The following is a 72,089-nucleotide window of genomic DNA, read 5'->3' as shown; positions in this document are numbered from 1 at the left end:
ATAGTGGCAAGGTGGCTCTGTTAATGATGGAACAGACCCAGGACTATGTTGATGAAGCAGTTCAAATCATTAGGGCATGTGGCACTCGGGCGCTAATGGCTAAATATGATATCAAGTCTGCTTTCCGACTATTGCCGGTGCACCCATTGGACTTTGACCTGTTGGGTTTCTGTTCTGAGGGGCAATTTTATTTCAACAAAGCTATTCTCATGGGCTGTTCAGTATCCTGGGCAGCTTTTGAGAAATTCAGTACAATGTTGCACTGGGCAGTGGTGCAGTCAGTGGGACTAAACCGAGTGGTGCATGACTTGGATGATTTTTTGTTTGCAGGGCAAGCTGGGTAAAATGAGTGTGTTCACCTATTTGACATATTTCAGGCCCTGGCTAAAAATTTGGGGGTACCCCTAGTGGAGGAGAAAACAGAAGGCCCTTCCACTACATTGACCTACCTGGGTACTGAGCTGGACACCAGGGAGGGCGTATCTTGCCTTCCTCAGGATAAGCTTCAGGAGCTATCAGGGTTGCTCCAGAGAGCACCGAGGGCTAAAAAACTCCGGTTGCAGGAACTGAAATCTATTGTGCATCAAGTTAAGTGCATCTATGAGCACAATGAACTAAACTCTGGCTGAAAAAGATGAAGAAACCTCTCTGTGCATCGTCTGGCCTCTGTCCAAGAGTTGCCTCTCTGCAGGTAACAGTAATGTCCATGAAACCCATAGCACATACAAGATAGAGTCCTGCGAGAACTCCTCTCAGAATAAGAACAGCATTTAATGCACAGCAGGTGGTAAAAAGAGGGAAATTTGAAAGTGAAAGAAACATTTGATTCAGACAAAATAAGCAGTAGTAGAAATTATCTTTGAGAAGTTGGTTAGAGGAATGGGAAATTGACTGTAAAATTATCCTTTACCACTTTTAAAGGGACAAAGGATAATGATCCAGTTGAGTTCACCAGCAAACGTAATGATTTCTTAAATTTATATCTCCTGAGTGATGGATTCATATTTGCTGTTTTAAATAACATTGTATCTGGAACAGCATGTGATTGGTAAGAAATTGTTTGAAGTTCAACTAATGCTTGGTTAGAGTTGGAGCATAAAACAGAATTATGAATTTTTATCATCATCATCTGTAAGATAGTCTTGTGAGAATTAGGTATGTCAGTGAGTTAATCTGAATACTTACATCACCCAATGTTGGAGCAACATTTCCTCAAAAAGGAGAAATCAAAGTGACATGGGAAAGAGCAGAACCTTACCCAGGGGCAGCTCGGACAGTGAATAAAGCTTCCCAAGGAAACCCAACACATAAGATGCTAAGTGCATCTTGTCCTCTCTACAGTCTGGCACAAAGGCAGGTGGGGCCACGGACCTGAATCCTCACTATCCTGCTTGAGGCAGCAATATGCATCCCCAGAAGCACTAAGGAAGCAACATGGCCAATGTAAGTGAAGTTCTCTTTGTCAATAGCAGCAGCTGAAATGCAGGAAGAGCTATCTATACATCTGTCTCCCAATATGACCTAAGCAGGAGCAGCAGAATAGCTTTATTAGATAGCAGAAAGAGCACCAGACTCTCTGAACGTTCAGTCTGTCTTCTAATTCAAAAAGGATATAATGATAACCAAAGGGAGGTAACATGATGGCAGACACAGCAGTGAGTAGCTCATAGAAACTGATCTCATTTGGGGGTTGGTCTTTTTTTTCTATTTTTATTCCACACTTTTTGCAAGAAGAATTAAAAATGACAAGCATTGAATGACTTAAACTTAAAAAAGGGCAGGTAACTTTACTCAGGTTCAACCATTAACATGGATTTAGGCAACTCATCTATTAAACTCACCACAAACACATCCCCCTTCTAAATATGCAACTACTGGCTCTTAATACATAATGTATGTGGTATACACAAAAAACATGAAAAGTGACAAGAGGTCATGGATGTAAGGCTTTACATTGGGATTAAGTGAGCTCTGAACATAATGGGGTGGCATGCTATGGGCTAGAGTGGCTGATGCTAAGCCAGGCCTGATTACAGGATGAGTCAGACCTGAGAAGGATCAGGTGATTTCCCTATAAAGAGCAGTTGGAAGCTTGGGGCGGAGGAGGGAGGGAGTGTGAAGGGAGAACAGAGAGTGCTAGGAGGGGAAGGTGCTTGCAGGGGCTTGGGACTAAGATTCCACCCAAGAAGAGCTGGGAGTAGCTTGAAAATGGAGGAGAAATCCTGAGCAGACAAGGGGAAAAGTGCAAAAGCTCCTCAAGGAGTGGGGGCTGGGAGTAGGAAAATAAACATTTGTTTTGAGGACTTTAATTTAGGACTTTGAGTTTTATTATGCGTTATTTACTGTGAATAAACTCAGACTTCAAAGAGGGGTATCTTAATGTCAGAAAAAAATAGGGGGTCTGTGTTAGGAGTCCTTTGAAGGAGAAATTATTAGGAGGGCATTGCAGAGGCATCTGTGGCCATGAGTGCCAAATAGGAGGCAGCCAGCCCTGTTACACTGAGCTAGAACATCTTTTCCAAATCTTGTCAGCTGAAGATAGTCATCAGGAACTGGGAATATAGCCTGGTGGGTAATTGCAATTGGGGTATAACCTCTTGGGTATATTCAGACTTGAGGTATATTTGCTGTGATTTTTAACCCCAGGATGCCTATGAAAGGAGATATCTGAAAGTTAAACACCTAAATGCCTCACTGCAGAATCTGAGGTCGGTCTCCCACTGCTGGATCCATGAAATCTGCTGTTTGCTCACAGTTGATATGAAATGTAGTTTAATTTTCATGAGCTCTTTTTAGCTTTCCTAGGTGCTTCAAGAGTCAACCTGACATCCCTTTGAGCTTTTTATATGGGACCAATATTATCTTCCTTTGGATTTTAGCTTCAACATAAGAAAGAATGACTTGCTTTTCATAAGTTTAACTTTGTATTTCTCTTTACCATCTCTGAAAATTATTCCAGGATTAAACCAGTTTGATGGAGTGGAGAATCTGACTCTTAAAATGTTATCTTGAGTTCTATTAAGACTTCCACCTCTTCTCCATTATTTAGTTTAACTTACATGATACTTCCCTGCCTACTTTGTTAGGTTAAAATTAAATTTTAAATTTAATTATTTAATCAATTAAACAGGTAATAGGCACCTGTTTTATATGCTAGATGCGGGATCAGATCAACTTTTGGGAGAAGATGAATTGATACTGAGGGGTTCAGAAGGTGCTTTTGGGCAATAAAGAGAGATGCTGTTAGGCAGTTCCTGGTATTTTCATGAAATAGCAATTATAGGTGGTGATTGTCTCATTGTTCTTGGAGGGAATGGGCTCCTTATTTTCTTAATCTTTGCTGAATTATTTAATTCATTTATTTACTGCAGATTTACTCAAGCTGCAGAATGATAAATAAATCAGCTCTCTGACAATTGGTAAATTTGGGACTTAATTTAGGTGAAATCTGAGCATGTTCCAGTTTCCCAAATTTCTGTAGAGTCCTCTGTACAATTTTAGGCAAGGCTGTTGAGCCACACAATTAAAAGGAGGCGGCAGACAAAAGGAGGAAAAACAGTCTTTGAATTATCTGGTACTGTTACAGGCTGGTGTTAGAGTTGTATTTTTCTAAATAAGAATAACTGAGTCTAGAGAGCAAAGATCAGGCTGTTACCAGCTTCAAGAATTTGCCCCCCCCTCCCCCCGAATTCAGAAGCAACTTGCTTCTGCAGTAAGTGTTGGGCTTCTGTGGCACAATTTTGGCCTTGTCTTCACTAGGGAAACATGGCAACTAACATGTTATGCAATCCCAATGAAGACAAGGCAGTTGTTGTTTTACCGTGTTTGCAGGTCTAGGTAAACCCAAGGCTCCCCCTTCAGATTTACTTTCACATCCTGCTCACAGATGTGGAAATTACAAACTGCCTTTTGTTCAGTATAGCTGACACAAATATGACAATTCCACTTCCTGGAAACTTTCAAGATTTTTAAATTTTTCATTCTGCACTGGAACCTTTCAAATGTTTTCATGCAAAATGGAATGGTGTCTGTTTTCAGATGGAAAACTTAAAAAAAAGTCTGTGTGTGTGTGTGTGTGTGTTGTCTCCTAACCACCAGCCTATAGAGTGAGAAAGTGAGTCCTCTCCCCACCTTCTCAATGAAAAAATCATAAAACAGGTAGTCTCTGCAAGTGGTTTCAGCTTCAGCAAAATTTTATTTTGGTGAATATATTTCAGTCAGCTCTTGTCTTCACTAGGATTTTGCCATTTTTTGTAATATGGATACATCCTTTTTCTCTAAACTAATACATTACAATCAGTCTGACATTTCTGTTCAGACACTTCTAACTAGACCTGAGCAAAATTGAGAGTTTCCATCTCATGAGATGTTGACATTTCAACAGTGTTCTTTTTTGTCCTGAAATAGGACAAAATGTTGAAACTTTCAGTGGAATGGAAATTCTGAACATTTTTTTAATTTGGAAATGTCAAAACATTTCATTTCAACATGTTTGGTCAAAGTGAAACATTTTGATATTCCTGAATTATAAATATTCTTTTCAGTCTGCTGAACTAGTTTTCAACCTCCAACTATATTTCCCAATTGCCTTATGGGAGTTAGTTTCAGACTCCATTCTTTTGTATGGCCCTTGCTTCCTGGCTGGAATGCATCTCCTATAATACACTCATTCCTGTGATTCCCATGATGCACCACACAGAGAAGATAGATTGCATTAAGGCACATGTAGCCCTCCAGGGAACATGGGCCATATGGGAGAACTGGAGCCAGAACTACAACTCCCCTAAGGCAATCAATATGTGCTAGATGTAGTATATTTACTTTTTTAACAGATTCAAACCAAAACATTTTGGTGCAAAAGCCAAAATATTCTGATCAAATTGACCTCAAGTGGAATATTTCACTTTGATGTCCTGATAGAAAAGTTAACATATTTGGCTAAATCAAAATTTATGGAAAATTTTAATCTGGAAACCATTCTGCTGGAAAACTCCAGACCAGCTCTAGTTCTAACTAATAGGCACACAGTGACTTTGACCTGATCATGTGAGAGTTAATTAAGCCTTTAGTCACTGCATTAATTGTTGTTCAAAGCAGTTTATTCTCCTGTTATGCAAAATATTATTTGTAAGTGTAAAAAAAATGTAGATACCAAATTAGACTCTCAGGGTAAATCTACATTGCGATAAAAGACACAGAGCACCCAGGTTCAGAGCCTGGGTTAGTTGGCTCAGGCTGCTGAAGTAAAAACAGCAATGTAGACATTTGGGATTGAGCTGGAGCTCTGGCTGTGAAACCCACTCCTTTGTGGGTTCCCAGAGCCAGGGCTCCAGCCCAAGTCTGAACTTTACACTCCTGTTCTTAAAGCAGCAGCCTCAGCACCATGAGCCCAAGTTAACAGACCTGAGTGAGCTGCAGCCATAGTGAGAGTCCTTTATTGCAGAGTAGAGAGACCCCCAGAATTTTTATGTTCTCTTGTCAAGTCTCAGTTGGGCTGTTTTCCTCTAACAGAATCTGTATTCCATGCATGGGTTGACTGAAACACAATAAACCTTCTGAAGCACTGCATTGTCCTAAAGTGAGGGTAAATAGTCTCAAAATCAACTCCAGCTTCATTTTGAAGGAGTTTCTGAAGTTTCAGTAGGATAAGATTTGATCCTTTACAGACAATAACTGAACTACAGTATGTCTATGTTTCATCGTTTATGATCGCAAGATATGACAGAGGATCAAGATTTTTTTTTTTAAATCTTATCCCACATCCTTTTTCTCTGTAATTTCTGTCTAACACTTGCTGTTTAGGGAAGACTATTCAATCAAATAGATTTTTTTTCTTTCAATTTTTTTTGGGAGGGGTGCTTTTCTGCTTGAGGTCTTAAGACTCAAAAATAGATTATGAAATAGTATTTCAAACAACACTTCAGCTGGGCTTTTCTACAACATATTGCTGTTTTCACAGATTCATAGGCCAGAAGGGAACACTATGATGATCTCTCTCTAGTCTGTCCTCTTGTATAACACAGGCTATAGGACTTCCCTAAATTATTCCCTGTTTGAACTAGAGCAGATCTTTTAGAGAAAAAAAAACAACAAAACACAACACCTAATTGTGGCAAATCCACCACAACCCTTGACAAACTGTTCCAGTGGTTACTTATCCTCACTGTTAGAAATGTCCTCTTTATTTCCAGTCTGAATGAAAGGGCACAGCCCATGACCCTGTTGTGATCTGAACACAAAACCTTCTGATCTGGAGTCAATGCGCTCTTGTGGATTAGTAAATAAGAAAGCAAAACACCAACAACTTAGTTACATATTGCCTCATTGACATACTTGAGTTCTTACAGTTATTTGATGCAAAATAGTGAGCAATTGTTTTAATTAGAAAAGTCTTAAATGCCTCATATGTAAATAGAATACCATCATTAGTTCCAGCCTCTTTTGGAAGTCCATATGCAGTAAACTAACTTCTCAAACTTTGTTTTGCTGGACGTATTACTCATTAAAAATAAAGGAGCATAAGTCAGTGCCAAATCTGGTGCATTACTTCTCATCAGTGTATCTGCTATTCTGAGGAATGTTACTCTTCTTTCATTGTAAAATCAATATTACTTTGCCATGGTTTCTGAACCCATTTTCAAGGATGGGAGGGATGCACCATTGAGTACACTGTGGGTGTACTGGCAAACATCACAGTGTGCACTCATCAGCTATGTTCTGATACCATTTGACCCTCCCCTCTCCAGTGTTTAAAGACAGAGCTCGTTGTACTCAACTGAAGATCCTTGTTTCTGTTGGAGCTGAAGTCACTGAGGAGCAGGTCAAGGGGCTAAGACTTAGACTTGGTATTGCGATGAAAGACAATGAAAAGGTAGCAGCACAGAGGTCCCTTGCTAACCAAGAAAGTCACGAAGAGCTGAAATCGTTAGGAGCTGGGCTAAATGAGGGAACATCAGGATGCAGCATCACAGAGGTGGCAGGGAGCAGCAAGCAGTAGCAGTGAGAACACTGTCAGTCTGTCAGATGACAGCACCAGAGATAAAAGCAGCAGCAGCAGCAGAAATAACATCAGCAAGCAGCAGTGAGCCAGTTGCAGAGGTGGTGGCAGCAGTGGAGGTATTGCTCTACTCCAGGGGTGGACCCATGTGAATGTACTTTTGAACTCTGGGTCTTCATTGACTCAGCACAACCATCAGCAGGGTGCAGTGGAGGAAAAGGGGAATGGTGGGTTAAAGGGACATTTGTTTGGACTTTCACATGGTGAGGTGGGAAACTGAGGCAAAGGACATGGCCCAACATACTGTGGGATGGATGTTTGCTTCTGGTTACATGATTTTGAAAGTGGCTGTGGTGTTTTCCCAAGTTCATGCTGGGTTCCTTTTCCTTTTTAATAAAAGTTGTCTCTTATTTCTACACAGACTCAATGCTTGCAAGAGGAGAAGTATTGCCTCTTAGAGGTGCCCCAGGTTGTTTAATTTCCCCAGATTAGTGGATGGAAACTGGTTCTGGTCTGTATTGTTAAGAGGAAACCCTAGATATTGAATCTAACCCTTCTTGCTGCCACCTCTGTCTGGCAGAAGGGTTACACTTATGCAGTAATTTCTGCAAAAACTAATGGTGATATGCCATTTGCTAAGACACACTTGCTGCGCTCCTGGGCTAACTATTCTGTGAATTGTTTTTCAACACCTTCTTTCATAGCACAAAGCTGGGGTTTGCCTTTCAATATTGTTTGACATGATCTGTGTTACAATGACATCTAGATAACTATTTACCTTGCTATTTTCCAGTTTTTTTCTTCTTTTTTATACAATCTCCAATCTTTCTTTGGTATAGGATTTAACTACACACCTTACTGACACTGTCTATACAGCCTCTCTGAAACCATAAAAATTATAGCCCTGGTATATATTTCCTGTTTAGCTACATAATAACAAATCATTACTGCACAAAATGAGGAGATGAAGCATTTTCTCTAAGTCAAATTATATATAATTTTAAAATGTCTGCAACTCTAGCATTGTCTTTCCAATTTCTTCAGTGATTATACTCTACTCCAGTATATAGTTTTGTTTGTGATTCCTGTGCTGCTGTCTGGTGTCCTTGGCTCCCACCTCTTGCACCACATCCTAGACAATTCTCACAGTTTTGCCTTCTAACAGTGAACAAATTACTCTTGTGGAATCAATGGGGACTGTCCCCAAGACACCTCTGTGGAAAGCAAAACACTGCACTGTTTCTTTACTGATTAGCTGGAAACAGTTTACTTTCAAACTGTCATCTTCTGTTTTGTCATAGCAAAAATCTAACCTGAATCCACAGCCAAGACCAAAATTGCAGACTGCAGCATGTGGTATTTGCCTACCATTAACAAACCTGATTTCCTACTTCTAGAATTCTGTGATCAATTTTGTTATCATAGGCATAAAACTCTCATCTTTGCCATTACAATAAAATTCTTCTGTCACAACACAGGCATTTCAATATATCTTCCTAAGGCACTGAGGTTTCATTTCCTTTTAGATCTGATCCTCTATGATATTAAAAGGAATACTAGGAGTCCATTGACTGTTCCTAACATCCTTATCAACAAAACTTCTCTTCTGCAAAACGTATCATGAACTACCAACTTGGATTTCCTTAACATTGCTTCACTTTTATTACACGCAGACTATTAAGGGATTTAGAAAGCAAAAAAAAAAACATTACCAACTGTTACCAACTCCTATAATGCCTGCCCTTGTGCAGAAACTCTCAAACCGATGTTATGTGCAACAGTCTTCAATCTAAGGACCTGACCATAGAAATCATAGAATCACAGGGTTGGAAGGGACCTCAGGAGGTCATCTAGTCCAACCCCCTGCTCAAAGCAGGGCCAATCCCCAACTAAATCATCCCAGCCAGGGCTTTGTCAAGCCTGACCTTAAAAACCTCTAAGGAAAGAGATTCCATCACCTCCCTAGGTAACCCATTTTAGTGCTTCACCACCCACCTAGTGAAAAAGTTTTTCCTAATATCCAACCTAAACCTCCCCCACTGCAACTTGAGAGCACTACTCCTTGTTCTGTCATCTGGTACCACTGAGAACAGTCTAGATCCATCCTCTTTGGAACCCCCTTTCAGGTAGTTGAATGCAGCTATCAAATCCCCCTTCATTCTTCTCTTCTGCAGACTAAATAATCCTAATTTCCTCAGTCTCTCCTCATAAATCATGTGCTCCAGCCCCCTAATCATTTTTGTTGCCCTCCGCTGGACTCTTTCCAATTTTTCGACATCCTTCTTGTAGTGTGGGGTCCAAAACTGGACATAGTCCTCCAGATGAGGCCTCACCAATGTCAAATAGAGGGCAATGATCATGTCCCTCGATCTGGCTGGCAATACCCCTACTTATACAGCCCAAAATGCAGTTAGCCTTCTTGGCAACAAGGGCAGACTGTTGACTCATATCCAGCTTCTCATCCACTGTAACCCCTAGGTCCTTTTCTGCAGAACTGCTGCCTAGCTATTCGGTCCCTAGTCTGTAACAGTGAATGGGATTCTTCCGTCCTAAGTGCAGGACTTTGCACTTGTCCTTTTTGAACCTCATCATATTTCTTTTGGCCCAATCCTCTAATTTGTGTAGGTCCCTCTGTATCCTATCCCTACTCTCCAGCATATCTACCACTCCTCCCAGTTTAGTGTCATCTGCAAACTTGCTGAGGGTGTAATCCAGACCATTCTCACAATCATTAATGAAGATATTGAACAAAACCGGTCCCAGGACTGACCCTTGGGGCACTGCGCTTGATACCAGCTGCCAACTAGACATGAAGCCATTGATCACTACCAGTTGAGCCCCACAATCTAGCCAGCTTCCTATCCACCTAATAGTCCATTCTTCCAGCCCATACCTCTTTAACTTGCTGGCAAGAATACTGTGGGAGACCGTATCAAACGCTTTGCTAAAGTCAAGGAATAACATGTCCACTGCTTTTCCCTCATCCACAGAATCAGTTACATCATAGAAGGCAATTAGGTTACTTAGGCATGACTTGCCCTTGGTGAATCCATGCTAACTGTTCCGATCACTTTCCTTTCCTTGAAGTGCTTCAGAATTGATTCTTTGAGGACCTGCTCCATGATTTTTCCAGGGACTGAGTTGAGGCTGACTGGCCTGTAGTTTCCCGGATCCTCCTTCTTCCTGATGCTATGAGGCTTAGCCCCTGTGCACAAAAAAAAAGGAAGGGAAAAGGGGGATTGATGGATGAGCTGCAATCCCTTTGCAGTGGCATGCCCCCAGCATAAGAGATGTTCTGCAGAGACCTTAATTCTCATCAGACCTGAGCCATGCCACCCCCTTTTCACTACAAGAGCGGCCTCTATGGGTAGTAGCTCTGTGCCCTCTCTTTGGGCGACCCCCATGCATGTCTTTTAGATCATCTGGAGTTAGATGAAATTATGTCATGATGGAAAGGGGAGGAGCTTGGGATTATTCATGACCTTGTGATTCTGAACTCTTGCAAATGGTCATAGGGGAATCTGAAGCAGGGTGCAATGTAGAGTTGTCTTGAGGGTCGCCCATGTCAGCACTTTGACCCAAACTGGCCCTGAGCAGACCTTTTACACCAGCCATAGTGTGTGCACAGGCATGACTATGGCTTATTGTGAATTAATTCATCCTTTAATTGAACTAACTGAATGCACAAATCACATCTAATTTGTACTTCCCGTTCTAAAGAGATAATCTTGTTTAGTAACTTATCCTACCTGCACATTACTCTGGGAATATTTTTGTAAATTTAAATGCCTCTCTTGCTTCATCATACATACCAATGGTGGGCAACTCTGCAGCCCATGCTGCGTCCCACAGCTCCAATTGGCGGGGAACAGTGAACCGCGGCCACTGGAAGCTGCGGGCGGACAGTCAATGTAAAGAAACTGTCTCCCAGCCCGCCAGCAGATTACCCTGACGGGCCTCGTGCGGGCCGCAGGTTGCCCACCACTGATCTATACTCTGGGGGGTGTAAAATGCAGAACGCATAGGAATGCCAAAGGACCATTTATTATTATAATCATTATTCTGCTTTATTAATGTGATCCGTGATACAAGATCCAAATGATCAGAAATTTCCTATTCTGTAAGAAAACGTTTTTCTTTTGTGTTTTTCATCTTGTAAATGTCAATTGTGATATCAGTAGGAAACACTGCTTGTCAGTAACCAAAAGTGTATCCAGGGGCGGCTCTAGCAATTTCGCCGCCCCAAGCACGGCGGCACGCCGCGGAGGGCGCTCTGCCGGTCGCCGGTCCCGTGGCTCCGCTGGACCTCCCGCAGTCGTGCCTGCGGAGGGTCTGCTGGTCCCGCGGCTCCGGTGGAGCATCCACAGGCATGCCTGCAGGAGGTCCACCGAGCTGCAGGACCAGCAGACCCTCCGCAGGCACGCCTGCGGGACGTCCACTGGAGCTGCCTGCCATCCTCCCGGCGACCGGGAGAGCGCCCCCCGTGGCATGCCGCCCCAAACACGCACTTGGCGTGCTGGGGCCTGGAGCCGACCCTGACTGTATCACGGTCAAAGCTTGCTGTTATGGGTCTTCTCTGAGTCCAAAAGACCTTTATAAATATCATTTCTTTGTAATGAATTCATAATCTGTAATTCTAGCAGAAGAAAAAAGCAAGTGAGGAAAAAAACAAACTAGAAATTAAGGGTACATCTACACTGCACACTCCTTTTGATTGTGTGTAGATTATATAGATGGCCAGGGCCGGTGCAGGGATGTTTCGCGCCCTAGGCGAAACTTCCACCTTGCGCCCTCCCCCCCGTGCCTCCGCCCTGAGGTGCTCCCCCGCGGCAGCTACCCACTCCACCCTGAGGCGCCCCCCTTGCGGCAGCTCCCCACCCCCCTCCGCTCTAAGGCACCCCCCCCGCCCCAGCTCACCCCTGCTCCGTCTCCTCCCCGAGCATGCCATCACTGCTTCACTTCTTCCGCCTCCCAGGCTTGTGGTGCCAATCAGCTTAGGCGCCGCAAGCCTGGGAGGCGGGAGAAGTGAAGCAGCTCACCCCTGCCCCACCTCCTCCCCGAGCACACCATCGCTGATTCACTTCTCCCGCCTCCCAGGCTTGCAGTGCCAATCAGCTTAGATGCCGCATGCCTGGGAGGTGGGAGAAGTGAAGCAGTCACAGCGTGCTCGGGGATGAGGTGGGGCAGGGTTGAGCTGGGGCGCGGAGTTCCCCTGTGTGCCGCCCCCGCTTACTTGCTGCAGGCGGCCCTCCTCGCGCTCCCCTCCCCCAGCTCCCTCCGCCTAACTGCTGGCGGCAACCGGGGTGGCCGAAGATCCAGCCGCCGCGGTCGCTGCTGAAGAAAATGGCGCCCCCCAAATCCTAGCACCCTAGGCAACCACCTAGGTCACCTAAATGGTTGCACCGGCCCTGTAGATGGCACACCTTGCCTAGCAAGTGTAGATGGTTAACCACTGCTTCAGTGAATAGACTAAAGATATGAGTGAACTCTGTGGGCATGTCGAGAAGTATGTGGGATACATACCCACAGTGTTCACTCATATATTTACTGCCCCATCTACACTGCTTTTTTTAGCAGTGTAGTGTCTCACTTCCATGACTCTTTTCCCATCACAGGGAAAGACTCTGGTAGTGAAGAAAGGCTCAGGCAGGGAGGGAGCTGCAGGAGCCTTTCCAAATCGGCTCTCCCAATCCCCAACAGACCTTTTCACTGGCACGTGTAGCTACACACTGCAGCATGGATGGAGCCTGCTTTTCACTGTGGTGTTTAGCTGCATGCACGTACACTACATAAAGCTGCCAATTGTGTGCAGTGTTGCTGTACCTATATTTATCACTAATTGCTTTTCACTAATTTGCAAAGAAAGGGCTAGAGAAAAGTACAGAAAATATTATACTGGTATTTATTTAAAAAAAACAGCGTTTCAGTGTCATACTGACTAATGCATTCAACTTCACTCATATCATCTTAGAAAGGTCACAGAAACAGAGAAGGACAGCTAAAATGATTACATATTAATGGTAGAGAATTCCATATGAGAAAAGAGTGAAAAGACTAACATTGTTTAGCTTGGAGAGGAGTCAGAGCAGTCTGTCAGAGGCATAAAAACTGATATATGGAGAAATACTCTTATATAACCAAACCTATAAAAAAAGAACAAGGGGCTATTTGGTGACTTTTAAGAAAAAATTAAAATAGCAAAATGGAATTGCTCATACAGCAACATATAATTAACCCGTGGAACTCACTTCTACAGTTCATACCTCACTCTTTTGCACTGATGTGCCACATTATGCACATGGCTGGGTCTCTCACATCAGTGGGTTTGCAGTTATTATCAATTATTATTGTAGCATCTAGAAGTCCCAGTCATGGACCAGGACTTCATTGTGCTAGGCACTGTACAAACACAGGACAAAATAACAATTCCTGTCCCAAAGAGCTTACAATCTAAGTTTAAAAGAAGAGACAATAGATGATACAGACAGATGGAAACTATGAGGAAACAGCAAGACAGTATCAATCAGCATGATAGGAAGTAGTCTCTCCATATCAGCAATCTGCTGTCATGTGTTTTGTAGACATCAAAGCAAAGGAAAGTTTTAAAGAAGGTTTTGAAGGAGGATTGTGAATTAGTTTTTGCAGATATTTATGGGGAGCTTCTTCTAGGTGTGTGGGGTAGCATGGGAAAAAGTGCAAAGGTGCTTGTTTGAAAATGTAACAAATAGGCAATAGAGGTAGATATCATGGGCTGAACAGCAGTGGGATTCTACACAACGGGTCTGCAGGACCCATTGCATTATGTTCCAGCTGGTTCTCAGTGAAATCCCACAACTACTCAGATTTCCTGGCCTGCCAAGCTCCACTTCACTTCTTCCCTTCATTCCTCCAAGGAAGGTCATCTATTGCTTTTCCTAGGGTCTCCTCAAGTTCTCACCATCACATCCAGTGCAAGAAATTACTACATGCATGGCTCCCTCCTCAATCTTCAAAGCCCTACAATAACTCCTTCTGCTTTTTCTACTCACAAGGAAGCTGTCTACTCCTCTCCCTTCCTTCCACGGCACTTAAACCTAACCCTATAGCCACTTTCCACATCATGTGCCAGCTGCCACTGATTTCACTATTCCTTCCATTTCTGAATTTAAAAAAAAAAGATTGAATGAGTATAATAAGACTAGCACAGCTGCATAAGAAAAGAAGCCAGATTATTAAAAAATCAGTACTCATGTTTCAGAGAACAAACAGATCGCTAACTAGAGTCATCCAGAATTTCTCTGATGCTATATATTTATGCTTTTTTTAAAAAAAGTGAAAATTCCCTAGCATAGAAAGTGCCAGGAGGCAGGATACCATCATGGACGAATTCTTGGTGTTCTAATTTGTTTTTTTCCAGTGTTGCACTTATTTGCATTCCTAATGTGTATGTACCTAATTATGTTTGGCAGTTTACAGAAAGGGGACTGTACCCATATCTCATGTGCCTGATATATGCAATGAGCTATAATGAGGCTCTTGCACTGCAGGTCTGACCAGAGTCCTCCAGAATCTTGGGCACAGTAAGCAGAGTGGAGATCATGGGAGAGCTTCTACATTGCCTAATACATCTGAGGCAACTTGATTTCTGACATCCAGGAACAGAAAAGCAAAATTCCTTACCTGCCAGGTAGGTGACAAATCATGATGTTAAGTGCTGTCATATTGTGTCGATGAGCCACAATAGGTTGATGGTATCACAATGCAAATATTTCATCTATGTTATGCTATCAGTAGAGGCTCTCCTTCTATTCATTTGAAAACTACCTATACAGGCTCTCCAAACTATTTAAAGTTGAGTACCATTGATTTAAAGTATAGCCCTAATCTTGGTTACTCTTTTCATGACTCTCCAGGTGGTGATCCCTTAATATCTATTAGGAGTATGCCAAAAGTCATTCAAAGCATTTCAATGTCTCTAAATATGAGGTACTGTATTCTACTTGCCAGCTTACAGGTAGTACAAGTTAAATTCTTGGCTTGAGCAAATGAAGTCGTGGCTGTAGGTCAAAATATTAGCGGGGCACTATAGCCTGTCTCCATGTAGCTGCACAAATGGTAATTAATTAAGGGAACTTTTGGAAGTGCTTGTTAGTGCTCCACTGATCATGCCAGACTATTCAGTATAGCTCTGCTTTGCCCCCCTTCCCTCTTCCGCATATGCACACTGGAATATGTACCTTTGAAACACAGCTTGGGGCTCTGTAGCAGGTGCCCTTCATTGAGCCTTTCTCTGGAAGAGCTAATCTCTCACTGACAGCTGTGAATGGCACACATGATCGGTTTGAAAGTATTTTTATTTTACTCCGATTTTATCTTTTTTTTTTCATTGAAAGTGGCAGTGTCCCAATGGCAACAGCATCATTAACTATATCTCCAGTTATTGTCCCTGCCAAAAAAGGTGAAAAATTAATGGAAAAAGCAAATATAAGAGTAATCTATCATTTAAAAAATGGAGCATAATATAACTGACATTGTTGTGCATACAGTAGATGCTTGGAGTCTGATCCTTGTCTCTATAAAAAAGGATATGCAACTGCACCAGTGAGCTGTGACTAAGGATATATGTCATTTGTCTTTTGCCTGGGAGATGGTGGGAAACCATCCAACTTTAGAGTAGTGCACAGTCTGCTTAATCCATGACTGCCTTGTCCCTATTCCTTCAGATGCCCACTAGGACAAGTTTGCTACCTTTTTAGGAGATGAGAATATCTCTGTGTTGGCTCCTTTTATTCTTTGGATTTCAAGAACTTTCAAATGGGTTTTGATTTAGTTTTTGAAAAAATATCTATTGTCTTCCTGGTTTTCTGCAAGACCGCTGAGCCTTATACACCATGGTTGCTTAATTCAAGTGGTATAGTTGGGGTGCTATTACTGACAGATTTTATCAGCTCATTTGCTAAGCAAGGAGAACATGCTGACAATTTGTATATGAGTAGTTAGATATCTGGTTATGAAACCATCTCTCTGTGCTGGTGTTCTCTTAAAATATCATACACTTCCAATCTCTATTTTGAGGATGGTTATAGAAAAGGTAGTGACTAGTGAATTCAAAATGCACTTGAAACCAATAACATACTGAGTAGTCCCCAGTCTGGGTTCGAACCTTCCTTTTGGAATGAAGACTGAATTTATCAGTGTTATTCATGAGCTTAGTATGATACAATATGCTGTAATAGCATCAGGAGTTGAGGAGCAGACTCCAATTGCCAAGAAAGAGGATTCACATCTCCCAAAGCTGGGAGGTTCATGGCCACTGTACCCATGAAGAGGAAACTAGGGTGATGATGGTCGGGGACTCCCTTCAGAGGGGGACAGAAGCCTCCATCTGATAATCTGATATGACATCCTGGGAGATGTATAGCTTGCCAGGATTCTGCATCTAAGACGTTACATAAAGGTTGTTGTGGATCATCCTTTCTTCTGACCCCTATCCCAGGCAGCTCATCCACGTGGGCACTAATTATACTGCCACATATAACCTTGATCAGATCAACAGTGACCACAGGACTCTGGGAATGAGAGTGAAGGAGTTGGGGAACAGGTGGTGGTTTCAATCTTTCTCTCAGGTAAGGATAAGGGCCCAATTATTTAGAAAAAGATGACTTTAACAAACTCAGAGAAATGGTAGGTAAGGTCACATGGGAAAAAGGAAAAAAATAGAATAGCTGGCAGGTTCTTAAGGGGACCATATTAAAAGGCACAACTGCAAACTAGCTCGATGCAAAGGAAAGACAGCATGGATAAGGAGATCCCATTATGGCTCCATCCAGAGCTATTTAGTGACCTGAACATCAAAAAAAGAAATCCTATAAAAAGTGAAAACATGGATAAAAGTATAGCACGAGCAAAGTCAGAAAGGCTAAGGAACAAAATGGGTTACAGCTAGCAAGGGACATAAAAGACAATAACAAGAGATTCTTTAAATACATTAGGAGCAAGAGAAAGATGAAGGAATGTCTAGGCCCTCTACTTAGCAGGGAAGAAGACCTAAAAATTGATAACATCAAGAAAGCTGAGACGTGTAATGTCTTCTCAAAAAAGGTTAATGGTTACCAGAAAATCAACACAATTAATATTAACAAGGGGGGAGGAATACAAGCCAAAACAGAGAAAGAACAGGTTACAGAATATTTATATAAGTTAGATGTGTTCAAATCGGCAATGTCTGATGAAATTCATTCTGGAGGACTTAAGGAACTAATTGAAGCAATCTCAGAACAATTAGCAACTATCTTTGAGAACTAACTGGGGACAGATGAGGTCCAGAGGACTGGAGAAGTACAAACATAGTACCTATCTTTAAAAAGGGGAACAAAGAGGCCTGGTATTATAGATCAGGCAGCTTATCTTCGATATCTGGAAAGATACTGGAACAAATTATTAAACAATCAATTTGTAAGCTACTGGGGAATGATAGAGTTATAAGAAATAGTTAGCATAGATTTGTCAAGAACAAATCATGGCAAAACAACTTTGACAGGATTACAGGCCTACGAGATGGGGGCGGAGTAATAGATATGACAGATCTTGATTTTAGTAAAGCTTTTGACTCATTCCCAAATGACATTCCTATAAGCAAACTAGGTAAATGTGGTCTAGATGAAATCACTATCAGGTGGGTGCACATCTGGTTGAAAGACCCTACTGAAAGAGCAGTTATCAGTGGTGAGCTATCAAACTGAAGGACAAATCTAGTGGTGCTACACAGGGATAAGTCCTTCATTCAGTACTAGTCAATATTTTCATAAATGTCAAATCAGACATTAGGAATGGCAATATACAAAAACCTGTAGGAGAACACTTCAACCTCCCTGGCCACACAATAGCAGATTTTAAGGTGGCCATCCTACAGAAAAAAAACTTTAGGACCAGACTTCAAAGAGAAACTGCTGAGCTCCAGTTCATCTGCAAATTTAACACCATCAGCTCAGGACTAAACAAAGACTGTTAATGGCTTGCCAATTACAGAACCAGTTTCTCCTCCCTTGGTTTTCACACCTCAGCTGCTGGAACAGGGCCTCATCCTCCCTGATTGATCTAACCTCGTTATCTCTAGCTTGCTTCTTGCTTGCTTATATATACACCTGCCCCTGGAAATTTCCACTGCTTGCATCCGAAGAAGTGGGTATTCACCCACGAAAACTCATGCTGCAAAATGTCTGTTAGTCTATAAGGTGCCACAGGATTCTTTGCTGCTTCTGCGTGAAGAAGAACTTCCTTTTATTTGTTTTAAACCTGCTGCCTATTAATTTCATTTGGTGACCCCTAGTTCTTGTATTATGGGAATAAGTAAATAACCTTTCCTTATCCACTTTCTCAACATCACTCATGATTTTATATACCTCTATCATGTCCCCCCTTAGTCTCCTCTTTTCCAAGCTGAAGAGTCCTAGCCTCTTTAATCTTTCCTCATATGGGACCCTCTCCAAAGCCCTAATCATTTTAGTTGCCCTTTTCTGAACCTTTTCTAGTGCTAGAACATCTTTTTTGAGGTGAGGAGACCACATCTGTACACAGTATTCAAGATGTGGGCGTACCATTTATTTATATAAGGGCAATAATATATTCTCAGTCTTATTCTCTATCTCCTTTTTAATGATTCCTAACATCCTGTTGGCTTTTTTGACCACCTCTGCACACTGCATGGACATCTTCAGAGAACTATCCACGATGACTCCAAGATCTTTTTCCTGACTCGTTCTGGCTAAATTAGCCCCCATCATATTGTATGTATAGTTGGGGTTATTTTTTCCAATGTGCATTACTTTACATTTATCCACATTAAATTTCATTTGCCATTTTGTTGCCCAATCACTTAGTTTTGTGAGATCTTTTTGAAGTTCTTCACAATCTGCTTTGGTCTTAACTATCTTGAGTAGTTTAGTATCATCTGCAAACTTTGCCACCTCACTGTTATATTATATCTATATCTATATATATGTGTGTGTGTTTCTGAAAAATAGCCAAATATTTATTACAAAGTCTAGATTTATCATTTTCCTAATGATATATGAAAAAAAATAATAAAACAGATGAGAACATGTTAAATATATTTAGCATTTTTTTCTATTTAGACGTAATAAAGTCAATGTATAATCAATTAAAAGCTGAAATTTCATTTGATGTTTCCTCTAAGACAGTGGTTCTCAAACTTATTTTTTTTTGCAGACCACTTAAAAAATTGCTGTGTATCTCAACGGACCACTTAATGATCTTTCTAAATGTTGTTTGTACCATTACTAACTATTGTAAAGCACTTTGGATATATAAAAGCTATATATAAAAAAAAATAATAAACTTTTTTGTTCTACAAATAAAAGCACACAACTCATATTTTAATATCAGTAGTTTTACCTTTCTAATATGATGGATGTGCCCTTTCTCCTCCACGGTGGATGCCCTCGAGCTGGGGCTGGAAAGGAGGGGGGGTATCTCTCTCTGGCAGCCACAGTCCTGGAGCTGGGGAAAGTCATCCCTTTCTACGGCCACTGCAGCCCTGAATATCCCAAATACCCCCACCCCATCTTCTCACCCCATTTCCCCCTCCCACCTACCTCCTATTCCCCCCAAGGGCACAACTTCACCTTACATGCATGTCTTCTCCAGGGTCCAGGCACCTAATTAATGTAGTCACACATGCACAGCTCCACTAATGAGGCGGGTGGTTGGCCCTTCATTCTCTCATGTGCGGCCACCCAGGAGCTTTCCATGGACCACATGAATAGAGCTCATGGACCACAGGCTGGTTCGTGGACCATAGTTTGAGAACCACTGATCTAAGATTAACCTAAATAAAGAAGCACAGAAATTAAATAATATGCCCCTATATCAGGGATCGACAACCTTTGGCACGTGGCTCGCCATGGTAAGCACCCTGGTGGGACGGGATAGTTTGTATACCTGCCGCATCTGCAGGTTTGGCCAATCACGGCTCCCACTTGCTGTGGTTCCCCGCTCCAGGCCAAAGGGGGCTGCAGGAAATGGCACTGGCTGAGGGATGTGCTAGCTGCCGCTTCCCACTGCCCTCATTGGCCTGAGACGGCGAACCGCGGTCAGTTGGAACCACGATCGGCCGAACATGTGGATGCAGCAGGTAAACAAACTGGCCCGCCCCGCCAGGGTGCTTACCCTGGTGAGCCACGTGTCAAAGGTTGCCGATCCCTGGCCTATATAATGTCTTAATTTTGGCCAGTATTTGTTTTATGGATTTTTATTTCCTTATGTATTCCAGATGTCAAAATTGAAACCTTATTTAAGTATTTTTCTTAAAACAAGTATTCATATTTATGAGAAAAGATTCAATAACTGCAGGGATATCACTAGCAATTTTGTTTCTGCTAGAAGAAAAAGAGCACCATAATGCTTTAATGAAGTTACACTAATTTACATTAGCTGAGAATCTGGCCCATTTGTTTCACTGACTCATGTTCTAGAGTAAATCTAGTAGAATTTGCTGAGGACAAGGGTTACCTAGTGCAGTGTTTCTCAAACTGGGGTCGCTGCTTGTGTAGGGAAAGCCCCTGGCGGGCCAGGCCGGTTTGTTTACTTGCCCCGTCCGCAGGTTTGGCCGATTGCGGCTCCCACTAGCCACGGTTCGTGGCTCCAAGACAATGGAGGCTGCTGGAAGTGGTGGCCAGTAAGTCCTTCGGCCCACGCCACCTCTAGCAGCTCCCATTGTCTTGGAGCAGCAAACCGCGGCCAGTGGGAGCCGCGATCGGTTGGACCTGTGGACGGGGCAGGTAAACAAACTGGCCTTGCCCACCAGGGGCTTTCCCTACACAAGCAGCGACCCCAGTTTGAGAAACACTGCACTAGCGGATATATAGGATTTTCAGAACATTTGAGAAGGTCCCTCCCCAAAGGCTCTTAAGCAAAGTAAGCAGTCATGGGTTAAGTGATCCTCTAATGGATAAGTATCTGGTTAAAAGACTTGAAACAAAGGGTAGGAATAAGTGATCAGTTTTCAAAATGTTCAACATATTCATAAGTGATACAGAAAAGGGTGTAAAAAGTGAGATGGCAAAGTTTGCAAACAACTTATAATTACTCACAAAAGTTAAGTCCAAATTAGACTGTTAGGAATTACAAAGGGATTTGACAAAAGTGGGTGATTAGGCAGCAAAATGACAAATGAAATTCAATGTTGATAAATGGAAATTAATACACATTGGAAAAAGATAATGCTATCTATACATACAAAAGGATGGGGGTCTAAATTAACTGCTACCACTCAAGGAAGTGATCTTGGAATCATCATGGATCATTTCCCTAAGAACAGCTACTCAATGTACAGCAACAGTCAAAAAAGCTAACAGAAGGTTAGGAACCATTAGGGAAGGGATAGATAATACATAGTAATATAATAATGTCACTATATAAATACATGGTATTCCCATACCTTGAACATCCAATGAAATTAGTAGAAAGCAGGTTTAAACCAAGCATAAGGAATTACCTCTTCAAACAATGCACAATTAACCTGTGAAACTCATTGCCAGGGGATGTTGTGAAGGCCAAAAGTATAATTGGGCTTACAAAAGGATTAGATAAGTTCATGGTCCATCAATGCCTATTAGCCAAGATGGTCAGGGAAGCAGGTCCATGCTCTGGGTGCCCCTAAAACTCCAACTGCCAGAAGCTGGGACCAGATGAGAGAAGATGGATAATTGCCCTGTTCTGTTAATTCCCTCTGAAGCATCTGGCACTGGCCACCAACAGAGCACAGGATACTGAGCTAGATGAACCATTGGTCTGACTCAATATGACCATTTTTATGCTCTTAGATATTTAGGACGAAATCCTGGCCCTAGTGAAGTCAGTTGTAAAAGTCACATTGGCTTCAATAGGCCTAAAAATCTACTAATTATGAAGATAATTATGAGCTACTGTTTTCAAGCTACCGGTATTAATTCCAGTGGACTTCCCTGTTGCCATTCTACTTCCATGGTTTTGTTCCAGGCATAATTACATAAAGTCTTGATTGCAAAATATATCTAGTCAAGGGAGTCCTTCACAGCTTAGTTTAATCTAGACAGAACTATTTTCTGTAACTTTATAGCCATACCCGTGTTGCCAGTATTCTTTAATTTACCTTGCAAAGAGTTGTCCGAGGACTCATTTCTCTAGTCATTAAAGCCAACTAATCAATGTCACCCAGTGTAATTGTGCAGTAATCTTTCTTATCTGAATTAACAACCACAGAATTTTAGCTGCTTTTTTTTAAAACTCTCAAGGCAAAGTTACAATAAAATGTTAACATATTACCTCATACGTTATTTAATACTTATTCAGGATCAGGTTAATATTTTCCAGAACCTGGTTTGCTGGCTGGGAATCCCTCCTCCTCTGAATTGGCTAAAGTACATTTCTAAGTACTTATCCTCTTTTTTTCCTCTTCTCTTATCAAGTGATTCATCCCCTGTCCATTCCCAGCTTCTGGCAAACAGAGGCTAGGGACACCATCCTTGCCCATATTGGCAAATAGCCATTGATGGACCTATCCTCTATGAATTCATCTAGTTCTTTTTTGAACCTTATTATAATCTTGACCTTTACAATATCTTCTGGCAAAAAAATCCACAGGTTTATTGTGCATTGTGTGCAGAAATACTTTCTTTTGTTTGTTTTAAGCATGCTGCCTATTAATTTAATTTGTTAACCCCTAGTTCTTGTGTTATGAGGAGTAAATAACATTTATGTTCTCCACACCAGTCATGATTTTATAGACCTTTATCATATCCACCCTTAGTGTTCACTTTTCCAAGCTGAAAATTCCCAGTCTTATTCATCTCTCCTCATATGGCAGCCGTTCCAGACCCCTAATCTTTTTGTTGTTCTTTTCTGAACCTTTTCCAATTACAATATATCTTCTTTTTTTTTTTTTTTGAGGTGTGTTGACCACATCTGCACACAGTATTCAAGTTGTAGATCAGGGATCGGCAACCTTTGGAATGCAGCCTGCCAGGGTAAGCCCCCTGGCAGGCCGGGCTGGTTTGTTTACCTGCCGCGTCTGCAGGTTCAGCCGATCACGGCTCCCACTAGCCGCAGTTCGCCGCTCCAGGCCAATACTTGTCAAAAGAAGGGAGCCCTTGAGGTATAGGGAAACAACTCCCTCACCCTTGCATGTGGTAAAATTAAAGAAGGAATACATGGAACAACTAAAGTGGCTATGTCTGTTAACAGATTTTCACTTCACAGAGCTTTGAGGGTTTTTTAAGGTAGAGAAATTATTCTGTGGAAATTATTATATATTTCACAGAAGTTAAGTAGCTACACATTTTCAACTTTTAAAAGTTTCCTAACAAAGTTTTCTGTTTTTTTATTATTTTATATAAAAATCCTTTTCAAACATAAACAAGGTTGGATGCCGCTAATCTTTGAATGTTTAGGACTAAAGAAGATTATTTGCTGTAACTGTTGATTGAAAAGGAAACCTAATAATATCAGAAATTTCAGAATTTCATATTAACTTTGGATAAGAAGTACCTGTAACTAATTTATATTATACATTTAGAAAAGCAGCATGTACAGCTCATTGTTCCAAATATTTGCTAACTGTTCAGTGCCAACTCATTAGTTTTATGAAGGTTGCTGGAGACAGGGAAGAGTATAAGAAAAAAAAAAGAACCTGAAGTTATGAAAAAAAATAGTCTAAACTTGAACACATGGAAAGAATGTAAAATAGCATGTTAAATACTGTGTCCCCTGGTATGCCTTTTACACACTTAGGTAATTTTTGTTTCTACCAGAGCTTTACTAATATATTCTACTTCCATTAGCTGTCCTCTAGTTTTGGATTTTCTTTGTCTGTTCTTAATATACCAGTTTTTAAAAATCTTTACTCATTTCCTCTGCTTGGTAGGAACAGTAACCCTTGAGGCTTCTAATGTAATTGGTTGGATTTTTTTTGTTTGTTTGTTTGTTTTTTGCCTTTTAAAATCATTTTGCATTTTGTAGACACATTCTCTATGATGATGTGTCAATGATATAAGTTGGCTGATTAGAACAAAAACTTATATTTGAGATGAAAAACACATGATGTCATTTAGTGCAACCACTGCCAATTCTTCATGGTTCACTGACCATCATTTTCCCAGTGCTTTGTCATTCCACATGCTATACCGCTATAGGTATCCTCATTATCTGCAGTGATCCTTTATATTTCCCTATATTTACTATACTCAATTGCTTGAAGTTACAAATACTGAGATTATGTAATGGCAAATCATTTTGATTATATAATGGAACTGGCAATATTTTGAAGGCCATAACTGTATTGTATATATTTCAGGTTTTAAAAGATAAAAAGAAAATATATGTTTCAGGTCTTCTGTGGATTGCTTGCCTTACCTATTTCTATTTCCTCAAGTCTTTTTCTTCTTCTTCTGATTAAATGCTCTATGATTCTCTGAAATGCCTATGTATTGATTAGTATCCTGTAAATTGGACTATTTTGAATAGTTCAAAGTACGTATTTATGATAATTTAATCCGGGGAGGCTATTGACATCTGAAAATGGTAGGCAAATTTGGCATGCCTCCTCATGAGGTCCAATAGAACGTTCCCCCAAATGTTTTTGGTCATTTTGATGAAAACTGAAGCAACTTTGTCTGAATATGGAAAGAAACAATGTGTATCATGTTAACCATATTTTTAAATATATGTATAACTTGAACATATACATATTTATACATGCTAGAGCAGGCATAGCCCAAGGGCCAAACATTTGGATGGGTATGAACAGAAATCTATGTATCAGGCACTTTTAAAGAAAATGAATGGTGCACTAGTGTCACAGAAATTGGCTGTCAGGAGCACAATCTATAATGTCAAGACTACTGCTGGCTTGCCTGGAAGTAAGCAGCTAGCAGGAACAAATATGGAAACTGCACTGCTTTTAATACTAGGTTAGAAAGGGATGATTTTAAAATGATTATATATGGATATGCACATACAAATTTACATGTAAGGCAATGCCGACATGATCTCACTTTACTTAGCAGTATGCAGTGTAGTTGTAGCTGTGTTGGTCTCAGGATCGCTCTACCTTGAATTGTTCCTTAGAATATATGCTAACTACTTACACTAAACAATCTGTTCCATCTTGCATTTAGCTTTGACCCTTTGAATACCTTCCCAAAAGCTTGTGTCTCTCACCAACAGAAGCTGGTCCAATAAAAGATATTGCTTCACCCATCTTGTCTCTCTAATTACTTAGCAGTAGCTCAAGCAAACCTGATGTCTGATGGAAAGAATGAAGCCTCTTTCACAAGTAATTAGGGACACTTGAAAATAGAGGCTAATATTTCCCTGATTTTTGTTGGGCAGCTTGGCACTTCCTGGTTTTTAGCAGACTGAAGCAATGCAGGTTAGTCTCTTCTCTTTCCCACTTTACTTTTCTGCACTATAACAATACTGTTTAAAGACAATAAAATCTCCCCTGGAAATAAATGTTCTCTTTACTGTTATAAACATATCATTTTAGATAGATAGATAGATAATTTCTCAAAATTATGGGCCATGGAGTTACTCTGGATTTTCATCAAGAAAACAGGAAGCAGAATTTGACCCTAATTAGGTATCACAAAACTCAGAACTCTGTAGATATATGAATGCTATCTGGCATTGTAGTTAAACCTGAAAAGAAAAGTGAGACTGAATATCATTAATCAGTGGTGAATCTAATCTTCAGAAACTCATGAGATTAAAATGTTAAATCTCATAGTAAAGTACCTAACTACTAGGATTATCTTTGTGTTCTCTGAAAATCTCTATAGGAAACTTACTTATTGTTAATTTAGCTATGAAAATTAACCTTTTAAATTGATTTACTTTTATAAGACAAATATGGATTCTGAGATTGAATGCTCAATTATAGTGAATTCCTATTGTATTATTTACTTTGTATCGACTTTTTATCGTCCTTTATAATCTAAGATCAAATAGGAAATGAGCCTAATAAAGGCAGAATAAATTACCAGAACAACACTTAATGTTATACTATAATATAACATTTTCAGTAAAGCAATTTCCCTTTAATTTTAAATTAATACTTTACTGTCCTGTCATATTGATGTTAATAACTGTTAGATTTGTATTGTGAGACAGATTCATATAACTGAGGAAAGTTGACAGCATGCTTAAAAAAATCCTGTCTATCTAGAGATACTTTGCAAAGCAATACATTGCATTGTACTAGAGACTGACTATGCAGCTGCCATGCACTCAGTAGATGGGAATATTTTCACAGACCCTGTTAATCTACATTGATATTAATTGGGAGGAAAAAGTGTTGACCATGATAATGATGATATATCAGGCTCTTTTCAAAATAAAAGATTTTTCTCTATGTTGTTTTTGTTGAGATCATCTCTGCCTGAATACCCAATGAAAAATTGGCAGTAAAACAATTTCATTGAAGCATTTACTTCTTTCTTGAAGTGAGAGGTCTAGTGGTGACATCAGTAAATGTGATGTTCTGCACTAATTCCTTCCTCTCATTATACCCCTTTTACTCCCAATGGTTCCTCTGATGTGCCAGGTGTTTAGTTTCTATGGCTTACTGAATCCTGTTGGACAATGAAAGGATCAAGCAAGACCTTAGACATCCAGAGACATCTGACATCTTGGAACAGAACTTCCCATTGTCAAAAATGTTTTCAGTGTAGCAAAGCCTCCAGGATGCACTGTAAACATCAGTCCAGAAAGAAAATGTATTTGAGGGATTCAGAATGCCCCCCCCCACACACACCAGTCTTTCACTCACTTTCACCCCATGGACTATTCAGTTCTAAAGCTGCAATTTCTCAGCAGAGATGACAGTGGACTTTGATGAGCTGTACAGGCCCATCATGAGCTCCCTATCCCTTTTTAGCAGTTCTTTGGAATCCAGCCATGTAGAGTCAAACAGATGTTTACTCCAGGCCCTGTTTCACTGGCTTGACTATCCTCAGGATTTTGTTTTCAGGTGGCCCCTGCACCCATGCACTTACATACACATCATCTATTATCTACCACCTGGCACCCAGGTAATAGAAGATCAGGACCCTCTTACATAGTAGACATAACTAAAAATACCCATCACTATCTCTTTAAATGTACTATATTGAAAAGTAGGGCTAAGGCAGGGGTCGGCAACCTTTGGCATGCGGCTTGCCAGGGTAAGCACCCTTGTGGGCCGGGACAGTTTGTTTACCTGTCGCATCAGCAGGTTTGGCCGATCACGGCTCCCACTGGCCGTGATTTGCCGTCCCAGGCCAATGGGGGCTGCGGGAAATGGTGCAGGCGAGGGATGTGCTGGCTGCGGCTTCCCATCACCCTCATTGGCCTGGGACAGTGACCGAGGGCAGTGGGAGCCAGGATCGGCTGAACCTGCCAACGTGGCAGGTAAACAAACTGGCCTGGCCCTCCAGGGTGCTTACCCTGGTGAGTTGTGTGCCAGAGGTTGCCAACCCCTGGGCTAAGGTAATTCTGGTTTTGGTAAAAATAATATACTACTATATTCTACCACCAGCTCTTCAAGAGAAAGTGAGAAGTGGAATTAGGTTGAAGAATGCTGTTAGGAGTCAGGAATGAGGAACACCTGGAATCTACCCTCCAACACAAGGTATAGTACTATATTACTTGAAAAACCACCATTGTGCTGTTGCATTTCAGCACCATACATTATTTGGAAAGTGAAAAGGTCTTAAACAACATACATCAAGGTTAAGATCTCTCCCTTTGTTCGCACTTTACTATCAGAGCTCTATTCTGCATTTCCTAGTGTATTATTTATAACCACTCTTTAAAACACCTCTTTGGCTCCTGGACTGCTGAGGCTATCATCAAATTGCCATCTCTTGCTGAGTGGTAATTTTCACCTTAAAACAACAATCAATACAAACTTTCAAATGATATTCCTCATTCTATTTTTTAGAAGTTCCTCTCAATCTATAAACAATGTGATTACACGACTAAATGCCAAATAACATTTACAAGTCTTAAAATAAACTCTATAATAGGGATATAACAAATACATGCAACTCTTTACTGTGAAGACTATCGACGAGATTGTAGAGAACATCCTTTCTGTAGTGACACAGGGTTTAATCAGACTGGGAAGCAAGAGTGACAGGTTGGCCAATGCATCAGGGACTGAACTGAGGATCTCCAGCACAAAAGAAAAAAGTCTCTAGAGCTTGAAGATATGAGTGGTACAAAGCCTCATCTGTGGGCTGGACTTGTAGAGGGACTTGTAATACAATGTGTTACACAAGAGTAACTCTTGGTCCAGATTGCTGTATGTCCTATGGGGCTTCAGGGGACATAAAGGAACTGTGATAACTTTTTAGGAGAATAACTGCAGTACAAGCTCCTCATGCAGAGATGAGATGAAGTAGTGTAGGGAACTTTGGGTTCCATCGTACACCATGCAATTAAAAAGCCTGTTCTTAGATTTGATATTTTGAAAGCTACTTGCCCTCAGTGGGCATAGCCATATAGTGTGCCATGTCAGCTGTCTATAAAAAGAATTATGTGAATGAATTCATAGCACTGGATTATATTGATTGGTTTACAATCAAATATAGTCATGGAACTATTATCTTTTCTGGATGATGCCTCTGGGAATTACCATGAATCTCTTTAGAACACTTGTCTAGGGATAATGGTCTAGATTTTAAAACTAGAGCCTCCATTTTGTACCTGCAAATAATTGCAGGTGCAATTACGTCTTTAGAAATTTAAATAAAATATGTTATGAGCATAACTGATGAGGCTACAAAAATATAGTAAAACCTGCTTTAGGGATCACCTGTGAAGAGAGATCACCTGTCACGAGTGATTACTTGCAGAGACCACAGAACACCACTGCTTTCTGGTGTGCAAACCTTTGAAGAGGGACCACCTTTTACAAGCGGCCGCTTTTGCTAACTCCCATGAGTGGTCACTCTTGCCAGGTTTTACTGTATATTTACAATGATTTATGACTGCAGTACTTTAGGTGGAAGTATTGACACCTGGTTATGTTGAGCTTTTTATTTGACCTAATGTCTTTAGAGTGCTTTCTGCACATAAACTCATATCCTGTTTACACTGAGGTCAGTAGTGACACTACTACTGATTTCAGGGTGCAGCATCAGACTCCTATGGAGTGCTTGTGTGGTAAAAAATTGTCACTCAAAATCAGTACTCTTTTAATAAAATTCTGGATAGTTTTATTACAATGCTTTCATCAAAAGTGTTACTTTCTGAATTTCAATCTGCTTTATCTCTGCATATTCCCATTGGAGCTAACAAAATGTGAGTTAATGAACTAGTGAAGATGATCCAAGCATGGAGAACTCATGTCAATAAGCTATTCCCAAACTCAAATCCTAAATCTATTTTCATAAGTGTTTACTTCACTCCTATTTGTCATGTCTTTGCTGCCAAGAAAGTTACTAGATAGATTGCTAGTGACTTGAATAGAAAACAATTTTTATTCATATTATAGCACAACATAAAATGAAGATTGTGCCATAAAGTTAAAGTCATATACGGTACACTTATTTTTGGCTCAAAGTACCAATCAATTCATAGGTGTCTTTCCAAGCTGAGAACATGGCAAACAGAAGGCACATTCGTGAGATAAGTATTGTTTGCAAGGCATTTTTTTTAACTGATGAATATTAACAATTTGTCTACACAGGAGTTATTTGCCATAACTAGCTGTTTATTTCTCCATCTCATTTTTATAAATTAGATGAATTATTCACCAGTTCTTTAGCATTTGGGGAAAAAATTTGTGAACCCAGTTGTGGAACAGGAACTACACCTAGGAATTTCAAATGCACCTATGGTGAGTTAGGGTACAATGGGATCCCAAACTACATGTATGTGCTTTGCCCTAAAAATATAACACTTTCTGTTTCCCAAGTCCTGCTTTTTTAGAAGGGACACCAGAGTGATAAAGAATTCTTCAAAAAAAATGTTGTCATCAAAGTATTAAGTAGAAGAGCGAAATTCAGAAGGACACTCTTGGTCATCTACTGCATCATCAGACTTCTGAACCAGACTTCTTCCATGATGATGGTATGTTGCCGTAGCAGCTTCTATCTTCTGAGAGAGCAACCCAAGAAAACCAAAGGACCAGCTGGTACCTGGCTTATGCACAGATGAACAAGGCATGGAGTGGGGCTCAAGAAGTCTCTGTCTCTGATATATTATCTTGTGCTGTAGCTGGGCACAGTCACAGTCCACATGTGAGTGCCTGGTCTGCTATCTACTCATGCTTTTGTGTCTCTAAAGGAGACACAAAGAGGCAGAACAGCAGTTCCATTCCCACCCACCAGAGGATCTGGCCAGGTATGTAGAGGTACACATGCACTCCATAATAAGAGTAACAGAGGGTGTGAATGCTTCAAGAAGTATTCTTCATTAGGTATAGTGCACACCAGTGCTCCAGGTGAAGTAGTGTAACTCCACAGTGCTCCAACACAGGCCAGCCATTGCATCTCATGGGCAGAGACTGTCATTTACTCTGTTTATACAACATCTAGCACAGTGATGCCCTAAATTGGCCATCCAGGGACAACCTCAATATGAAGTATTTAGTAATAATGCCTCTTATGCCAGTGCCTCTGTGTTAGTCAGGAGGGTTATATGCAGAATGCTTTACCTCTGTAACAATTTAGAAACACTACTTTCACAACACATCCAAGTATCAAATATTTGCTGAATGGAGAATTCATGAATCTTTCCTGAATGAAGATCTTCTAACTGTACATGACATAGCCATTTTTATTAGAACCAGATCATCTAGGTTTGTGCAATTTGTTTAGTAAGCGTTAGTATTTATTATTTGTAGAGTGCTAACAATATGATAGGTGCTGTGCAATGCACACAAATGAAGACAAAGACAACTCTTCCACAAAGTGCTAGAAAGATAGACACAAAGAGGAAACACTGGATATTTTATTTTATGATAAACTTAGTTCTTTGGTCATTGTGGAAGAAATTAGTTGGGGAAAGTCTTATTCTGTGCAAAGGTTGGAGAATGGAAACATGGAGTATTTCTGCAAAATCCTGTAAACTGTGTTCTCTTGCCCACTGTTCATGAACTATATATTCAGGAAGAAGAACAAGGGATTGACCCTTCCTAATGTACAGATTTAAAATATTTGTCCATTGTACCATTAGAAATATTTGTCCTTTGTACCTTGAATCGTTACAAGTTATTCACCATCAGCACAGAATGTGCTACTGCTACTAAGTACTATGGTTTGGTCTGGTCTCTCTTACAATGAAGCACTTCATAGGAGCTGAGATACAGAAGCAGCATTCAGGTTTGATAGTATCTTTAGGGTTGTTTCCTTTGATGAAATATTTGTTTACAATGGATAAAAAGGGCATTGACTTTGAATTCTGCATTGGACAGGAGGTAAAACAGTAATTTAATTTAAATCTTTTTCCAAGTGAGAATTAGGGAATTGGGATGTTTTTAAAACTGGGAAGTGGGGAATCATTTTATTTTTATTCATTTAAATTCTCTCATTCTGTTTTCATGCAAGGTGAAGACAATCCATTCATCATATCTCTCTAAATATATGGAATTTTACTGAGCTTTCACATATCAATACCTATCAGAATAAAAGAAAAAAAGTCTTTCCACAGGCATATTTCAAGTATCAGCAAGTTAAGCTCTCCTGAGGGTGAGAATTCTTTTTTAAGTTATTTTTATATATATGGCAGACTGTTTTACTAAATTCACCCAAGTCTACAAATGTTTCAGCTCATGACTATTTATTATTTTAGGTTTGGGGAGAATGGCTTGAAATGTATTACACTTACAAAGAATATATATTCTGCTCTAGTAGATTTAGATGTGAACATTCTTATTCCATACCAGATGGTATACACTCAGCCCCATGACAACTATTATGGAAGCATTTTCCACCATTATGTGTAAGCAAACAAGTCTTAAGCATCTTCAGCAACACATTATTGGTGAAATGAAACATTTCTCTGCTAACGCATCAGCTATTATACACCAGGCCTTGTTACAGATAGTAGTAAAATTTCAGATTGATAGAATAAGCTAATGTGACAATGCACACTAGAATGTTACCAATAATTAATCATATCTAATTTCTGAATTGCAAATTAGTGAGCAATCAGTTCTGGAGTTTGCTATGAATAATATACTTCTGGGGACAATCATATTTTAATATATTCTGTGCACCTAAGTCAGAAGACAATGAAGACAGAAGACTGTTCTGGTAAGGGAAGGTAGTATAACTAATTAAAATGTATGGACAGCACACTGGATTGTAAATAACAGCTTAGGTTTGAGTCATGGAGTTTGGATCTGAATCTGAACTTCCCCAAAGTTTGTGGGTATTTGGCATTGGGTTCATAATAGAGAGAGGTCTGAACTGAGAACATTGGCATTCAGAAATGGTTCTGAATTCCTTCAAAGTGTTGGGGAGAGAGTTGGTTGCAGATTTCAAGCCCAAATAAAAGAAAATATGACAGCTCAATATTCATTACAACTGAGACATAATTATCTGTGTTCAAGGTACTATATATATTAAAAAAAACTGCTCTGGATCCTTTAGTTTCTTTGTTTACAATAAGAATACAATCCTTACCCCTCCTCTTGTGATGAACTGAGTGGTCAAGTAGTTTGTACTTTAGGACCATTGCTGTAAAATACTTTGTCTTATAGGGGAAATTCTGCCCCACTGCAGTCAATAAGAGTTTTGCCATTGACTTCAATGACAGCAGGATAAGCCCCTTAATATTTGCCATTCCTCTTGCTCTGGTAAACCTAAGCCAGCATGCCTGCAATTTCAGAGTTATGATCTTATGTCAGCCTAGAATTGTATTGGCAACTCTGCAATATGCTCACTGGCTGACAGGGCAACACAGGCCCAACTTGTACTTGACTTAAAGATCAGGCAGCCTCTAATCAACAGCCATGGTCTGGATTCCTATTCCCTGGCTGCTACTCCCCTGAGCCTTCTCCTATCTACCTGTCTTCCCCACTCTCTGGGTTTGCCAGCCTCTCCACTCCCTCATCTCAGGAAGTAACCATGGACTACCCGCTATAGTCCTGAACTCACCTCCCTCCTCCCAAGGAGTGACTACATGGTTCCTTCCTGCAGCCCCCAGCTGTTTCCAGCTCCAGGGCTATACGCCAGACCCTCTTGTTCTTGTCCAGCTGAGCCACCTTCCAAGTAGTGGTCCCTTCGCAGCCTAAATCTCTCTCCTGCCTGCTTAATTGATTGATTGGTCCTGCTTGGCCTAATTCTACTCTCTCTGGACAACTATAGGGAATTGAGCAGGGGGTTGGACTAGATGACCTCCTGAGGTCTCTTCCAACCCCAATCCTCTATGATTCTATGATACACCCCATCAGAATGATATTAGTCATTATGACTGGTCACAGGTTCCCAATGGGAGGATCCAGTAGGTGCCCAAAACACCTTTGGGCCTTCAGGGTGATTGGTATATAACAGGTAGTGTACACCGGTCCCAATCTAATAGTGGAAGAATAGTTAGACTCTACCTCAAAACAGGTAAGAACAAGAGCTAGAACACCTGCACTCAAAAAGCCCAAAGAGAGGCCAAGATGCAGCTAACCCTCTAACTGTAACATTGAGAAATTCTTAATTGTAAAAGCTAAAGCAATTGTCAGGAGGAAACTTTGTGAAACTCGAATGTAGTTTGTAAATATGCATCAGTTAAATGAAAAACCCTTATGAGATCAGTGTGGTTTTCTGAGAGATTAAATAAAGATCTTGAAATTAAAAATTATGGTTACACTTAAATGAAAAAAAACACATATTAAAAAGTATGCAAATGCACAGTTAATGTCATCCAGACAATCTTAACTCTAGTCCTTTAACCCCGGCCTTAGAACAAGTGAACACCCGGAGACACTGCATGCCAATCTTCAGCAGTACTTCAGTGATTCCAAAATTTAAAATCGTGATCTGGCAGAACTTGATTTTTCTTTGATAGATGGTTGTCTTTTGTAGCATTTGAACTGGAATGCTAATATCTCTACACAACTGCAGCAAGTTACCTACAACAAGGTGAGTGGAAAGGAGTATGGACTTAAAGATGGATTTGGGCTGACCCATGATTTCAGATAAGCATAAAAAACTATGAACCTTTACAGGTTCACTCATCCCTGTTAATTTACTAAATTAAAGTCAGTCATCTTAAAAGCATATTAAAGAGGCAATGTGAGTACTTTCAATATAATCTGAATGTACCTTGTGCAGCAAATGTTAAGTCTCATAACAGGCAGCATATGCTACAGAGTCAGAGACATTATACTGAAATAGCAATCTGTTTAATTAAAAATAAATCTTATGTAAGCTGACACGTACTAAAATTTAATTAAAGCATCAGGGTTCTGAAACCTATTGTAATTTAATCTGAACTGACAAGGGAAAAAAAATTCCAAATGTTACTGCAGAATCCTCTTATATGGTACATGTTAGTGTCTAGTTCTGAAACAACTACTGGAAGAAAGAGGAATTGTTTCAAAATGAGGGGTAAGAACTCGGTACTTCCAGTACCTAGAAGATGTAAGTGATGCCGGTGATACAAAAAAAAAGTGATACAATTGCAATGAATCTTATACAAAGTAAGCTATGTAAGGTATCAATCAAAAAGATACAAACGACCAAGTATGATTATCCTGGTTAAATGCATGTATCATCACTGTATCTGAAGCTATGAATATTGGTTATGTATTTGTATCTCAAATATGTTTGAGCTTGGGGTGACACCCGCAAAGAAGTTTATATCCAGTCTCACCAGCCCACCATTGATGAACCATTCAAGGTTGATGGGCCATTAAGAAGAATCAACTCTCCAGATAGCCCTTCCTGGAAACATATCAGACAGCATGGAGCCAATAGATATCCCTGTGATTCAACAAAACATGTAAGGACATGTGATGTGAACATGTGACCTCAGACTCCATCTTGGTCAATAATTTTCCATACTGGGGGCTGTGGGCATTGTTTGGGACAGTAACTTTTCCATGCACATGGCAGAGGATATAAATTGCAGCTGCAACATCTCCATTTTGCCTCCCTCCTGCTCCAATTCTCTGGACTTGGATTTCTAACTAAAGAAAGTATTTTGAACTATGGATTGAGGCCCTTCTAACCTTTTGGAAGTTATCAGTGAGACTTTTGCAAGACAGCAGTCTATTCTGTCACTGCTACAAACATGATCTATGGACATTGCAATCATTTGTACGCATATGATCTTTTAACTGTTTCTAACTGTATTATTTTATTAATAAAGCTATAGTTAGTTTACCAAGGTTTGGCTGACAGCATGATATTTGGATAAGATCTGAAATATATAATTGACCTGGGGGTTAACGTCTGATCTTTTGGGATTGGTAGAACCTCATGTATGGCAAATTGGGTTTTCAGTAATCTCTTACTATATTAGATCAATGTGTCTGACTAGGAACCAAGTTCTGGAATGCCTAAAGGGGACTATGTTTGGTTTCTTGTGGTGCTACACAATTTCTTCTGTTAATGTTTTGATGACTATGATCATAGAATGAACCACCAGTTTTGGGGGGATGGTCTGCCCTGTTTCTTGCAGTCTGCCCTGAGTGTGGAATTCTCAGTTTGGGTCATTCTCGGCACCGGTAACAACATAATTTTAAAAATATGGCAGGCGAACAGCTTGGCTTAACAGTGAAATCTTTGGTGAGCTTAAAACACAAAAAGGATGCTTACAAGAAGTGGAAACTTGGTCAGATGACTAGGGAGGAGTATAAGATATTGCTCGAGCATGCAGGGGTGTAATCAGGAAAGTCAAAACACAACTGGAGTTGCAGCTAGCAAGAGATGTGAAGGGTAACAAGAAGGGTATTTACAGGCATGTTAGCAACAAGAAAAAGGTCAGGGAAAGTGTGGGACCCTTAATGAATGGAGGAGGCAACATAGTGACAGATGATATGGAAAAAAGCTAAAGCAGGGGTCGGCAACCTCTGGCAGGCAGCTCATCAGGGTAAGCACCCTGGCGGGCTGGGCCAGTTTCTTTATCTGCTGTGTCAGCAGGTTCGGCAGACCGTGGCTCCTACAGGCCACGGTTTGCCATCCCAGGCCAATGAGGGCAGCGGGAAGCTGCAGCCAGTACATCCCTCGGCAGGTAAATAAACTGTCCTGGCCCACCAGGCGAGCCGCGTGTCAAAGGTTGATGACCCCTGAGCTAAAGTACTCAATGCTTTTTTGCCTTGGTCTTCACAGTGAAGATCAAGTCCCACACTGCTGTATGGGGCAGAGGTGAGCAGCCCTCAGAGGTGAAAGAACTGGTTAAGGACTATTTAGAAAAGCTGGATATGCACAAGTCCATGGTTCCAGATCTCATGCATCCAAAGGTGCTGACGGAATTGGCTGATGTGATTGCAGAGCCATTGGCCATTATCTTTGAAAACTCATGGTGATCAGAGGAGGTCCTGGATGATTGGAAAAGGCAAATATAGTGCCCATATTTTAAAAAGAGAAGAAGTAGAATCTGGGGAACTACAGAGGTCAGTCTCATCTCAGTCCCTGGAAAAAATCATGGAGCAGGTCCTCAAGGAAACCATTTTGAAGTTCTTTGAGGAAAGGAGGGTGATCAGGTACAGTCCACATGGATTCACCAAGGGCAAGTCATGGCTGACCAACCTGATTACCTTCTATAATGAGAAAACTGTCTCTGTGGATATGGGAAAAGTGGTGGTGGCGCAGGTGAGGGATGTGCTGGCCGCGGCTTCCCAATGCCTCCATTGGCCTGGGGTGGCAAACCGCGGCCAGTGGGAGCCGCGATCGGCCGAACCTGCCGACATGGCAGGTAAACAAACTGGCCCAGCCCGCCAGGGTGCTTACCAAATTTTCCTTCTGCCAGTAAGCTTTAAATTCAGGGAGAGCATGGTCTACAAGCCACTCATGGAAAATTTTGCCTTTGAACCAGGCCTTTCTGTTCAACTTCCAAATTACGGGGAGACAAGACTTGACATAGCCCCTCATTGCTCTTGGGTTTTCACTGTGGTAGACAAGCAAGGGCTTCAACTTGTAATCACCTTCTGCATCCCCCCGCACCCCTGCAAACAGAAAGGATAAGCAGTTTTTTTCAGGCATTGAATCCAGGAATAGTCTTCTCATCACAAGAAATATAAGTTCTTGTTGGCATCTTCATCTAGTAAAGTCCTACTTTGTCAATGTTAAAAACTTGTTTCAGAGAGTAACCACCTTCCAAAACAATTTTCTTTAGCTGCATCTGCTTCTTCATCCACACTAGCTGCTTCTCCTGTGAGTTTTACATTATGTAGATTGGCATGCTTCTGGAATCTGTGGAACCACCCACGACTAGTATTGAAGGTCTCCTTTTTCACTGTTGAACTCTGTCCCTCTCTTTCCTTTAAATTGGCCACGTGCCAAAGGTTGCCGATCCCTTCATTATAACATCTAATTTCACTTCTAAAGTTACACTTTTACTTTGCCTCTTAGACACAGGCTCACTCTTAACACTTTGAACATGTTTTGTACTCATGATAGATAGTACTGTACAGTATTCACAGCCTGCCTGGCCTCTTCCTGTCCCCCCTCCACACCCACCCCGGCCCTTCATGCCCAGTTCTGTCCCCTCCTCTGTCCCTGCTCCTCTCCCTCCCTTCCAGCTCCTCCCAAATGCTGCTGAACAGTGTTGGGAGGGAGGGGGAGAAATTGATTGACAGCCCTCAGGGCCACCTGCAGACAAGAGGCTCTGGGGGAGGGTGGGCAATCACTGCTGGTGGGTGCTAAGCACCCACAGAAAAGTACAAAAAAGGTGAAGCGAGTAAGTTGCAAACAACAGATAAGCAGATTGGGACCGACGTGAAATGGAACATGTTCCCCCATTGATGAGCAATGGATACGCAAAATGACGGATAAGGGGGAGATGTATACCGGGGACTCCCTGTATACAGCTTTATCAGAGCTTTCCTTAAGGAATTGCGGGGCTGCAAAATAATATTTTAAGAGTTAATATTATTTTCTCATACTTAACCCCATAAAAAACTAAAATAGAAATACAACTGTGGGTCACAGAACATGGGGTGACTGACTGGAAAACTGTTTAGAGGGAAAGAAGGACAATCAGTAGCATGAGAAGGTGCTGTCTTGTGGGGAGAAGGGTGAGGCTTTTAGGAGGTGATGGCTCCCATCTGGGGCTTCTAAATGGCACCAAAGTTGAATTCCATTTCTTCTGGATTCAGGAATTCTATGTAGCAGTCATCTGCCTGAAGTACAAAGCCTCATGTACAAAGGGGTGGGACTCCACTCTGACACTTTTACAAGAGAGGGTATTTTGGAAGTCATAAGAACTTAATAACATAAGAATGGCCCTACTGGGTCAGACCAAAGGCATCTAGCCCAGTATCTTGTCTTCTGACAATGGACAGTGCCAGGTGCCCCAGAGGAATGAACAGAAAAGGTGATCATGAAGTGATCCATCCCCTGTCATCATTCTTAGCTTCTGGCAAACAGAGGATAGGGACACCATTCCTGCCCATCCTGGCTAATAGCCATTGATGGACCTATCCTCCATGAATTTATCTAGTTCTTTTTTGAACTCAGATATGGTTTTGTCCTTCACAACATCCTCTGGCAAGGATTTCCACAGGTTGACTGTGAATTGTGTGAAGAAATACTTCCTTTTATTTGTTTTAAACCCGCTGTGTATTAATTTCATTTGGTGACCAGTAGTTCTTGTGTTATGAGAAGTAGTAAACAACATTTCTTTATCTACTTTCTCTATACCAGTCATGATTTTATAGACCTCAATCATATCTCCCCTTAGCTGTCTCTTTTCCAAACTGAAATGTCCCAGTCTTATTAATCTCCCCTCATACGGAAGTTGTTCCATACCCCTAATAATTTTTGTTGCCGTTTTTTGAAACTTTTCCAATTCCAATATATCTTTTTTGAGACGGGGTGACCACATCTGCACACAGTATTCAAGATGTGAGCATACCATGGATTTATATAGTCTTGGGAAAATGGTACACAGGAGGGACAGAAATGAAGAAAATGGCAAACATGATGAAAGGATTAAATCAATGTAACAAATGCTGAAAATAAAAGAATGAATGAGACTTGCCTGAGAAGAGTAGAAGATAATCCAGGTGTACTCAGAAGCAAGTACTCTGTCAGTAAAACAGGTTCAAATATTCAGAGCTATGTGTGAAATCTTGAAGAGTTCATAATGCCTTCAAGTTTACCAGCAGTGTCACTCGAAAGTCAATATTGAACTTATTTCTTTATCAAGTGCTTTGAGATAATTTGAGCACAACATATGCTTTAGGAAACTAAATTCTATTCACTTCTCTACATCTCTGCTTCTTTTCTACTCATGAAAAAAATATGAATTTCTTTGCACAGGTATCTAGTCTGATGAGATTACCTAAAATGTCAAACATCTGCTGAGTTAATGAATACTGGGTAAATGTACTGTTTTGCTTTTGAACCATTTGGTCACAGGACCCTTTATGGACATAAGGTCACGTCAAATATTACCTGATTGGACTATGGGCAGTCAAAAGATCTGTTAAAATCAATGTATATGCTGACATTTCATTTATCATAGAAAAAAATCTAAATGAATAATAAACTGAATTTTGTACACAATGATCCTATTTAATACTCCTTGCATATATCAAGTTCTTATTGAAATAAAGAAAGACGCGTCTGTGTAAAAATAAGGAAGCAGCGCTCCAGTAGGAGTACCTGACAAAGCCTGCTAACATTCCAGAACATTGGCTCATCTGCAGAGCCAGCAGGAGTAAGGTGGATAATGTTTTGCTAGACTATGTTTCTCTAGCAAACATTGTCAACCTCCAGGATGGGGCCAGGTCACTGCAGCAGTGATTATCATTTCAAAAGTATAGTATCATTTCATCAAGTATAGTACAATACTTCAGAGAGTCTCAGAAAGATAGGAGTGTAATCTAATGAACAGAGCAGAAGACAGAGTCAGGAGTCCTGAATTCTATTTGTGGCTTCGCCACTGATTTTCAGTATGAATGTAGACAGTGTCACTTTACCTTCCTATATCTTTTTTGTGGCAACAACACACCTTTTTAATCATGTCAGGGCTTAGATTTTCTCACTCTGGTGTTGAGGAGACCTAGAGTTAATCAGTCCCACTCTGGAGGTTTAATACTTCACATGGGTTTATTTACAATATTTTACAGGGGAGACTTGAAGGCTTCTTTAAATGAAAACAAAAAAATATATATCCTAACACCCACTGGAGTACCACCTCTTTTTATGCCATCTACCAATTGCCAGCCACACACTCTTGTCCACTCTGGGCCCAGCAATGCTGGGAACTAAGGCCCCCTCCCTAAACAGAAATAAACACAAGATTCTCCTTATAGGAAAAAAAAAGCCAACACCTTACCTAGGAGATCCCTTTTCTTCTCATTGCACACAACTCTTCTCCAGCTTACTTCTCTTCCCTCTGACCTTTTCTTGCTCCCCAAAGATGTTTTTAAAGGTCACAGACTGCCTTTAATTAGACTCTGGTGTCCATAATTAACCTGAAGTAACTTCTTTAGTGAATAGGAAAAGGGCTTTGACTGTTCTAAGGCTGATACACCTGCCTTAAATCATCCTTCCAAAACTGTCAGGTCTGACTTTGCCACAATAGCTATCACTATGCAGTACTTCAAAGCTTAATTAAACATTTTAAAGTATTTTGATTTCCTTAGGATAAAAGCTGCTATACAAGTACAAACACTAACACAGGGATTGGCAACCTTTGGCATGCAGCCCGCCAGGGTAATTCCCTGATTTGTTTTCTTGCCGCGTCCGCACCCGTGCCACTTCCCGCAGCTCCCATTGGCCTGGATCGGCGAACTGCAGCCAGTGAGAGACGCAATTGGCCGAACCTGAGGATGCAGCAAGTAAACAAACCAGCCCGGCCCGCTAGGAGGCTTATCATGGTGTGCCGTGTGCCAAACGTTGCTGATCTCTGCACTAACAGTTATTTAGAAATACAGATGCATTGGTGACCCTCATTTCTGGTGGCCTGGCTTCCAGAATTATGTAGCATAGCACATGTAAGTTTAATATTGTTATGGCCAAACTATTCATCCCATAAATGGTTTGGGGTCTTCACCAAAAGAAGAGAAGATTTCTCAAGCAAGTTGGGTTAACCATTTGATACACACAGGTGCAGAGGAAAACAGTTCATGGTATTAAAGGAGAGTTAAGTGGTTTCAAGTTGAGAATGGTTCAAATCAAAATTATGTATAAGATATAGCTGAAACCTCAAACATTACCCTTTCAGGATTTGGGTCAAATTCTGATCTCAATTTTATGCCACTTTTAAGCCATATAAACTCAGGGCTTGATCCAAAGTCCACTAGTCAGTAGGAATCTTTCCATTGCCTTCAAGGAGCTTTGGGTCAGACCCTCAGTCAAACACTTAGTCACTTTTTTTCAGATATATGAACAACCTTACAAAATTATCATAAAACTATATTACAGTATTGCCAAACTCAAGCATTCAGAAACCATGAGTCAGCACTCAAAAGTCATTGTCTTAACATTCATCTTATTGCTTTAAATAATACATATTTGGATCTTTTTACTTGCCTTCTAGATTATGAGCCTTTAGAATATATTTCAAGCTTTTCTTCCCAACCATGACATTAACAAATGTGTATATTTGTAAAAAATATAAATGTAAAAAAAGTTTATATATAGATAGATTTTTTTTAAATTGTCACATATTCTGAATTCCCAATGACTCTTTACTTCATAGGCTTATACTTATATATTGTGGTGAATATAGCAAACTAGATGGGACCTGCAGGGAGGAACACAAGTTGCAGGAGGGAAGAGATTGAAAGAGGCACCAAGTATCAGAGAGGTAGCCGTGTTAGTCTGGTTCTGTAAAAGCAGCAAAGAATCCTGTGGCACCTTATAGACTAACAGACGTTTTGCAGCATGAGCTTGCATCCGACGAAGTGGGCATTCACCCACGAAAGCTCATGCTGCAAAACGTCTGTTAGTCTATAAGGTGCCACAGGATTCGAAGAGGCACCAGGAAGTCAGTCATTGTGCCTAAGGCTTTGTGCAAAATGCTAAACTGCACCGAAACAGCTCTGTAAAAAGTTGCTTTAATAAAGAAGCATGTTAGTAATACTGGAATCATATATTACCCAGAATACAGTGCATGAATCAATGATAATCTCTCTCTAAATATCTAGACAGACAAGCAGAACAATTCTAATGACTGGTTTATGTACAGCAAGGGTGGGCAACCTCTGTCATGCGGCTCACCAGGGTAAGCACCCTGGCGGGCCGGGCCAGTTTGTTTACCTGCCGCATTGGCAGGTTCGGCTGATCGCGGGTCCCACTGGCTGCGGTTCACCATCCCAGGCCAATGGGGGCTGCGGGAAGCGGCAGGGGGAGAGGAATGTGCTGGCCGCGACTTCCCACTGGCCAGTGGGAGCCGCAATCAGCTGAACCTGCCAATTCAGCAGGTAAACAAACTGGCCCGGCTCACCAAGGTGCTTACCCTGGTGAGCCGCATGCCAGAGGTTGCCAACCCCTGATGTACAGAGATAAGAAGAGTTAATACCAGTATCTACTCAGTTACAGTTCTCAGGGAAATGCACTGGAAATCCCTGTTAGTTGCACTAGTTGGTGAATAACCTCAGTGACAGCTGCTGTATGGGGCTTTTCAGCGCATTGCAATATTCACAGGATATGGCACTTCTCAACTCTATGTGTGCCCATCAAAGGATGGTGCATTAATGACAATGACAGTTGCATCTCTTTCCACAAGGCTGGTGTATATCATTCCCAGAATGACACTGGGATTTCAGTTGGAGAGACATATGCGGGAGGTCTCATGCTGTCTGGACTAAAAAACATCCTTGGAATTTCTAATAAGTATAAATGACAATTCCCTACCTTAGAAAGTATTGTGTTCAAAACAGGGAAATTCTATATTAGATGTCGTCTTGACATAAAGAAGATTTGATCACAGAATGAGATGTTAGTGGTTTCTTAGGTGAAAATTATCATGACTTGATTACATTTGCCATGTACAAATACAATAAAGTCTCATTCCGTTTATATATATACTTTGTGCTTTAAAAAGGCCACTTTACAAAGCTAAAAACCAATTATGAACCAAATCAGCTATGAGAAAGAAAATAAACATAAAATGTGAAAACAAAATGTGAAAGATAATTGGGAGCAGTTTAAGAACATTTTACTACATGGCCAAAGTTCACAATCTCATAATCGAGAAAGAAGGAAGCATTGGTTAAAAAAAAAACAGCCTGACTTAGAGGTGAAAGTGAAAGCAGCTATATATAGCTGGATTACAAATGGGGGGGGAAAGGATTCGTTGACAGCAATGCATGAAAATTTGGAGCTAGAGACTGTAAAAAATTGATAAGGGAAGTAAAAGTACATAAGCAGGAATCTATGGATAGCAGATTTAAGGACAATAAGAAGGAGAGTTAAGTATATCAATAATAAAAGGAACTCTAACAGTGGCATTAGTCCATTGCTAGATGAAAAAGGTATAATTGTCCATAATAATTCAGAAAATGCAGACACCTACAATAAATACTTTTGACCTGTGTTTGGGAAGAAGACAAATGATATATTCATATCAGATGATGTTGAAATAATTTCCATTCCAAGGATAACTAAGGAGGATGATAAACAACGGCTACTGAAGTTAGACTTTTTGAGTAACTTGCATCCCAGAGTTTTAAAAGTAATGACCGAGGAGCAATCTTGAACATTAATGTTGTTTTTAATAAGTCTTCAAAACGCAGAAAGTTCCAGAAGTTTGGAGTAAAGCTAATTATTTTACCTGTATTATTAAAACTGTAAATGAGATCATCTGAGACATTATAGACTTGTTAACCTGACACTGATCTTGGGAAAAAAGTGAAATGGCTAGTATGAGACTCAATAAAGTATTAAAGGATGATAATACAGTTACAGCCAATCAACATGCACTTATGGAAAATAGATATTGTCAAACTAACTTGATACAATTGTTTTATGAGATTGCAAATTGTGATCTATTATCATTTAATTGAAGACCCTTTAATTGGGGTTGTTTTTACCTCATTGTCATTTGATCAGAGAAAACTAATTTGGTGTGTTTTATGGCTTTTAGTTAAGAGTGTAAACAGCTATAAGGCTACAGCAATAGGGAGGCAGCTGGGATAGCATTGTGGGCAGAGAGGCAGGGTTTGGGGAAGTAAAGAACCATGGTGGATACTTGAGTACATACCAACATCCTTCAAGGGTGTCTTTACTCAACTGAAATGTGCCTGACATCTACACTGGTATTTATACCCGTGCATGTTTGCTACACACTGCTCCTCGCCCCCCGCCCCCAAATAAATGAATAAATAAAAGCATGCAGTATAGAAGCACCTTTTGTTGAGGAGAGAATAGAAGTTGTCAGCTTTCTGGTTGTTATATTGGTGACCTTCAGAGAAACACACTTCTTTGTTTACCTGGTCTTTTGAGGTTGAAATTCAAGCTGGTGACATCCCCCAGGACCTCCCTGGAGATCTCTGAGCAAATGTGGATCACAGGATTTGCACCCGAACTGCATTGTTAATTCCTGGTAAAGTGAAGCCAAGTCTGAACTTTGATCCACTCCTGGGGCTCTCTTTCCCCAAGCAAGCAGTAAAAAGGGAATAAGAAGAGATGACGACTCCATCAAAACTGTCTTATCCCCACTTATCGGGGTCAATAGCCAGGGCCCATGAATGGCTTTTTGACCATTAGGGCCTGGTCATTTTCATGGTCATAATTTATAATCCTTTGACTTAGAAAAGTTTTTTTCCTTACTCATTCATACATGTCATGCTTACACTTTGTCAAGGTCTGAGAAATCAAATGACCAGAGTAAGAGATTACAGAACTCTTATCCTGTCTGGAAAACTTCAGAATTGTGTAAAAGGATATTTTGCTTTATCAAAGCTCAAAGCCATGCTGCTTCAAAAGCTATTTGATAAGTGCCATTAACATAAACTTATTTTTAAAATGACAAATTAAAGTTCATACTTAACGTCTACATTACTATATGCCTACATGGCATACATTAAATAAATTAAAAGATGGCTAAATTATAGGTCTCAACATGTAAATGTAAACATGGAATCATCATTGAGTGGATGTGTTTCCAGTAAGGTCTCACAGAGTTTGGTTCTTAGCCCTATGCTATTTAATATTTTTATCAATGAGTTACCAAGAAGAAAATATAAATAATTATTGATATAGTTCGCAGATGACACAAACATTGAGGGACTGGTAGATAGCAAAGAGGACAGGTCACTGATACAAAATAATCATAAATTGGGTACAAGCAAACAGTATGCATTTCAAAACCGCTAAATGCAAGGTTGAGTCTAGGAACAAAGAATGTAGGTCATGCTTACAAGATGTGCGACTCTGTCCTTGGAAGCAGTAACTGTGAAAATGACTTGGGGGTCATTGGAGATAATCATCTGAACATGAGCTCCCATTGTGGTGCTCTGGCCGAAAAGGCTAATGAGGTGCTTGGATGTAGGAGTAGGAAGGTTATATTGCCTCTGTATTTGGTATTGTTGTTGGAATACTGTGTAAATTTCTGGTGAACACACTTCAAGAAGCATGTTGAAAAAGTTGGAAGGGTTCAGAGAAGAGCCATGAGAATGATTAAAGGATTCGAAAACATGCCTTATAGTGTTAGACTCAAGGAGCGCCATCTATTTAGTTTATCAAAGAGAAGGTTAAGGGGTAATTTGATCACAGTCTATAAGTACCTACATGAGGAACAGAAATTTGACATAGAGGTTTCTTCAGCCTAACATACAAAGGTATAGGAAGATCCAGCAGCTGGAAGCTGAAACTAGACAAATTCAGGCTTGAAATAAAGTGCACATTTTTAATAATGAGGAAAATTAACTGTTGGAACAATTTACTAAGGGTTGTGGTGGATTCTTTGTCACAATATATTTTAAAATCACAATTGGATGTCTTTTTCTAAAAGATATGTTCTAGTTCAATCACATCTATTGGACTTGTAGTAAGAATTAATTCATAGTCTATAGTATGCAGGAAGTCAGGCAAGGTCACCAAGGTCCCTTCTGTGAATCTGACTCTTCATTCATGAAGGTTGATGAGCTCACACCAGCAGTTCTCTGAGTGGTAGAAGTGTGTGACTTCACTGTCTTCCTGACATGCCCACTAACAGGAGTATAGGGCCTCTTCTGGAAACTCTGACGGTAATTCTTACCCTACTCTGATCAGTAGAGCAAAGCAAAGAGCTCCCTCTGGCTGGGAAAGGAGAGGCTGCATTTTTAGTTTTGTCCGGTTGGCTGTGAAATGTAATCTAAGGGATGTTAAATACATTCATCATATTTCAGACTTTGAGCAAAACCCATGAACTTATATAAGCTATATGTCTTGAGGCAGGGATAAAATGGTCTGCAATCCTGAACTGAAATCAATGATGGGTCAAGATTTCATCAAGAGATCTAGTTTTATATTACATTAACTGAAATATTGTCTTATTTATCATAGAATAGAACATTAACTGCCAGAAGCAGAGGACTGGGAAGTGGGAGTAATAGTAATAGGATATGCACTAAGAATCACTTTCCTGGTATCAACAGCTGGGATTCCTAATGCTGATGCCTGATCTGTGCTTCAATGTAACATATTTGTGATTATTTATTGCTAAGAGAGTATTAATTTTCATGGTCTGATTGTGCAGCAAACCCGTTATTAAGCTTTAATCTGGAGGGGGCTATCAGACTGAAATGGTGAATATCTAACTAGGGCCTCACTCTTTCCTTTACATTCTACGCCTTGGTACTGAACTATAGAATTAGCAAAGGAACAGCTTGCTTGTCTTTTTTACTCTGCTGAGGCTTTGGATGGATTCAAGTTGCAAATGTTTGTAAAATCTCCTATACCTGTCTGGAAGTTGGCACTGTCTTTTTAGTCAGTGGGCTGAAAGTTTCTTATCCACTTCCCCTAACAATAGGTGATGTGGGGTGGTGGGGCATGCAGGGTCAAGTATCCCCTCCCCACACACATTTATGCATAGCTTGCATGGGGAAGGGGGAAGGGGCTCCTGTCTCCCACTGCACCTACACCCTGGCACATTCGGCCCCTGTCCCTGGCAGCTGGGGATGGTCGGGGAGCAGAAGGGACTGGACCAGCTGCTTCTCATGCTGGCTGAGGGTGGTCACTGCTCTGTTCAACACAGTGGCTACCTGCAAGAACCCAGCTGGGGAGGTGCCTCCCGTGCTGAGGTGTCCATGAGCTCCAGGGGGACACTGATGCTGTGAGTCTTGCTGGGCTGGGGCTGGCCCCAACCAGGCCCACAGGCACATACTTCCCGCTCCTGTGGCTCCATTCTCTAGAAGCCAGCAGGATTGGCTGCCCTGGTCTAGGGAGATGGGGCTGGAAGTTAGTCCCAGAGGTGACAATAAAATTTGATCTATTTTTCTCAAAGACGCCCTGTGATAAGTGTAGTTTATTGAGTGTACAGTGGTTTGGAATAAAAATTCCTCGAGCTGAACTGGTGAGCACTAGCAGCAGGTCTCTTTCCTGTAATGCATTGTTTCACAATCATCAGATGAAGACATTCAAACAGTTTTTAAAATGTGACGTCACATAAGCCATGAAAGTTGATAACATAAAAGATAATTTTCACTCCATGCATCTGAAGAAGTGGGTTTTTTACCCACAAAAGCTTATGCCTAAATAAATCTGTTAGTCTTTAAGGGGCCACAGGACTCCTTGTTGTTTTTAACACAAAAGTAAATGACTCTTACTATATATTATACTCAGTGTTTTTTCAGGTGATCTGGTGGCCTAGGCACTTGGATGGGCTATGACTCCAAGGCTGCTCTTCTTACATGCACAAGAGAGAAGAGTAGATGTTACCAAATGTGCCATTCCCTGGTGAACTGTACCACCTGTGCTCTGTGTGATACCAACCTGTGGGGGAGTCACAGCATAGAAAGCACTTCTGCATGAACTATAGTATGTTACTGCCTCAGACAGGCACTGTCTGGAACTCAGATGGTGCTGCTTGGCAAAAAAAGGAACACCTGTGCACTATGAGTTCTTCCCCCTTGCTGCTACCACTACTTACTAAAGCACTGGACCCAGGTTGAGGTATCCTTCCTTCCCCACTTTGCACTGAAATGTGGTGAGTGAGAGGGATAGAATGCAATAGAGAGAAGTGAGAGGGGGAGGACAGAGTGTAAAGATGGTAGGGAAGGTGGAGTGGAGAGAGAAAATGGAGAAAGATGGAGGGGGAATTCAGAGAGGGGATGGAGGGAGCGAAAGTGGACAAAGAGAATAGAGAGGAAGGAATATTGGAATGATGGAGAAGGTATGAGGGCACGGAGAGGGGCAGAATTCGAGCCACTGTAAATATACTGCCTATGCTGCCACTCCAGCCCTAAGCTAATGTCAGTCAGGATAGAAAGAAAAACAACACTCAACACCTGTAGAGGGGGAAATAATCAATGTTCAAAGCAGAGCAAATACAAAGTATTCACATTTCATTTCTGATTAACTACAAAATTTAAAAATTGTAGATAATACTTTTGATTTCTCCTTTTCCTATTATCACAGATATCAGAGAGATCCTGCACGGCTCTATAATAATTAAATGAGGTTGACATATGGCTGATTATCTATTAAGAAATGTGAATTGTATAGAAGAGGATTAGCTTCCAGGGGCACCAGCATTTGATACCAGGATGCCTGTCATTGTGCATCTCATATCTCTGAGAGTTTGATTATTAGGATGATGGAGCATATGAGACTACTAAGCCAAAACTACTTTTTCTACTGAAGAGAGAATTATTTTCTCATCCACTTTCTGTCAAAACTCCAGGGAATAGGAATTCATTCTCTTTCAAAATGGCTTTCAATCCTTCCTTCTCTTAGCACTTGATTTTACATTCCTTTCTGTTCCATTCTGCTCTTTTACTTCTTACCTTAACCATTTTCTCATGAATAGTATTGTATAGTGCTTTTCATCTGAAGATCTTTTACAAATACCCTGCTAGAGGAATTAGATTCAATCCAGCAGTATAAAATGCATTATCAGATCTCCTTGACATTCAGCCCACCAATGGAAGAGAGATCCTCTTCATTCTAAATATCCCCTTTCCTGTTCTCTCTCCTTCACAAACACTCAGCATTCCACAAAACTCCCTCCATTTTTTCTCTCTCCTTTCCTCCCTCAACAATGTTCTGATTTCCCATTATTTCATTCCCCTCCACTACCTCCTTTGCTTTGCCGCCTTTTACAACATAACACTTTCATTTGCCTAGCATTTATTACTGATATAACCCACTTTTCACTTTTGTGGTTTTATTTTCTGTCAAACACTCAAAAATCACTTTCATGATGGGTAATCAGTAAATGTTCTGAACTGAGTTAACCAGAGAAAAGTGCAGACGCTTACCTGAAACACAGATCACTAGATCAGGTTTTTGTTTTGTTTTGTTGGGGTGGGAGGGGAGGAGAGAAACTGGAAAATCTCCCCTCTCTAGAATCAGAGATTATCTAGCTAGCTACCGTAGAATGTAGACTAAATTATTAAATATTTAGATAAACAGCCCCACTGTCAAAAAGAAAAGGGGAGTTCAAACAATCCACACATCCTGTCTTGCCATTATATTTGTTTATTAGCATATAGTGCTGCTGTACCCTTTAGAGAATTAAAAAGATTAAAAACCAGATTTATCACTGAGCCTCATCCCCTTTATGCTGGAAAAGTAAAGGACATCTCAGTAGCCCCTAGGGATTTCCCCTGACATAAGGGGCTTCCCTGCTCTGCTAGCCAGTCACCCACTAACCACAGGAGCTTCTAGCTCTTGGGGAAAATCAGGGGTGTTCCTTCAGAGGAAAGCAGAAAATGATCACAGGGCTGTTGCAAGTCAGCAATGTATGTCTGCCATAAAATTCTTTTGTATTTCAGCTGAGGCAGTCCTCTTTCTGCTCTAACCTGCACCAGGGGCTGTAATAGCTTCATCTGCTTCCAGAATAGGAAAGGTGCAAAGGTGGTATACATTCACCTTTTCCTGCACTCACAAGCCTTGTTATGAGCTTACTTCTGGCACAGGAATGAATTGGGTCCAAGATCAATGGCCCAAAGAGATTACAGTCTAAATAGACAACATACAAAATAAGCAGAGCCATCCCTTGGGAAGGGTGAAATGGAGAAACAGCTTTGGCCCCCGAGCTTTGGGGGACCCCACTGGCCGATGCAATTGGCCTGGCATGGTTAGTCCCGGAAGAGACAAATTCCTCACCTCTGACCCGGGCCCTGCACCCCTACTAGGGATGGCCCTGAAAATAAGATCTGGATTAGGGTGCAGTGCAAAGAAGTGTGATACCACCTCAGCTAGGCATTCTACATTTTTGTACCTTTTTTTTTATTTTGGTCATTAATAGGTAGATAATGCTTCTGTTAGTCAACACTTCACTGATCAGGATAGGTCTTTTGGAAGAGGTATTTTTTCAGGAGGAGGGAGTTGGAGGATGAAGGTGTAGGAATGGTGGACTGGGTAAGGTAAGGGTTTCCAGTCACGTGAAACCATGTGGAATATGACCCAGGGATGAAAGTAGAAGGACAACATAAAGAGGTTGGGTAATCACCAGAGCAGAGGGGAAGTAAAGATAGACAAAAACAGACAGGAATACAGGAGCCGGTAAGACAGCTTATATTTTGTGAAAGCAGTTTGGAGATAACCTTTCCCTCATTAGCTTGTGTCTTATTTTCTTATGGGGAAGCTCAATGTTTGAGGATAACCCTCTCTAGTGCTGGGGTCCCCTCCTCCAGAAATGACTCTAAAAGGGGCTGGAAAATAAGACCATCATCTCAACACAGCTGATCTCTCTAATGCTTTTGGTAACTGCATAGAGAATTAATGCTTGGCGTTTAAGCCCTTTATGATTCTTCTCTGGCTTCCTGCCAGCCAAGGAAGAACCCACCACTATGCCCCGGTAGAAGGATCTGGGAGGTGCTCAGTTCCTCCTCGGTTTCCTAGTACATAATTACCATGGCTGTCCACATGATCAGAAAAACACATAGGTGGATTTAAGATACCATTGCTCCTCTTTGGGTCCTGCAATGAGTACAGCTCAGCTGGACCCAAGGATTTGGGCCTCAGATCTTTTATATTTGTGTAAAATGTAAATTAGGAATAATTCTACTGTTTTCAGTGTAGATACTCTACATTTACACCAGTGTAACTAAGAGCTAATGTGGCCTTCCATGAGCAAAGGGTACAGGACAAAGAAACTGGTGGTGCATAAAAGGTGATGAAAAATGTCAGTATGGAGAACAGAACTAAACTCTAGAGACACTGAGATTATATTATAGTCATGCTTCAGCTTTCAGGATTCTCAGTGTAAGTCTGTTTTGATTTACTAAGCAAAAATGGCACTTTTTATTTTGAAATATTTGTTAACCTGGACAACAGCAGAATGTGCCCTTGACAATGTAGATGAGAGAATTTTCTTACCTGCAGGACACTGACTGAACATTACATATAATTTCAAAAGCTGAGACATATCTTGTATCCTTCACAGGTAAAACACACTGAACTACGGAAGCTGCTAGTATTGACCTGAGCACACACTTTCCTGCAATATACATTTGTCTGTCTCAATTAATAAAAATAATACTACCAATCTGCACCTTCCCACCTCTTCACTCTAAAATATGTTGGCTTCTCCTCACCTCCAGAATACCAACTCTCTCTTTTTCACCTGCACAGGTGCTCCCTGCCCCAGAGTATGAAATATAAGCCACTGAAATATGAGCCACCTCTGTTTAACTAGTGGGTTCCTGTGGCTATGTATTTTTGTTTTACGAGGCAAGACAGTTTACATACCCCAAATCAAATATTTAGCTTACAGTGGAAATTAACCAATTTTTTAATTCACAAAGTGGAAACATTCCAAGAAATTCTGATTTTTATATATTAGAATTTTCTATACTTTATTTTCTCTTTATGTGCATTATCCAATATTCATAAAGAATTGATTATAGAATCTAGAACCTTCTTGTTACATAGACCCAAGTCCCAGAGTTAAATGAAGTAGGTTTATTAAATCAAGCCTGTAGCACTTCTAGACTGGTAAGGAGACTTATTTTAATAAGCAGAAGCATATTGGTACTTCACTGCTTATGGAAATGGGTACAATTTGCTTGTTAGTCCATAAATTGTTATTTAGGTACACTGGTAAATCTCTTCATATTCTGTAACACAAGACTATTTAAGGAGGCTACAAATATTATTTACTGAGTTGCACAAAGATACCAAAATAATCATGACAAAACAAAAGGTAAAGAAAGAAGTCCAAATACTTTTTTTCCCTTTAAAGGAGCCCTCTTATGGTCTAATACAATGTTAGGAAGGTCAACGTTTACTTTTCTCCAGAATATATGTTTTATTGCTGTTACTAATTGACAGTCCTCAATGACAAACTATAAATGATGGTTATTAAACCACAAATTCTCAAAGATCTTGAAATCCCTAGGAGTGTTGAATAAGAAATCTAGAGGGTATATCTGTTTCTGAAGTTAGCATAAAATTGTCCTTATTACTTTAAATCTGTGTTTAAAAAAACAAACCATAAATACTTAAAGTATCCTTTGTTTGGTATTTTAAAGGGATGTACATTTAGTTAAAGGTAGTATAGAACAACTGGTAATTGTGAAACTCGGTCCAACCTGAATGAGAGGTGGAAAAAAACAAAACAAAACTATGTAACAGAGAGAATAGAGAAAAGGCATACTTTACTGTGCATTTCACATAATCACCAACAATAAAAAATACAATTTTGTTGATGAAACAAGAGGCAAAATAGAAATCAGCTCTATCAGCTGTGCAGTGTTGACAGGAGTGCAACTTATGGTTGTTTTTTTTTTGTTGGTAAGGCAAGTAGATGTGACCTGAAGAGACAGAGTTCAGATTTGTCGAGTAAGAAAGTGACATATATATGCTTAAAATATGACACATATCTGCCAACTTGTCTTTTAAATTATGGGATTAATGTAAAACAAATAATCACTATGTGTGTGTGTGTGTGTGTGTGTGTGTTTAATAATACACTGTTAGTTTTGTGGTTAATAGACTGGCCTGGACACAGGAGATCTGGAATCAGTTCCCAGCTCTGCCCTGACTTCCCGTGTGACCTTGGGCAAGTCACTTAATCTCTCTGTTTCTTAGTTCTCATCTGTAATATGGGATAATAATACATCTCCCCTTCCATCTTTTGTGTTCTTTATTAAAATTGTAAGCTTCTTGGGACACTGATCTTCATTTTGCCCTCTAGGTGCTACTGTAATACAAATAATAACCTGGGTAAGGTTCTGTGGCCTGAGTTACACGGGAGGTCAGACTAAATCATAATGGCCACTTCTGGCATTAAAAATCTATGAATGAATAACAATAATATAAATAGCAAAGAGTCCTGTGGCACCTTATAGACTAACAGACGTTTTGGAGCATGAGCATTCATGGGTGAATACCCACTTCGTCAGATGCACGAAGTTTACTTTTATTTATATAAATAAATACTTCTTTTTACTTCATTGACTTTGTTCTGGGTACTACAGCAAAGTAAATTTATTTTACTCTAGTAGTAATCAATAATTTTGCCCATCCTCGGCCAATGAAGCGTCATTGCTTACAATATATTCTCCAGTCCAAATCTGTTTTAAATGGCTAGAGTAATGCCATTAAATACTATTGGCAACCTTTTCATTTCAGAAGTAATAATGAGTTTTACTGTATGATACTAAAAAGTTTGTGGTTGGTGAAAAAGTCCAATTCCATTCATGGCAACAGAAATTTGGGTCACAGTCATCATGATAGTTAGATACAATAATGTATAGGTAAGGTAGATTGCGTTAAAAATTACAGACCATGTCTATGTACAAAATATTTGTTTTTAGAGTTACCAAAACCCTGTAGTGTACCATAAAGTCTGCTGAACATTGCTGCAACCCCAATGGAGATGTATTTGATAGCATGCAGGTTTCAATATATTCTACTTTAAACAGCAACTGCATGTAGATTTTTATTGTGAACAACATGAACAAAAATTAAAAGTATGACTGACTTGCATGCCATGAAAGCTTATTCAAAGTTATCTTGTCTTCCCTATGCCATTGCCAAATTTATTTTCTCAAGCCGTTGGTTGGATTCTTCATTGCAGAAGATGGGCAGAGATCTTACTTGATCAAAGTAAGCTGTTGGAAGCTCAGGACAAACAGTGTTATCTGTCTCATGCTTCCTGTTGAGAACATTTGTACATTATATATGGAGAAAAATAAATTAAATTTTAAATTTAAAACAGAAAAGAAATCAGTTCAAGATGCCTTATGAAATAAAATTGGGCTAACAATCTAATCAAAATAAAAAAATAATGAGCTAAGGCTGCCAGTTTCCTTAGCTAATCTTGCCACTATGATAACATGTTGTTCCTGAAGATATTTTCCCTTATCTCTTATAAGAGCCCCTTATGCCTCTCCCTGGCCCTCTAGGACATGCTGAGCACTCCAGGGAGTTGAGATGAAATTTGAATGTTAGTAGCACATCTAGTCTCAAAATTGTGAACAAGTTATTCTGAGTGAAATCCTGATCATTTAAAGTCAATGGGAGTTTTAACATTGACTTCAGTGGGGCCAGGATTTTATAATTTAGGTATACAAATTAGCTTGTGGTTGTGTATAGAGTCCAGAAATATCCAAAAACATAGATTTAACTGGAAAAAGAAAAGAGGCTTCTGGCACTCCAATTTGATTAGCCCAAATTTTGCAGTTCAAATCATAGCTGGGAAACTGTTGCCATAAAAACAAACATTAGTAATTAATTTTACTTGAAATTTTTAAATGATAATATATATACGGAGCAAGATGGTGATGGTAATGGTGAAATGCTCCAAGATAGTAGAGAGGCTACACAAATAGAATATTCAGTGGTAATGGAGCATTTCAACTACTCCCATACTGACTGGTACAGGTCATCTCAGGATGGGATGTAGAGATAAAATTTCTAGACACCATTAATGACTGCTTCTTGGAGCAGCTAGTCCTGGAACTGACAGGGGAGCGGCAATTCTTGAGTTAGTCTAAAGTGGAGCACAGGATCTGGTCCATGAGGTGAATATAGCTGAACTGCTCAGTAATTGCGACCATAATGTGATTAAATTTAATTTCTTTCTTGGGGGAATGATACCAAAGAAGCCCACCACAATCCTCCTTCACCTTTCCAAGATGTCCCTTCACCTTCTCTTGAATGTGATGGATATTTTGTTCTAGATCTGAGGCAGATGGGTTTGGGGAGGATTTGGGCAGTTGTCAATGAAACTGAGGGTTGATAAAGAAGGGGCTGTGGCCTGTCGTTGTGTGGTCTACATTATTGTATGAGAATGCTGCATGAAGTAACAGTGAAGACCAGTCGTCCTGGTGATGGTTGAGGTAGCATTATAAATATTGTTTGAGGATCTGGCTGACTCTTTCTCTTTGGCCATTCAGCTGAGGATAGTAAGCAGAGAACAGGTATGCATGGATTCCTAATACATGAGGGGACTTGTGACAGAAGCAGACAATAAACTCTGGCCCCAGGTCAGAGGTGACATAGAATAGAATAGAATAGAATGATAGGACTAGAAGGGACCTTCAGAAGTCATGTAATCCAGTCCACTGCATGGTCTGTGAGGCCAAGAAAATGGACTGTGTTCTTTATCCAGATTCTGGCAGTTTTCTCCATTTTAGAAAAGCAATCTATCACCATCAATATAGTCATAAAACCACTGGGTTCTGGTAGTTCTGCCACAAAGTCCAAGAAAATGGCCTATAAGGGCTGAGGTGAGGTATCCAGAGGTTTGAGGAGATTTCAGGATTTTGGTGCAGACACATTTGGGGCCACCAGAAAAAATGGGTCATTAATTGTCAGTTTTATATCAACCTAAGCATCCTGCCAAGGTGGAGATGTGGTACAGTTGAAGAATTACCACTCTCCCAGGTCCCAGGGGACTATAGATGTGGTCTCTTATGAACATGAGCCACTCCTGGGTGTCATGTGGTTCTCAGTTAATAATGGCCATCTTGTCAAGCAGATTTTTGAAGCCAGAGGCAGAGCAGGTGAGTGCAACCAGGTCCTGGTTGCAAGTCACATTAAGGAAATGATGGAACATGAGAAAGTGGACTGATTCCAGACTCTGACCTCATCCGTTGGGACAAGGTGTCAGCTTTGCCATTTCTGATTCCAGAGAGGTAGGTCAAGGTGAAATTGAACCAGGAGAAGAATAGAGCTCACCAGACCTGTCATTGATGCACAGCTTTGACCCTGAGTAGGTATTATCTGGGTAATGGATGGTAAACACTTGGAATGGATGGTGAGCCCTTTCCAAGTAGTGTTGCCACTCTTTGAACTTGGTTTTAATTGTGAGGAGCTCCTTTGTCCAATATTTCATCATTTTCATTAGCTGGGGTGAGCTTCCTCAATTAGTATGCGATGGGATGCAGTATATGCTCATATACTTCAGCTTCTTCAATGAAAGTTTGAATCTCAGCTGGGTAGGACAATATTGGAGCAGTGGTGAAAGCTACCTTTAGCTGCTCGAATGCATGCTGGGCCTTAGGAGACCAATAGAACTGAGTATTTTCCCCAAGTAGGGCAGTGAGGAGCTTAGCTTGTTTTGAAAAAATTCAAATAAACCTCTAGTAGAATTTCACAAATCTGAAAAACAAAAACAAAAACAAAAACATTTTAGGTCATACATTGCAGGGGACTACCCAGTCACAGACTGTCTGGACCTTGTGCAGATCCATCCTGATTCCTTCTGGGGACAGGATGAAACTCAGGCACTCGGTTGAGGTCTGATTGAATGCTCACTTCTCAAGTTTAGCATATAGACCATTTGTGTAGTCTCTCCAAGATTGTTCAGATGTGGGTGCTGTTTTGATCCAGATAGAGAAGATCAATATATTGGCTAAGTATATAACCACAATGTGGTCCTGTAGGTCTTATAGCAGATCATTAATGAAGTGCTTGAACTTTTCTGGGGCATTAGTCAGTCCAAATGGCATAACTAAATATTCAAAAATGGTCATGGCAGGTCTGAAGGCAGTCTTCCATTTGTCAACCTCTTGGATATGGATGAAGTTGTAAGCTCCCCAAAGATCCAGTTAGTTAATATGCAGTCAGCCCACAGATGGTCCAACAACTCAGGGTTCAGGACACATAATGGTTGTAGATTGTTATCTGATCTATGGCTCAGGCCTGGTCTACACTATGCGTTTAAACCGAATTTAGCAGCGTTAAACCGATTTAACCCTGCACCCGTCCACACAATGACGCTCTTTATATCGATATAAAGGGCTCTTTAAACCGATTTCTGTACTCCTCCCCGACGAGAGGAGTAGCGCTGAAATCGGTATTGCCATGTCGGATTAGGGTTAGTGTGGCCTCCAATTGACGGTATTGGCCTCCGGGCAGTATCCCACAGTGCACCATTGTGACCGCTCTGGAAAGAAATCAGAACTTGGATGCACTGGCCAGGTAGACAGGAAAGCCCTGCAAACTTTTGAATTTCATTTCCTGTTTGCCCAACATGGAGCTCTGATCATCACGGGTGGTGATGCAGTCCCAAATCCAAAAAGAGCTCCAGCAAGGACCATATGGGAGATACTGGATCTGATCGCTGTATGGGGAGACAAATCTGTTCTATCAGAGCTCCGTTACAGAAGACAAAATGACAAAGCATTTGAAAAAATCTCCTGGCTATGATAGACAGAGGCCACAGCAGGGATTCAGTGCTGCGTAAGAAGCGTAACGGAAAGTCAAAGAATCAAATGGATGCTCATGGAGGGAGGGAGGGGGTACTGAGGACTCCAGCTATCCCACAGTCCCCGCAGTCTCCGGAAAGCATTTGCATTCTTGGCTGAGCTCCAAGAATGCCTGAAGGGTCAAAAACATTTTCCTGGGTGTTTCAGGGTGTATGTCGTCAATTTACACCCTTCCTCCCCCCAAAAGAAAAGGGGAAAAAATCGTTTCTCGCCTTTTTTCAATGTCACCCTATGTCTACTGCATGCTGCTGGTAGACGGGGTGCTGCAGCGCTGAACACCAGCATCCCCTTCCCGGTGGCAGACGGTACAATATGATTGCTATCCATCGTCATCATCAGCCAGTGAGTGCTCCTGGCTGGCCTCGATGAGGTCAGCCGGGGACGCCTGGGTAAAAATAGGAATGACTCCCGGTCATTCCCGGCAGATGGTACAAAAGGATTGGCAACTGTCCTCATCATAGCAACTGGAGGCTGAGCTCCATCAGCCCCCCACTTTCATGTCTAAAGAAAAGATTCTGTACTGCCTGGACTATCATAGCAGTGGGAGGCTGTGCTCCTCTCCCCCCAACCCTTTAATGTCCTGCCTGGACTATCATAGCAGCTGGAGGCTTCCTCCCCCTCATTTTATCTCACTAAAAGTCAGTGTTTCTTATTCCTGCATTCTTTATTACTTCATCACACAAATGGGGGGACACTGCCACGGTAGCCCAGGATGGTTGGGGGAGGAGGGAAGCAATGGGTGAGGTTGTTGCAGGGGCACCCCCTAGAATGGCATGCAGCTCATCATTTCTGCAGGATCTCTGGGGCTCTGACACGGAGTGGCTGTGCTCTCTGGTTCTCTAGTACACTTGCCCCATATCCTAGGCAGGACTGACTCTATTTTTAGACAAAACATAAAGAAGGGAATGACCCAGGGAGTCATTCCCATTTTTGTCCATGTGCCCCTGGTCAACCTCAGCGAGGCCGGCCAGGAGCACCCATGACAGCAGCAGACGGTACAAAAGGATTGATAACCGTCATCGCCAATTTCCAAATGCAAACGGTGCAAAATGACTGATAACCATCATCTCATCGCCAATTTACAATGGCAGATGGTGCAATAGGGATGGTAATCATCTCTGCTACCTTGCAAAGGCAAATGAATGCTGCTGTGTAGCACTGCAGTACCACCTCTGTCAGCAGCTTCCAGTACACATACGGTGATAGTGACAAAAGGCAAAACAGGTTCCATGGTTGCCATGCGAGGGCAATCCAGGTGAAAAAGGGCGCGAAATGATTGTCTGCCGTTGCTTTCACGGAGGAAGGATTAATTGACAACATTTACCCAGAATCACCTGCAACACTGTTTTTGCCCCATCATGCATTGGGATCTCAACCCAGAATTCCAATGGGTGGGGGAGACTGTGGGAACTATGGGATAGCTACAGGATAGCTACCCACAGTGCAATGCTCCGGAAAGCAACGCTAGCCTCGGTACATGGACGCACACCGCCGAATTAATGTGCTTAGTGTGGCCGCGTGCACTCGACTTTATACAATCTGTTTTAAAAAACCGGTTTCTGTAAAATCAGAATAATCCCGTAGTGTAGACATACCCTCAGTAACTAATATAGTGGTGAAGGCTGCCATCCTTTTTTACAAAAAAGGACTAGGGTGCCAGCCTGCGAACTTAATGTGTGGATGAACCTAAGAATCAAGTTCTCGTGGAGATATTCCTGCAACACCACTAATTCAGGCTCTGACATTGCATATTACATCCAAATGCTATCTTTACCATTAGCTGAAATTTATGGGGCAGTCATTGTCCCAAAGTGGGAGAGATTTTCCTAATTATTCTTCTCAAGGATGTTGGTGTATTCATGATAATTGGTTGGAAATGTCATAGTTCACCCTCACCTACTAGGATCTTCTTGTGTCTGGATGCAATATTCACTGGTCCCTGGACATGCTATTGGCAGAATTCCAATGGGAAAGTGACCTTTTCTCTTTAGTAAAAAAGGAAGTGATCATGAAGTGTTAGCTAGGAGATTCCAAGGATTAGGGGAAAATGGTGGTGTGTGGGGGGGAAATAGATCATGTCAAATTGTATTATTTCTCTGTGTCCCTGAATAATGGCCTCCATTGGAATAGTATCATCCATAACTGGAATCAAAAACAGGGGAACTGTCAATAGTTTCAATTGTCTTGGGCATGGCCTTGAATAGCAGGGGAATCTGTAATTCCTGACCTATAGCTGCATCCATGAAATTGTCCACTGCCTCTGAATCAATGAGGGGCTGTTGGAGAGGAATCTGTCAAGGATCCCCTGGAATGTGCAGCTGGGTAGGCACCTGTAAATGAGATCCCCTGGATGGGGCTCAGAGTATTTCTCAGTGAGGACAATGGCACAGGGAAGTTCTCTCCTCTCAAGGTTCAGGCTGGTTCCTCCTGCCATGCCTTTGTCAGCTTGTTTCCCTGAGCTCATCAGTGTTTTTATTAGGCAGGACAAGATGGCATGCCCAGGTTCACTGCAGTAGAAGTACAGGCGGTATTAACTGCTGTTCCTTTTCTTTGGGTGTGAGTCGCTGATGAGCCAGATCTGCTCGCATGGGTTAGGCGGGCGATACAGAAGCTGAGGTCATGGTACACAGGTAGGGGGGCTGCAAGGAGCCTTTTTCTCTCCTCCATTAGTCCTCTCAGCTAATGGTACAGTCCACAAGGGTCTGTAGACCCCTAGGTGTCTTTATAAGGGCCAGTTTATAAGTGATTTCTTCCCACAAGCTTTACCCCCAGTGGTACAGTTTCTTCATTACACTCTGCATTCTCTGTCAGGCTGTGAAAGTGCGCTGCATAGGTGCCTGTGCCTGACCCTGCTGGAGTCCCCTCAGAGTTTCCTCAGCCATTTGAGCTTAGTACAGATCATCAAATATTGTTAACATCACTTGGAGAAAGGCATCGCAGTATGACCGCACTGGGCTATGACCTTCCAGCTAGGGGGAAACACAGCCTAGCTTATCGCCTGTCAGCAGGCTGACTGCCAAGGAACCTTTGAATGCTCAGAGATATCTAGGGATGCAACAGACACCCCAGACTACAATAATTCTAGCAGGCCCCTCTTCAGGGCAAGGCTCTGCAGACTGTGTTTGAAGCAGGATGTTCCCAGCACTGAGCTGTCTTGCTAGCTCCTGCAGCTGCCGGTTGCCCGAGGTCAGCTGTGCAACTTGAGCCTGCAGTACTTGATTATCTGCCTGGAGGCAGGAGGCCCATTCAGATGAGTCAAAGCTATCTGTGGCCATGTGCTGCTAAGTTCATTTTTCTCACACCAGGCCTAGTCCCACAAAAATATTGTAGTCTGAACAAGCTGTCATGGCTGGGTCATGGGTGGCCAGACCTAGAAGCTGGAGCCAGAGTCCACAGTCATGAGACAGGACTCAAAAGTTGGCTAACATTACCACAAATTAGGTGCCAGAGTCAGGCAGGATCAAGATACAAGGGGGTCAGAGGCAGCAGACCTACTAGAAGTCATGAACCACAGGTCAGATGCCAGGAATCAAGCCAGGTTGGAATGCTGGGAGATCAAGGCAGGGAAGCAGGATTAGGTAGTGGGTAGCAGGTAGCAGGACCAGCTAGCAGCAAGCACAAAGCATGCAGTCCAGAATGGGATGGAGCCCAATTGTTTGGACAGGTTTCTGCTTCTGCTGCTGGTTTAAGCAGGGCCATTAAGCCAATCAACAGCTCTGGGACTCCTCCAATCAGACCTCAGGGGTGGAGCCTCACACTGGGGCTGGGCTTTGTGGGTCTCAGGTAAACCACTGCCAGTAGGCTGCCAGATGGATGGGTAGAGTGTGATCGCTCCCAGGAACCTTGCAGGCCAGGTCTGTGACCACTAATGACACCAAAACTATCTCATCATTGTGCCTAATCTAGAGGGCTCAACTCCAGCAGCAGTGATAGTTTATGCCCCTAGATACTGATTTTCCTTTCACTTATAAATCAGGAGTAATTCTGTTACATTTAGATTTGAACCAGCAGATCTAGAGGTGAAAGATTTTGTATTTTTCTTTTCTGATTTTCATTGCACTTCAAATTTCATAGCTTGTGTAGTTTCTCTTTTTCTGTATATATGTTTAGCTCCATTCATTCATAGTTTCCATTTTTTTCTTCTTTCATGGAGTCACAGTAAGAATTCCCAAGAATTCCTAAAAGTTCTTTTCTGATAATCATCACTGGCATTTTTTCTTTGCTAATTAAAAGTCCAAAGATGCACCCACTCTATTTATGTATGGGTGACCTGTAAGGTTTTTTGCGGGAGGAGGGGGTGTAGTTAAAAGAACATTATCAATCAGCTCACTCCACCTGGTGAGGTGATTACACAGATAAATGTCTTCATGAGTGCGACATGTGCTTCAACTAAGTAATAAGTTTCCTGCACTGAATACTAATAGATGCCTTCCATGGTTATTCATGAAAGTGATTACAAGGATATAGATTGACTAGAAATTCCAGACAGCTTCTAGAAACTTTTTGCTTTAATTTGAGAGATTTGAGGTAGTCATACTGAAGAACAGACATCAACCATCTGTGGTTCATCAGCTTCATACAAGTATTTTAATACTACAGCTGGGATCTCAGGAAGGCTAATCCTCTGTGATTCTAAAGTGATCAAGACACTGAAGGCCTTTGATGATATAATCCTGTAATTGAATTGATTTGTGAGATACAGGACAACCTTGCTCATCCAAGTATTATAAAGGGCATTACCTATTTTGGGGCAGTTGAGCATATTTTCAATAAAAAGAATTAATTCTCAGAGAATATTTTATAGAAAGATATCCAGTCATGATTTAAAAATTGTTACTGATGCAGAATTCACCACGACCCTTGGTGAGTTGTTCCAATAGTTAATTACTCTAAATTGTTAAAATTGTATGCCTTATTTCCAGTCTGACTTTGTCTAGCTACAACTTGCAGCCATTGGATCCTATTATAACTTTCTCTTCTAGGTTGAAGAGTCCATTATTAAATGTTTGTTCCCCATTTAGTTCTTTATAGACCAGGGGTTCCCAAACTTGGTTTGAGGCTTATTCGGGGTAAGCCCCTGGCGGGCCGTGAGACACTTTGTTTACCTGTGTGTCTGCAGGTACGGGCGCTCGCAGCTTCCAGTGGTCATGGTTCACCATTCCTGGCAAATGGGAGCTGCAGCCCATGCCTCTTCTCGCAGCTCCCATTGGCCGGGAACGCGAATGGCAAACCGCGGCCACTGGGAGCTATGAGCGGCCGTACCTGCGGACTCTCAGGTAAACAAATATCAAAGGGGTAGCCGTGTTAGTCTGGATCTGTAAAAGCTGCAAAGAGTTCTGTGGCACCTTATAGACTAACAGACGTTTTGGATCATGAGCTTTCGTGGGAGAATACCCTCTTCGTCGACATGCATCCGACAAAGTGGGTATTCACCCACGAAAGCTCTTGCTCCAAAACGTCTGTTAGTCTATAAGGTGCTACAGGACTCTTTGCTGCTTTTACAGGTAAACAAAGCATCTCATGGCCTGCCAGAGGCTTATCCTGAACAAGCCTCGAACCACATTTGGGAACCCCTGTAAGTAATCAAGTCACTCCTTAATCTGCTTGTTAATCTAAACAGTTTGATCACCTTCAGGGGTGGCTCTAGGTATTTTGCTGCCCCAAGCATGGCAGGCAGGCTGCCTTAGGCGGCTTGTCTGTGGGAGGTCCTGCTGGCATGCTGGTGCCTGGAGCTGCCCCTAATCTTCTTGAGTCTATCACTGTGAGTACATTTATATAGCCCACAGCAAGCCTCTAAGCCCAGGTTGATAGACTTGAGCTCATACTATCATGCCAAAAATATCTATGTAGATGTTGAGGCTCAGGCTTGAGCTTGGAATATGAAGTCTAGGGAGAGGAGTGGAATTAAGAACCTGAGCTCCAGCCCAAGCCACAATTTAAAAGCACTGTCTATGCAGATATTTTTATTGTGGTTCCATGAGCCCTACAGTCCTGAATCTGTTAACTTGGGCTTGGAGATTCTCTTGGGAGGGCTATCACTGGCTGTGTAGACGCATCCTATAAGACATATTTTCTAATCTTTGAATCATTCTCGTGGCTCTTCTCTGAACCCTCTACAGCTTATCAACATGAGCCATGAATTGTCCGCACCAGAACTGGATACAGTATTCCAGCAGCAGTCACACGCCTGCCACATGGAAAGGTAAAACAGCCTCTCTACTCCTACTGTTTATGGTTCCAAGGATTGCATTAGCCCCTTGGCCACAGCTTTGCTCTAGAAGCTCATGTTCAGCAGATTTTTCACCCTTCCCACCCCCACAATCTTTTTCAGAGTCCCCCATCCTATAAGAATGACCTACATTCTCTGTTCCAAGATATATACATTTACATTTAACCATATTAAAATGTATTATTTGCTTCCACCCATCTTACCAAGTTACCCAGACTCTGCAGTACATGTTACCTGTCCTATTTACTACTTACCACTCCCCCAATTTCTATGTCTTCTGCAAAGTTTATCAGCACTAATTTTATGTTTTCTTCCAAGTCATTGATACAAAACATAGGAATAAGAACTGATTCCTGTGGGACTCGCCTAGAAATACACTCATTCTATGATTCCTCATTTACAATTAAGTTTTGATACACATCAGTTAGCCAGATTTTAATCCACTTAATGCATGCCATGTTAGCTTTACATCTTTTTAATCAAAATGCTATTATATACCAAACCAAGTGCCTCACACAAATGCCTACATATATTACATCAACACTATTACCTGATCAAACAAACATATAATGAGAAAAAAGATATCAAGTAATTTTGACGAGGTCTAGTTTCCATAAACCCATGTTAATTGACATACATTTTATTGCCCTCCTATTATTCTTTATAAATTGAGTCCTGAATCAGCCAGTCCATTATCTTCCCCAGGATAGATATCAGTCTGAGAGGCCTATAATTACCTGTGTCATTCCATTTACACTTTTCGAATATTGGCACAACATTAGCTTTCTTCCACTCTTCTGGAATGTCTCCAGTGTTCTGAGACATTTTGAAAATCAACATTAATGATCTAGTGAGCTCCTCAGCCAGCTCTTTTAAAACTCTTGTATACAAGTTATCTGGACCTGCTGATTTAAAAATGTGTAAATTTAGTAGCTGCTGTTTAACATCCTCCTGAGATACTAGTTGAAAGTAAAAAAGTATTGTATATAATATTACTACATCATCTCTTTTTCCCAAATGCAGAACAAAAATATTTATTGAACACGTCTGTCTTTTCTGCATTATTACTGAGTATTCTGATAGCCACTGTAAAGATTGGCAAACTTACCTCACATGTCTGGAACAACAAGCACCTTACCCCTGAACACAAAGGTGTCTGTTTATCAGGCTTCTTTCCTTAGTACCCTCTTTTTATGGTTCTGAAAGCTGGGTTACATATTCCAAGCAGAAAGAACCCTTGGAGTCACTTGGGATCAATTCAAAAACTCCCTACACCACAGATCAAGGCAAAATCTCTGACACAGTGACAAAGTCAAGCAAGATCTCAAAAAATTCAGCATTCCCACTGACAAGTAGGAGAACCCTGCCCACAACCGCTCAGTCTGGAGAAGTGGGTCAAGGCTGGTGCAGTCATTGTGGAGAGCCATTAGAGAGCCCAAGTCTTAATTTACTAACTGGGTGATGGGTCAGCAAAATGGCAGATGAAATTGAATATTGATAAATGCAAATTAGTGCACATTGGAAAACATAATCCCAACTATACATACAAAAATATGGGACCTAAATTAGCTGTTACTGGTCAAGAAAATATCTTGGAGTTATTGTAGATAGTTCTCTGGAAACATCTGATAAATGTCTATCAGAAGTCAAAAAAGCTAATGGAATGTTAGGAACCCTTAGGAAAGGGATAGATAATAAGACAGAAAATGTCATATTGCCACTGTATAAATCCATGGTATGCCCACAGTTTGAATATTGTACACAGTTCTGGTCACTCCATCTAAAAAAAGATATTAAAGTTGGAAAAAGTACAGAGAAGGGCAACAAAAATGATGATGGAATAGCTTTCATATGAGGAACAATTAAAAGGACTGGGAATATTCAGCTTGGAAAAGAGATGACAAAGAGGGTATGTGATGGACATCTATAAAATTATGAATGGTATGGAGAAAATGAATAAGGAAGTGTTATTTACCCCTTCACATAACACAAAAACCTGGGGTCACCCAATGAAATTAATTGGCAGCAGGTTTAAAACAAACAAAAGGAAGTACTTCTTCACACAACACACACAGTAACCTTGTGGAACTTGTTGTGAGGGAATATTGTGAAGACCAAAACTATAACGGGGTTCAAAAAAGAATTAGATAAATTCATGGAGAATAAGTCTATCAAAGGCTTTTAGCCAAGATGGTCAGGGATGCAACCCCATGCTCTGGGTGTCACTAGTCTCTGATTGCAGCAAACAGAGGACAGGCAAACAGACAGAGTTTGCCTGGGAACCGTCCGAGAGGTTCTTTGGTGCGTGCTGCATTAGGGGTGGTGGGGTGAATATCTGAGTGGCTATCTGCTGTGACCATTTGTTTGACTGGAGCTGGTTGCAGGGACTGTTTGACTGTGTGTTTGTTTGTTTGAAAAGTGTGAATTGGGAGTGCTTTCTTCCAGGTGGACCTTGACTGGTTGATTGGAGGAAAGGTATGAGCCAAGCCAACTGCTTCAAGCCAGCAGCCTTATAAGAAAGCAGCCAGCTGGGAACTAAAGTGAGCGGCAAACAGAGGACAGGCAAAGAGAGGGAGTTCACCTGCGGGGAGTTCCCACAGAGGTTTTTTTTTTTTTTTGCCTTTCTGGCTTCTGTGAGCAATAAATACATCTGAAGAGGCTCTTAGAAGGAAGACATTATGGATGCTGAGTGATCAGCTGTTGTGACCTGCACAGACTGTGCCATGTTTGTCTTTATCCCAGAGGATAAAATCAACTTTGTGTGTACAAAGTGTAAGATGGTCTTCATATTGGAAGAGAAGCTTAAAGGACTAGAGACAAGTATCAACCCTGCATTGCATCAGAAAAAAATGAAGACTTTCTGGATAGAAGATAGTGTTTGGTACTGCAGGCAGAGCATGCTGAAGAATCAGAGAGGGCAGCACAGTATGGGAAATAAAATTGGCAGCATGTGACCTCCAGAAGAAGAAAGAGGAGAACCCATGTACCCCCAATGTTCATAGGGATAAGAAACCATTTTCAGGCTCTCTGCACAGGTACTACAGTAGAGAATGGTTTGGAAGAATTATCTGAGGGAAGGTATCAAAAGGAGATCCCATCAACCAGAAGGCATGGGATGCATTGTACTAGGGATGGGGGTTCTGTGACCACCACTCCCAAGAGGAGAAATGGGTGGTGGTGGTTGGGGACTCCTTCCTAAGGGGGACAGCATCATCCATCAGCCATCCAGACCAGTAAACTCGAGAAGTATTCTGCTTTCCTGGAGCTAAAATTCAGGATGTGACAGAGTGTTTGCTGAGACTGATCAAGCCCTCAGACCACTACCCCTTCCTACTTCTCCACGTGGGCACCAATGACACTGCCAAGAATGACCTTGAGCGTGTCACTGCAGACTACATGGCTCTGGGAAGAAGGATAAAAGAGTTTGAGGCAAAATTCATGTTCTCGTCCATCCTCACTGTTGAAGGAAAAGGCTCAGGTAGGAACCATATAATTGTGGAGGTAAATACATGGTTACGTAGGTGGTGTCAGAAAGAGGGGTTTGGATTCTTCAACCATGGGATGTTGCTCCAGGAAGAAGGATTGCTAGGAAGAGATGGGATCCACCTAACAAAGAGAGGGAAGAGCATCTTCGCAGGCAGGCTTGCTAACCTAGTGAGGAGGGTTTTAAACTAGGTTCACTGGGGGAAGGTGACCTAAGCCCTGAGGTAAGTGGGGAAGTTGGATACTGAGAGGAAACACAAGGGTGCAACAGGGGAGGCTTCCTGATTCATACTGAGAAAGTAGGGCAATCAGCTAGTTATTTTAGGTGACTGTACATGAACTCAGGAAGCCTGGGAAACAAGCAGGAAGAATTGGAAGTCCTGGCACAGTCAAGGAATTATGATGTGATTGGAATAACAGAGACTTGGTGGGGTAACTCACATGACTGGAGCACAGTCATGGATGTATATAAACTGTTCAGGAAGGACAGGAGGGAGAGAGAAAGTGGAGGAGTTGCGCTGTATGTAAGAGAGCAGTATGATTGCTCAGAGCTCCACTATGAAACTGGGGAAAATCCCGTTGAGAGTCTTTGGGTGAAGTTTAGAGGCAAGACCAACAAGGGTGATGTCCTGGTGGGCATCTGCTATAGACCACCAGAACAGGAGGATGAGGTATATAAGGCTTTCTTCGTACAACTCACAGAAGTTTCCAGATCACAGGCCCTGGTTCCCATGGGGGACTTCAATCACCCTGACATCTGCTGGGAGAGAAATACAGCAGTGTACGGCCAATCCAGGAAGTTTTTGGAGAGCTTTTGATACGGTCTCCCACAGTATTCCTGCCAGCAATTTAAAAAATTACAGTTTGGATGAATGGACTATAAGGTGGATAGAAAGCTGGCTAAATCGTCAGGCTCAACAGGTAGTGATCGACAGTTCAATGTCTAGATGGCAGCCAGTGTGCCCCAGAAGTCTGACCTGGGACCGGTTTTGTTCAACATCTTCATTAATGATCCGGATGGTGGAGTGGATTGCACCCTCAGCAAGTTCATGGATGACACTAAGCTGGAGGGAGTGGTAGATCACTGGAGGGTAGGGATAGGGTTCAAAGTGACCTAGACAAATTGGAAGATTTGGCCAAAAGAAATCTGATGAGGTTCAACAAGGACATGTGCAGAGTGCTGAACTTGGGATGGAAGAATCCCATGCACCGCTACAGGCTGGGGACCGACTGGTTAGGCAGCAGTTTGACAGAAAAGGACCTGGGTATTACAGTGGATGAGAAGATGGATATGAGTCAGCAGTGTGCCCTTGTTGCCAAGAAGGCTAATGGCATATTGGGCTGCATGAGTAGGAGCATTGTCAGCAGATAGATAGGTGATTATTCCTCTCTATTAGGAACTGGTGAGGCCACATCTCGAGTATTGTGTCCAGTTTTGGACCCCCTCTCACTACAGAAAGGATGTGGACAAATTGGAGACAGTCCAGCGGAGGGCAACGGAAATGATTAGGGGGCTGGGGCACATGACTTACAAGGAGAGGCTGAGGGAACTGGGCTTATTTAGACTGCCGAAAACAAGAGTGAGGGGGGATTTGATAGCAGCTGAGCACCCCCGAGGCAGTTCACTCTCAAAAGGAGAAATCTCTGATACTCTCCACACAGAGGCATTCAGAAGAGTTTGTAGTGGAAATAACCAGTTTATGTTTTGTGTTCTGTCATTTGTTTTATTTTATTTCATGTTTCTTTTCCTCTCTTTGTAATAAAATAACCATGGCTAATTGTTATTATTTTGCTTGGAGAAAGATGCTGGCTCCCTGGAGCTTTTGGATCTGTGGAAAATGGCGGGAGCGGGGATTGTGGGAACATAGTGCAAGTGAATTTCAGCAATATTATATGGTTATAAAGGTAGAATATGTATGGACAGTTATGTTCACATGCTGTGCAGTCAGTCTGGAGAGTTATTATCAGGATCTAGTAGAGAGTAATCTGTAGAATTTGTGATAGTAGCTCCTATGAGCGTAAATTATGATTGCTAAATGACTTTTCAATGCTCAGCCTGAGTAGGTTTCAGTGCAAATTTATAGGTGTTATTCTTGTAGTGTCTAGATGACAAATTACTAAAAACTGAAAATTGGAGTCTCCCCTTTGGAAAAACAGAGTGTTAACAAAGTGAGGCAATCCTCTTGATAAAATTAGTTATGCTTTTAAAGAGATTGGCTTGAAGAAATTTAGAAGCTGTTTATTCAGTTCACCCAGGATATTGGTTAGGTTGGGATTGCTGTAATTAAAGTCACAAGAAATATATTTTGTAAACTATTCTAGTGTATGTTAACAGAGAAACTGTTACAAAGAGGATTCCTACAATTGTCCAGGGTGTTTGTTTTTAAATTACTTTTATTAATTGGCTGACACCTATGGTCAATGTCCTATGCAGGGTCTTATTATGCACAGAAATGTAATCATCAGTTATGTATGAACATGTTTTTTAGTCACCAGCTTTTCTTTTTGCAAAATGTTCAAACAATATCATCTCAGCATCTTTCTTTGTGCTTCTTGGCATCAGTTTAATCTTTATTTGCCCTCATTGGCTGACTTTTGGAATGCCCCAGAGGAGTGACTTTCATGTCCAGTCAAGTACATCAAGTTTAAGGGGCCGTGTATTCCTATCCCTTCAGCTTATTGGCCCTCCCTCCAAAAAGTACCCCCCCCATCATGCAGACTTAGAAGTTCTGACAATATGAACACAGAAAGGGCGATTGGGAGACAGCAGAACTCCTCAACGCAGCATAGCAACTGGAAATCAGACACAACAATTATAGGATATTCCAGCTCCACATATTTTCAGTCTGTTATACATCTCTCAGTTTGTAAGATGATTACACATATGCTATAGACCAGGGGTCGGCAACTTCTGGCACGTGGCTCGCCAGGGTAAGCACCTGGCAGGCTGGGCCAGTTTGTTTACCTGCCGCATCAGCAGGTTCAGCCGATCGTGGCTCCCACTGGCCGCAGTTTGCCACTCCAGGCCAATGGGGGCAGTGGGAAGTGGCGCGGGCCGAGGGATGTGCTGGCCACGGCTTCCCGCCACCCGCATTGGCCTGGAGCGGCAAAAACTTAAGATGTGCTGGACAGGGACATGAGGCCAGACTACAGTCCTGAGCCACCTCATTTGGCTACTAAGGAGACCAGATGGCTAGTCATACTGGCCTGTGTGTGTCTCTTCACTATGACACCTGCTAGCCTAGGGTGGCATGTAGGGATATTGCAGGTATTGACTCACCTTCCTACCCTTAGATGCACCCCAACACCCAAAGGAGACCATCATGTGGCTTAGTGGGATGGTCTCCAGACTGAAGTTTAACCTTCACTGTTTTTCTGCACTAGCTGCAGTTTCTGAAGGTTTTCTAATGCAGCTCAGATAAAGCACATTGCAGTAATCCAGCCTCAAGGATCATCATAGCAAGGATCATCATAGCAAGGTCCATATCCAAGACAAAAGGACAAATTTCTTGCCAAGCTTGAATGATAAAAAGCACTCTTCACAACCACTGTTGCCTAAGCATTCAGATGCTGCATCAAAACCTGAGATTATAAAATTAGGAACCAATGGAAATTAAGACCCATCAACTGGGTGTACTAATAAATGTACCATTCTTTACATTTACCCCCAAAGACTGTAAGTACTCTCAGCCAATTAAGCCTCAGCCACATAGCCGCTGCCCATGCTCCAGTCTTAGATACAAGGTAAGTTGTTGAACCTTACCAGCAACATCATACAATATTGTAATGCTATTAATATGTATTACTGTAGTGCCTAGAAACCTTAGTCTTGGGCCAAGACACCACAGATCTGAGTATTAGCATACTGACAGTGCTGCAAACCATAATTCTTTTGTGACCCTTTCAATGGTCCCTCAAATAGGAAAGTTGGTACAACAGAATTCTCATGGGTTCCACAAGAGAGTCTTCAGGGAAAATAAGCCTAATACTACTCTCTAGGATCACTCAGATGAGTGGAGTAGAGCCATCCTGTAGCAGCTCTTGCCTGTGAAGGTCCACAGGGTATGTCAACAACACCTCAGAGTCAATGGCTTCAAAAACAGCTGATAAACATCAATATATTGACAACTGATCTTCATTCAGTGCAAGAAAGAATCATGTATGGATGGTTTATTGTCATCCATCAATAGCATGAATGCACCTTTTCCACCATATATATATAGGCCTAAAATGAAAAAAAAATAGGAGATGCAAAATATAATAATTGGAAAGATTTTCTGTTGGGGTCCAGACATGGTTTCTAGAGCAATAATCTAATGATTGCTTTATAAGGGAAGCAGATATTAGCTGCAATGCTTCCCTTCTAATTTTTTTACCAGCCAGAAGGGATGTGGATCTAACTCATAGTTTATATGTGATAATCCACACATCCAGAG

General features: G+C 41.2%; 1 long non-coding RNA gene across 1 annotated transcript; it reads left to right on the top strand.

The window, feature by feature from the left end:
- Positions 1-14,615: 14,615 nt before the first annotated feature.
- On the top strand, positions 14,616-31,760 carry LOC120396456. The gene is made up of 5 exons (XR_005593156.1): positions 14,616-14,663; positions 27,549-27,641; positions 29,760-29,855; positions 29,934-30,361; positions 31,567-31,760. It is a non-coding gene; the product is annotated as an uncharacterized LOC120396456 (long non-coding RNA).
- The last annotated feature ends 40,329 nt before the right edge of the window (positions 31,761-72,089 follow it).

Source organism: Mauremys reevesii, linkage group 1 (assembly GCF_016161935.1).
Source record: "Mauremys reevesii isolate NIE-2019 linkage group 1, ASM1616193v1, whole genome shotgun sequence".
In the NCBI taxonomy this organism is placed as follows: domain Eukaryota; kingdom Metazoa; phylum Chordata; order Testudines; family Geoemydidae; genus Mauremys; species Mauremys reevesii.
This window is presented reverse-complemented; position numbering and strand designations above follow the sequence as displayed.